General features: G+C 42.9%; 2 protein-coding genes across 3 annotated transcripts in view; both read right to left on the bottom strand.

The window, feature by feature from the left end:
- Nucleotides 1-208: 208 nt before the first annotated feature.
- On the bottom strand, nt 209-10,729 carry LOC127618599 (zinc finger protein 501-like). Of its 2 annotated transcripts, none has more exons than XM_052091164.1 (3): nt 10,552-10,729; nt 10,367-10,457; nt 209-2,588 (listed from the first exon to the last, which is right to left on the bottom strand). In XM_052091164.1, exons 2-3 carry the CDS (start codon nt 10,431-10,433, stop codon nt 1,417-1,419), a joined length of 1,239 nt encoding a protein of 412 aa, XP_051947124.1. In that variant the 5' UTR covers nt 10,434-10,457; nt 10,552-10,729; the 3' UTR covers nt 209-1,416. The 2 variants fall into 2 exon arrangements, with proteins under 2 accessions (XP_051947124.1, XP_051947123.1); XM_052091163.1 differs by having other exon boundaries at nt 10,545-10,729.
- A 25,560-nt stretch (nt 10,730-36,289) lies between these two features.
- LOC127618946 (uncharacterized) overlaps nt 36,290-72,089 on the bottom strand; it is a 647,429-nt gene continuing 611,629 nt past the window's right edge. The window contains 4 exon segments of the mRNA XM_052091648.1: nt 36,290-36,422; nt 36,791-38,918; nt 54,567-54,574; nt 61,489-61,816. Of these exon segments, the coding sequence (XP_051947608.1) occupies nt 38,128-38,918; nt 54,567-54,574; nt 61,489-61,816 (1,127 nt within the window). The 3' untranslated portion in view covers nt 36,290-36,422; nt 36,791-38,127.

The following is a 72,089-nucleotide window of genomic DNA, read 5'->3' on the forward strand; positions in this document are numbered from 1 at the left end:
CTCCCAGGCTCCTCCATCCTCCAGCGGATGGCTGCGGCTGCTCCGTTGGGGTGGATGGTAGTGGGGAGGATTCTACTACGGCGCATCCCTCCTCCTTCCCGGATTTCGGCACCAGTGTAAAGGGATTGATTGAAAGAAAGAGGCGAGAACTAGCTTGACAATATAAATAATAGTTTAATGAAGAATTAAACAAAAAGACAAACACACACACACAAAGTTGTTGGACAGCTGCCCGTAAATCTCGCTTTCTGTCCCACTCCAGACTCCAGTTGGCCTTTATCCCTCTCTGAGGCTTGATTAGTGGCCGGGTGTGTAGCATTATGACCCGGCCCCACCCTACGCCATATCACAAAGACCCATGAAGGTCTCATGCTTGTGTCTGTATTCGCTTTTTCAAATTTTCCAATCGGACGGTTCTTTCCCAAAGTCGCACAAAACCAGCAAAACTTAAACTCTTGTTTTTAGCTCAGCGATTGATTGACAGGTGAGGAATGGTGCAAACCAGTTGTGAAAAGATCACCAAAACACATCTTAATGAGGGATGTAACAATCCACTGATCTGGATCATTGTATTGATCAACTAACCCACAAAGTAATGTCATTGATGTTTACATGTTGCATGGATGTATATTTTTAAACTCTGAACGTTTTTCCTGTACTGATTAATCCTTCAGCAGGAGTTATTTAATGTGCACTGCAAGTAAAAATTGTTACCTTACACATCACAGCAGATATAATGGAAGACATATTATATATTATCAAACATATAATGCAGTTTTTAGATGTTCATAATGATCGATTTAGATAGATTAGATGCAATTGTGAACGTGATTCCCGTGTATGCATGCTGCCATGTTGTTTACATTGCAAGGCAGCATGTGATTTTGAGTTCATCCAGCACAGTTGGTTCTAAAACTTCTCATCCTTCCGCTGGAATTGGTGAGAGTAATGAAGGACAGAAAAGTCTCAAGTGGACTAAGTAGTTTATACATTCATGTTTGATGTCAGAAAACATCGCCGCATCACTGCATCAAAACAGCCAGCTCAGATGGTAGTCTTAAAACTTTTTGAGCAGCCGTTTCATTGCATTTGTGAGATAATATAAAATGGATTGTGTAAAATAGGCACATAATATCATTTCACATCAATCACAGACCCCTGAATCAAATCAGAATTGGATCGTGGCAGAAATGTATATTTGTTCGTGATTTACACCTCTTTTATTATTAATACCAGGTGGAAATGGGTAATTAATAAAATGTTAAGCACAGCCAAACTTCACTAATACAGGTTATTTTAACAAATTACTTTTCTTAGATGATGCTGCACTTTTGGAAGAAATTCCATCTTGGTATTATTTTACTTTTCAACTACTTACTTCAAGTATTGTACCTTAAGATGGACTTGTCTCTGTGATTACTTTGGGCAACAACTTTTTATATGATTAACTACATGACTTGCTGCACTGAAATTCCTCCCACACGAAGAGCAGTGGTAAGGTTTCTCTCCAGTATGGATTCTCTCATGTATTTTCAGGTTTTGTGACCGAGCGAAACTCTTTTCACAGTGTGAGCACTTGTACGGTTTTTCTCCAGTATGGATTCTTTCATGGGTTTTCAGGTCATGTGACTGAGTGAAACTCTTTCCACAGTGTGAGCACTTGTAAGGTTTCTCTCCAGTATGGATTCTCTCGTGTGTTTTAAGGTTTTCTGACTGAGTAAATCTCTTTCCACAGTGTGAGCACTTGAAAGGTTTCTCTCCAGTATGGATTCTCTCATGTATTTTCAGGTTTTGTGACCGAGTGAAACTCTTTCCACAGTGTGAGCACTTGTAAGGCTTCTCTCCAGTGTGAATCATGTGGTGCTGTTTCAATTCACTAGCTGTAATAAAGGTCTTTCCACATTCAAAGCACATATGATCCCCCACACCGGTATGTATTTTCTGGTGCTCTTTAAAATAGGACAGGTTTACAAAACTCTTTCCACAAAAAGAACACTTGTAAGGCTTTTCATTTGTGTGCACTTTTAGGTGTTTTTTTAGGTACGCTGCTACACTAAATGTTTTACCACATTTATCACATTCAAATGGTCTTTCTCCAGAGTGACAGAGGAGATGATTCTTTAGATTGTCTGCATATGCAAAACTCTTTCCACACTGATGGCACATGTAAGGTCTCTCTCCTGTGTGGATTCTCATGTGTAAATGAAGATGATGTTTTTGTGTGAAACTCCTTCCACACTGAAGGCATGAGAAAGGCTTTTCTCCTGTATGGACTCTTGTGTGTAGATTAAGATGTTGTTTATATGTGAAACTTTTACCACACTCATTGCACGTGTAAGGTCTCTCTCCTGTGTGAATTCTCATGTGTCTATTAAGCTGACTTTTACTTGTGAATCTCGTACCACACAGAGAGCAGGTGAAAGTATTTTTGACTGCTCTTCTTGGAGACTTTTTTGGTGAAAAATACTTCTTAGTCTTTGAGCAACTCCAAGATTCTTCTCCAGTTGTGAAATCATGATGTTTCTGATACTGAAGTTTCTCCTCCTCTTCATTCAGCTCTTGACTTTCCTCTTTCACTTCCATCAGATCTACAATGAACACAGTAAATTGACAAAAATCTATTTAAGAGGGACAAATGTGAATTTTTTTTAATCCTAATTTAATGTCAGAACACAACATAAATCCAGTACTTTTTTGTGTGATTTTGATATGCAAAGGTATATATTTATTCTACGCATGTGACGCAGTTACTACGCAGTTTAACATTTCTCATCAGGATAATTGAAATGCATTTATTATTTTTCCAAGATAAAACTAAATGCTGTTTTGGTTCAAAGAAAGTAGAAGCAGCATTTTCCTGGCATCTTTCTCCTCTCTGCTGGTTGTGTAAAGTTTGTGGAGGTGTGTCAAGACAGCATGGAGGACTGTCCTGTCAGCACCTGATTTCATTCATTCTGCCAGTGCAACATTGTGTGATAAAACTATGGCAAAATGCGATAAACTGTAAAACTGTATGCGCTCAAAACCAACAAGATTATGACAATTGTAATTAATGATAATAAAATGTTGGCATGTATTGCCAGTCTGTAATATAAAGCAGCATAATGTACTATTTTTGTATAGCTAAAATAGATGGAAGTACCTTATACCTTAATTGGTCCACATTGAAGGTTGATAATGGCAACACCTTAGTTCAGCAGAAAAAATAAGTTGGATACGGTATTATCCTAGTATTGAATTACATTACAAAAACAGGTTGAAAGATAAACAAACTATATTGTTGTTTCCCCGTCTGTCGCTCTCTCGACAATGTGTCGGAGAAGAGACACTAGGGGTCTCTCGAGCGCCGAATATGCCTCGGATCTATGAAAAAAAGCCAATGAGAAGTTGGCAGACAGTATTTGCATACCCCGCCCCCGGACATACGGGTATAAAGGCGAGGAAATACGTTGAGTACATTCAGAAATTTTCTTCGGAGCCGATGGTTGTGCATGCTGCTTACTACGAGTCACACCTGTTCCTGTATTCCTCTGACGCTCTGCATGCTGTTGGATTGACTGCGCATTACAGCGGCTTTTTCCTTCCTTGCACGGCAGTGCAGTTTGCCCCTGGGCCCTTCGACATTGCAGAAACCAAACTCAAAAAGTTATTTAAAAGAGTGATTTTCTCCAAAAGAGTATATTTTCACTAAAAGAGCAATACACAATGGCGTTGAAAGTCCTTTTCAGGACGCGCATTTTAAAGATGCCTTTCCGCCCCAGTGTAGTTCCTGGATGCGGTAGAGTGCTCTCCGCTTCAGACGGCCACAGGCGTTGTCTGCGAGGGCATGACCATTGGCAACGTTGCGGTTGCGTCTCGCTTTCAACAGAAAATCCCACGGGATTGAGGACGGTGCAGCTGGCGATGGAAGTGATCTAGGGATGGCAGCGGGTGCAGCTCCGCCGGGTACGCCCCCTCGGACAACCCGCCCCCCAGCATGCTCTTTGACTCCCGTCCGTGCTCAAGGTAACAGCGGCTCACCTCACAGCCAGTCTGCCTATCCTCTGGAGCTCGAAGTGGATGAGCTCGCCGCTGCATCGGAGAGCGCGGCATCTGACGCTGATGAACCCCCCTGGGCTGCCGCCTTCGGGCCAGCACGCCCAGACTGAGGCTGATGCGCAGATGACCGACATGCTTTCCCAGGCCGCCGCCAGCGTGGGGCTGGATTGGAACCTTCCATCCTCCCCACAGCCATCGCGGTTGGATGACTGGTTCTTGGGGTCTGGGCGCCGCTCACAGCCTCGCCCCCCCAGTCCCGTTTTTCCCGGAGGTGCATGATGAGCTGATGTCATCGTGGAGAGCACCCCTCTCCACCAGTCACAAAGCCACTCGCTCATCCGCTCTCGCTACCCTCGATGGCGGAGCGGCCCACGGGTACACAGCGATTCCCCAGGTGGATAAGGCTGTTGCGCTCGGAACCCCTAACACCTAGCGGGGTCACCCTGTGCTCCCCTCCAAGACCTGTAGGACAACATCCTCGCGGACCGCGAAGGCCTACAGCTCAAAGTGCTCAAAGATCTGCACGGGGTAGCCCTGATCCCAATGTGCTGCAGGAACTGCGCTCAGCGACCGACCTCGCCCTCAAAGCCATGAAGGTCACAGCGCAGGCACTCGGGCAGGTGAGGGCCACGCTCATTGTCCAGGAACATCTTCTATGGCTGAACTTGGTCGAGATGCGTGAGACCGACGAGACTTGCTTTCTCAACGCCCCTGTCTCCCAGTTCGGCCTCTTCGGCGACACCATCGAGGACTTCGCCCAACAGTTCTCCACGGTGAAGAAGCAGACGGAGGCCATATCTCACATCTTGCCCCACCGTGAGTTTGCCGCCAAGGGCCACACCCGTCTGCTTGCCAAGGGCGTCCTCCTGTGGTTAAGGAACACCCTGCTCCGCCTTAACCCAGGCCCAGCTCTCAGCCCCAATGTTGAACACCCCGCAGGAAGTAGACGCCACCCCGTCTCACGGACCCCCTCAAGGACCTGGAACACTCCCCGGCGCTCCTGAGACACTCGACCCAGAGCCCGAGATGTTAGCTCCGGAGCTGATAAAACCACTCCGACCCCGAAGGAGGGCCAGGAGGAGAATCTTTTGTTGAATTAATTTCATTTGCCGTCCCCCCTATACGGGGCTGCGGTACCCAAATTCTCAATAATAGAGCTATTTCCTTTGTCTCTGGGTCACCTGGCCCGCAAATGCCATTCTCACGGCACTCTGGCGCCACAGTTCAACAGTCCCAGCACGCTGGAGGCGGACCCCCCCGCCCTCAGCCCCACGACTGTTCCCCCGGCCGGCCGGTTCTGACGAGTCCAGCGGACACCGCTACAGGACCTCCTCCTCAGTCACCAACCCGCCCCCTGCCGGGTGTGCGGAGCAAGGTAAGTGCTTTGAGTCTTTTCTCAGCACCAGAGCCTCGGGACGCACCCTTGCCTCCCGATGCCGTTTTACCTGCTCCGCCCCGCTGCGAAGCCCCACCGGGTATGTCAAAAATACTCGTCCCTTTAGTGCCCCTAGCACGGAGTCTGGATGCGTGGCTTTCACTTCCCAACCCATCTCACTGGCTGGCCCGGACCATCCGACTCGGTTATGCAATTCAGTTTGCCAGGCCCCCGCCCCCCTTCACGGGCGTCCGCTCTACCGCAGTACACGGCGAACATGCCAAATCCCTGCGCACGGAAATTGCTACTCTTTTACTCAAAGACGCGATAGAGCCTGTCCCTCCAACCGAAATGAAGAGGGGTTTCTACAGCCTTTACTTCATTGTACCCAAGAAAGGTGGCGGCTTATAACCGATCTTGGACTTGCGAGTTTTCAACTGAGCTCTGCTCAAATTCCCATTCAAAATTCTACGGTTAGCGTTCGACGGCCAGGCGTAACAGTACAAAGTCCTCCCCTTCTGCATGTCTTTGTCCCCTTGCGTCTTCACGAAAGTCGCAGAGGCAGCTCTTGCCCCGCTCCGAGAAGCCAGCATCCGTCATACTCAATTACCTTGACGGCTGGCTCATACTGGCCCACTCCCGAGAGTTACTATGCGCTCACAGAGACCAGGTGCTCAGGCACCTCAGCCGTCTGGGGCTTCAGGTCAACCGAGAAAAGAGCAAGCTCGCCCCGGTTCAGAGCATCTCTTTCCTTGGTATGGAGTTAGACTCAGTCTCAATGTCAGCACGCCTCAGCAACGAGCATGCGCAGTCGGTGCTGAAATGCCTCGCCAAGCTCAGGCCAGGCACAACGGTCCCTTTAAAACACTTCCAGAGGCTCCTGGGGCATATAGCATCCTCCGCGGTGGATGCGCCGCTGGGTTTGATGCATAGGAGACCGCTTCAGCACTGGCTTCGGACTCGAGTCCCGAGACGAGCATGGCGCCATGGCACGCACCGTGTGATGATCACCCCCGCCTGCCGCCAGACATTCAAACCCTGGACAGACCTCTGCTTTCTACAGGCAGGAGTACCCTTGCAGCAGGTGTCCCGATGCGTCCTGGTCATGACCGACACCTCCAGACTGGGTTGGGGCCGTTGGAGAGGGGCCCCACTGTGCTGACATATCAATTGCCTAGAGTTGCTGACTATTTTCTTTGCCCTGCTGAAGTTCCTCCCGTTAGTTTGGGACAAACATGTCCTAGTCAGGTTAGACAGCACCACTGTGGTAGCGTACATAAATCGCCAAGGCGGCGTATGCTCCCGTCACATGTTGCGACTCGCCTAACTCAGGTCGCTGCGTGCCACTCACATCCCCGGCAAATTCAATGTGATAGCGGATGCGCTGTCACGACAACACTTCCCCAGCGGAGAGTGGAGGCTTCACCCACAGTCAGTCCAGCTGATTTGGGAACGATTCGGCAAGGCCCAGGTAGATCGGTTTGCCTCCCGAGAGACCTCCCACTGCTCGCTCTGGTATGCCCGAACAGAGGCTCCCCTCGGGGCAGACACACTGGCACACAGCTGGCCCGCGGGGCTGTGCAAGTAGCATTTCCCCCAGTGAGACTTCTTGCACAGGTGCTGTGCAAAGTCAGGGAGGACGTGGAACAAGTCACACTAGTGGCTCCCTATTGGCCCATCCGGGTCTGGTTCTTGGACCTCGTACTCCTCGTGACAGCCCCTCCCTGGCAAATTCCCCTGAGGAAGGACCTACTTTCTCAGGGGCAGGGCACGCTCTGGCATCCGCACCAGACCTTTGGAACCTCCATGTCTGGCCCCTGGACGGGACGCGGAAGATCTAGCTAGTCTACCACCTACCGTCATAGACACAATCAACCAAGCCAGAGCCCCTTCTACCAGGCATCTCTACGCCCTGAAGTGGGGCTTGTTCGCAAATTGGTGTTCTTCCCGGGCCGAAGACCCGCAGAGGTGCGCAGTTAGGTCAGTGCTCTTATTCCTGCAAGAGAGGCTGGAGGGGAGGCTGTCCCCTTCCACCCTAAAGGTGTATGTAGCTGCCCACCACGATGCAGTAGACGGCAAGACCTTGGGTAAGCAATTAAGATAACTTAATTATCAGGTTCCTAAGAGGCGTCCGGAGGTTAAATCCCTCCCGGCCTCCTGGGACCTCTCGGTAGTCCTCGCGGGCATCCAGAGACCTCCCTTCGAGCCCCTAGAATCAGTTGGACTCAGGGCCCTCTCTCTTAAGACTGCCCTGCTGATCGCGCTCACCTCCTTCAAGAGGGTCGGGGACCTGCAAGCGTTCTCTGTCAGAGACACTTGCCTGGAGTTCGGTCCGGCAGACACATATGTGATCCTAATACCGCGACCGGGCTACGTGCCCAAGGTTCCGATCACGCCCTTTAGAGACCAGGTAGTGAACCTGCAAGCTCTGCCCTGGGAGGAAGCAGACCCAGCCCTTCGTTGCTGTGTCCGGTACATGCTTTGCGTACCAATTTGGACCGCACACAAAGCTTTAGATGTTCTGAGCAGCTCTTTGTCTGCTTTGGTGGACAGCGGAAAGGGAACGCTGTCTCCAAACAGAGGCTTTCCCACTGGGTAGTGGACGCCATTTCATTGGCCTATCACACCCAGGCCGTGCCCCCCCTTGCGGGTCCGAGCTCACTCAACAAGGAGTGTTGCGTCCTCGTGGACACTGGCCAAGGGGACCTCCCTCACAGACATATGGAGAGCAGGGGGTTGGGCAACACCCAATACCTTTGCGAGATTTTACAGTCTCAGGGTTGAGTCAGTATCATCCCGTGTTTTCTCAGGTCCGAGCCACTAGAACTCGGTAACACGCTGATGGGCTGGCCGGGTGAATCACTTGCATATAGCGCCCTTTCCCTCGGTTGAGGTAAAATTGTGCGCTTTTTCCCCCAGGAGATCCCACTCCTCGGATCTCAGGACGATTCCTCCCTAGCCCTTGTGGGTCCGCAGTTCAGCGGAGGAACTAGCCGACCCAATCCACTGCGGGTACTCCATCTACCCTGTATTGGAATAGGTGCTCCACAGGGTAGGACTTCTACATGGACTACCCCTGCGAGTATTTTCCGCGGTACGGTTCCCTTGCGAGTGGAGCCGTGTCTCCCTTAGCCAGTTCCAGCTGCCCTCTGGTCGCCATGTTGTAGCAACTCCCCCCTCCTAGTGAGGCTGGATCTACCATTGCGCCACTTCCACATGCTGCCTAAAAAAGCCATGTGATGTATTCACTATCTTACCTCCCCTTCAGGGCAGGTGTGGTCTCCGCAGGGTCTTTTCCACATGAAAGAATAGGAAACTGGTTAAGACCCCCTTCCCTCGATACATGTAAGGGCCCCGGCCGTTATTGCTCTATGAGAGAAACATAGAGAGAAAAAGAGGCCCAGCCAGGCTCGGCCAGTTCCCAGGTTGGCAAGCGTCGCCTTGTTCCCCTGTTCAGGGTAACCAGAAGGACTCCGACGACTACTTTGGGGCATTGGGGAAGGGTACGTGCGGTCTGACACAGCTGGCCCCCAATGCACGTCAAAAAGACCTGCCGCTCCTGTGTCAGCAGTACACGGCTCAGAGTATGGAGTGATTTAAATTGGACCCTTGGTGTCGCTTCTCCGACACAATGTTGAGAGAATGACAGACGGGAATGTCTAGGTTACGGATGTAACCTCCATTCCCTGATGGAGGGAACGAGACGTTGTGTCCTTCCGGCCACATCGCTGAGCCGAGCCACTGTAGTGGCCGGACCATTTCCAACTCCTCAGAAAAATCCTGAATGAACTTGACACATTTCCTCGCCTTTATAACCGTATGTCCGGGGACGGGGTCTGCAACTGTTTTTATTGTAACAGTATCGGCTCCGATACTGAAGCTTTAAGACGGATCGGGTAACGGTCCGACAGTGAATGGTGCTGCTCTGTTGACACAAACTCCACACAGGCTGGTGACTCGCGGCTATTTTTAGCCTTCACAGCGGTGCGCAATATTTGAGCACTACTCAAGAACAGTATCTCAGATGTAGATGCTCAATAGTTCGGTTCACTTATAATATGCAATTAGAACGGCACCGGAGGTGCATTTGACTAGAACTTGAATAAGCGAATTAAACTACTGTGAACTTGCCTTCAAACAGACACATACAGGACGTCCTGGGGAGTTTAGAATGTCAAAATAAAAGCGTGAGGGTTTTAAAAAGTGTGCGATTTAAATATATTCCTGTTGTATTTAAAATTAATTAAATTCAATAATAATAATATTAATAACAATTTATAATTCTTATTTTCATCTTTAGTATTGGTTTACAATTTATAACAATATTTAAATTGAATGGGTTCCACAAAATAACTGTGTGAATGAAAAGTGGACTGATGTCTTACAACTAAATTGAACAAAAAAAGAGATCTGAATCATTTAAAGTCCAGATACAAGTTGAAACATTTTTGGAGAAAAAAGGCAAAAATAAAACACTGGTTTCTTTTCTACTGATGACTTATACTGGAATTACAGTTAATTTTGCTGCTACAATATCCAGTACTAGTTAACAATAAAGTGTTTCTTAATAAGCAATACATTTATATTGAACTTATGTGTAGTTAGAGGTTTGTGTTTCTTTACATATTAATGAGCACACCCAATTAGTTCCACACAATAATGTAAAGATAGTCTAAACTGATTATGCACAACAAAAAAAAATAAATAAATAAACACAACAACACAGGTATCGGATCAGCTGATACTGAGATTTTCAATATCGGAATCGGAAGAGAAGAATCGGCGTATCCCTTGTGCATGATGACAATTGTCATTATTGACAATAATTTGAAAAATAACAAATAAAGAATTTAAGCAGAACCCCTTAATCCTGAGTCACTGTAGAACTGCAACTGTTTTTATTGTAACAGATTCTGACATGATTTTAAAAAGATATTACAGGAAGAAACACACCTGGAGGAATAAAATCTTCATTTCTCTGTTTTTCCTCTGCTGTGATTTCTTCTTTTATCTCCTCCATCTTCACTTCAATCTTCACTGGTGTCTGCAGCATCATATCACATCATTCGAAAGCTTATAACCTCAACTTCCACTCGCTCAAAACAGGTAAAAGATGAAATGAATGTTTAACCTGTAACCTGTCGTCTCTCTCCATCAGCTTTGTCTTCAGTGACGTCACCTCTTTCTTCAGCTGAGAGATTACTTTGATGAAATCATCAATATTATCTGCATGTGGAATGACCAGCCAAACCCAAGGAGCTCTAAAAGATACGTAGAGAGCTATCTGTTAGCATTTCTATTCATCTCTATTGTAGTGCTCAGTTGGCGCAGGGTCTTCTTCTGATGTTTTATGGCTATTCAACGAAAGGAGTATTATCGCCACCAGCTGGTAAGAAGTGTGCCAGGAGGATCAAATAATTCAATTCTTTGAGTATTTACCAAGAACTATATTCTCTTATTTAGCTCGTTTTCAAATATTGTATTTAAAATGAAAAACGTGAGTTTTTTTCAGAATGCCTGTCAAATTAAAAGTCATCTTATTGTATTTAATACTTGTGCATCAATATAAAAAAGATACTCAGAGGTCATTAGAGGACAAAAATGTCTGTGCCAAAAAACTGCCATAATAATGGTATATATATTCATATTATTTTCCACTTTCAATGAGTTATTTTTTTAACAATCATTTGTCCTGATCATAACTACCAAATATTAATAAGTTCTCAGGATTTTAACCCTTTAAATGTCAAATTGTTTATATAATGTCACTTGTTTTGTTTTTTTATGAAAAAACAAACACAGAAAACTGAATTATATTCCATATATTAAATTCTAAGGGGAGTTTTGTTTTTCTTTAACTTTTTTTTATTATCACAGTCTGGGATATGACAATGATTAACAACAACATTGATTTTGATGCATTATTATTTGTTGTGCAGTGTTAGATTTAACAAATAACTCATACAGGACCTTTGAGGGAAAATAAATCTGCATAAAAATAATATATATTAATATTATTTTCCACTTTCACTGACTACAACCAACATCAGTCCTCCTGATCATAAATACCAAATATTTATTTATTTTCAGGATTTTATCCCTTTAAATGCCAGATTGTTTTCATAATACCCCTGTTGTTTTTTACTCACTCACTCACTCACTCACTCACTCACTCACTCACACACACACACACACACACACACACACACACACACACACACAAAACACACTCTGACATCCACACCAACACATCAACACAATTTCAGCTGCATCATTTATTCAGATGGCCTGCAGTGCTCTATAATACAGAAAACAGGAAAAAAGCATGAATTTGCTCCATAGGCTAAACATGAGAAAAATGGCAGCATCTGGTGGAAAAATATTCATATATATAAAGTATTTTTGAAGCCAGGGCTCCAGAATAAAAGCATAATTTCATAGAATTCATAATTTTATGATTTAATGGCACTGGGAACAAATATTGCAGTTTTAATGGGTTTTAAATATGTACACAGAGTATTATAGATGTATTATAGGAACTGAGGTTGAAATATCAAACACTGCGGGACAGCTGTCAGCTGCTCGTACAGACCCAACACTTAAAGAGCAGTATTAATATATTACAATATATATTAATATATAAGTATGATATACTGTAAGTATTACATTAATATATACATATTATTTACTTTTAATATTTATAGTATTTTAAAGATTCAAGTATTGCAAAATTAGCTGCAAAATAATCTTTTGGAGCACTTGCTTCTGTTTCACACATGACATAAAAGACTGAGCACAAGCTAGTCCTGAATAAATGATTTAATCAATTACAATAATGACAATTGTGCATGTGTACAATATATTTTTTTATTCTGTGCTTGTGCATTGTGGGTTTTAAATGGATCCAAGTGGCTTGAGTGTTTTGACTACGTTCACCAAAATTCGTTCATATGCATTTAATGATTCAGTGATCATTTCTGGTGATGCCAGAAGGGTGACAAATGAGAGTCTTGTGTGAAATGAGTTAGTCACTGAATCAACGACCACAATATAATTTTAATCCTTTAAAATGTGTATATCTACAGACCTAAAAAGAGAATTTAGTTGAGGATTTAAGCAATATAAGAACAAAGCAAATCTATAATTTCCCCAGTTTGTGAGCAGCTGTTCACTACCTTTATTGAAATACATTAATAATAGTATTTCCGAGATGGGAGGAGTCCTAATCCTTCAACATGACAGAGGAGAGCACAGTTCCCCATTCTGTCACTCACTCAACGTTGTGTCGATTGTACAGTGGTAGGTCTAGTGTCATTGCAAGGGGGACAAAACGTCTCGTTCCCTCCATCAGGGAACGGAGGTTACAACAGTGACAATGACATTGCCCTTCTGTCAATTGATATCAATTGATACGTTGTGTCGATTGTAGTGACACAAGGGGTCCCATTTAAAAATGCCACAGTTTCCCATTTAAAAACTGTGTTACGTGAACTGCTGACACAGGTGCAAGTGTAACACGCGCACACTGCGGTCTTAGCATAAAATGAACTTTCTATATCTCGGACCAGATTCAGAAGACTACGTTCTATAGCCAGTATTGCAGCAAGACAAGGGAAAGGAACACATGAGACAGATGTAGATGAAAAAGGTAAGTATTTCTTTTCTTTTTTTACTTTGAAATAATTTGTTTAGATTTAGGGAAATAAGACAAAACAACAAGGAAAACAACAAAATAAAATAACACAGTTTCAATATATTTTACAAATCCCTTCTTGAATTAATTCCTTGAAATCGGTTTCACTCAAAACCCAAATAAATCTTTGACTCAATGGCTCTGTTCAACCTTCTCAGAAGAATTTCAAAAACAAATGGAAAAAAAATAAACAACAATCAAGACAAATAAATGTCAAACACAATACTCAATGGCACACTAATTCAAAAATTAGTATCCGAATTAACTCCAATGAATTAAACTCATTTCAATGTTCAGTTTACTAGTTCAGTGTCCTTTATGAACTGCAATGCAGATCCAAAGTGAACGAATAAGATGGAAAAATCCCGTCTCATTCACTGATGCAAAGATGTCCTTGAGTGAAAACAAAACACAAAATCGTATACACGTATGGTCCTACCACCTTGATGAACGTGTAATAAGTGTCCAAGTTCAGAAAACCAGGGTTGGCTCGCCAGTTTCCACCAATGTCGAGCTGACCTCGTTGACGGCAGAAACAATTTCAGTTCAAACTCCTCGTTTGATTCCAAAAGACATCACAGACAGGAGCTCAACATAAAGAGAGGGGAAAAAGAAAGAAAACAAAAAAAAACAAAAAAACCCAACCTTGAGGGCGGAGCTAATCCAAATTAATCGAACTATTTTCTTTTCTAGTTTGTCACATTTACAGGTTATGTTATTCATATTTAATTTCTTTATCATTAAAATAAAAGTAATAAATTACTTCTATAAATCTAACTTCTGTCTTTTTTTCTTCCTTCTCTCATAGGTTTGGTGTGCACTCTTGTAACCTGGGTTACACAAGCAAGCTACTGCATGCTAGAAGCAAACTGTATCGGCCACACGTAACCCTCCCCAACGCCACAAAAAAAGTGTCATATACAGTTCTTAGGTTCCCAGCACCCCTGAGGGGGGAACAAGCAACATGACTATCGTGGGAGCAAGCCACGCCAGCCGCAGCCTTCTCTCTCTATGTTTCTCGTCATAGAGCATAAAGCGGCTGGGGCTATCTAACGCTATAAGAGACCACATCCTGCCCAGGCTGGGGTGAGGTAACATGTGGCCAATACATCACATGGGTTGTCAAGCCACACGTGGAAGTGGCGTGGTAGTAGATCCTGCCTAGTGAGGGAGGAGCTCTACAAACACAGCGACCGGGGGCAGAGGAACTCGTAGTGGGTCTGATCGCAAATTCCTCAGCTGAATTTGCAGGTCAGAGGGTCTTCTGCGGGTCTCCAGACCAGGAAGAACACCAATTTGCGAACAAGAGCTACTTTACGGCATAAGCCTGGTAGAGGGAGCTTGGCTTGGTTGATCGTGTCTTCAACCGCAGGTGGTAGGTCACTCAGATCTTCCGCGTCCCATCCAAGGTCTAGACATGGAGGTTCCAGAGGTCTGGGCGCGGATGCCAGAGGGTGCTCCGTCCCTGAGAAAGCAGGTCCTTCCTCAGGGGAATTTACCAGGAAGGTGCTGTTGCGAGGAGCGTGAGATCCGAGATCCAAGTCAGAGTGGGCCAGTAAGGAGCCACTATGGTGACACCCATCCTCCCTGACCTTGCACAGCACCAGTGCAAGAAGGTTCACGGTGGGAAATGCGTACTTACACAGCCCCCGGGGCCAGCTGTGTGCCAGTGCATCTGTCCTGAGGGGGGCCCCCGTTAGGGAGTACCAGAGCGGGCAGTGGGAGTTGTCTTGGGAGGCAAAGAGATCTATCTGTGCCATGCCGATCCAGTCCGAAATCAGCTGGACCACCTGGGGGTGGAGCCTCCACTCTCCGCTGAGCGAGACCTGTCTCGACAGCATGTCCGCTGTCGTGTTGAGGTTGCCCATGATATGAGTGAAGTGCAGCAACCTGTGTCGCTGCTGCCTCCTTACAGTGAAATGACTCTCATCATTGTGACATATGATGAGAGCGCATGCTGCCTTCATACCGTCACGGTATGTCTGAACGGATCAAGACGCGCTTGCCCTGAATCAGCAGGAGAAACCTCCACAGGGAAAGGAATACAGCCAGCAACTCTAGGCAGTTGATGTGCAAAAGCAGCGGGTGCCCTCTCCAGGAGCCAGCGTCTGCGTGCCTATTGCACACTGCGCCCCAACCCTGTTGAGAGGCATCTGTGGTGACCATGACACATCTGGACACCTGCTGTAGGGGGACTCCTGTCAGCAGAAAACAGAGGTCTGTCCAAGGATTGAAAGTCTGATGGCAGGAAGGGGTGATTAACACACGGTACGTGACGTGGCACCATGGCCATCTCGGGACTTGAGTCTGAAGCCAGTACTGAAGATGTTTCATATGCATCAACCCAAGTGGCGCGACCGTAGCCGAGGATAACAAATGCCCCAGGAGCCTCTGGAATTGTTTTAGAGGAACCGCTGTGCCGGGCTCTAAGAGAGCGAGGCACCTTAGCACTGACTGCATGCGCTCGTTCGTGAGGCGCGCTGTCATTGAGACTGAGTCTAACTCTATGCCAAGAAAAGAGATGTTCTGAACCCAGGAGAGCTTGATCTTTTCACAGTTGACCTGAAGCCCTAGACGGCTGAGGTGCCTGAGCACCTGGTCCCTATGAGTGCATAGTAACTCTAGAGGATGATCTAGAATGAGCCAGGGGGGTGTTTGGTCAGGTAATAACGCATCCTGGGGCTTGGGTGCTGAGAAAAGACTCAAAGCACTTACCTTACTCCACGCACCCGGCAGGGGGTGGATTAGAGACTGAGGAGGAGGTCCTGTGAAGACGTCCTTGGAACTCATCAGTGTCAGCTTGCCGGGGATGGGCAGTCACGGGTCTGGAGGCGAAGTAACTGCGATTAGGTACCGGGACTGTGTTTTTTTGGTGACGTGGCGCCATGGCCATCTCGGGACTTGAGTCTGAAGCCAGTACTGAAGATGTTTCATATGCATCAACCCAAGTGGCGCGACCGTGGCCGAGGATAGCAAATGCCCCAGGAGCCTCTGGAATTGTTTTAGAGGAACCGCTGTGCCGGGCTCTAAGAGAGCGAGGCACCTTAGCACTGACTGCATGCGCTCGTTCGTGAGGCGCGCTGTCATTGAGACTGAGTCTAACTCTATGCCGAGAAAAGAGATGTTCTGAACCAGGGAGAGCTTGATCTTTTCCCAGTTGACCTGAAGCCCTAGACGGCTGAGGTGCCTGAGCACCTGGTCCCTATGAGTGCATAGTAACTCTAGAGGATGATCTAGAATGAGCCAGGGGGGTGTTTGGTCAGGTAATAATGCATCCTGGGGCTTGGGTGCTGAGAAAAGACTCAAAGCACTTACCTTACTCCACGCACCCGGCAGGGGGTGGATTAGAGACTGAGGAGGAGGTCCTGTGAAGACGTCCTTGGAACTCATCAGTGTCAGCTTGCCGGGGATGGGCAGTCACGGGTCTGGAGGCGAAGTAACTGCGATTAGGTACCGGGACTGTGTTTTTTTGGTGACGTGGCGCCATGGCCATCTCGGGACTTGAGTCTGAAGCCAGTACTGAAGATGTTTCATATGCATCAACCCAAGTGGCGCGACCGTGGCCGAGGATAGCAAATGCCCCAGGAGCCTCTGGAATTGTTTTAGAGGAACCGCTGTGCCAGGCTCTAAGAGAGCGAGGCACCTTAGCACTGACTGCATGCGCTCGTTCGTGAGGCGCGCTGTCATTGAGACTGAGTCTAACTCTATGCCGAGAAAAGAGATGTTCTGAACCAGGGAGAGCTTGATCTTTTCCCAGTTGACCTGAAGCCCTAGACGGCTGAGGTGCCTGAGCACCTGGTCCCTATGAGTGCATAGTAACTCTAGAGGATGATCTAGAATGAGCCAGGGGGGTGTTTGGTCAGGTAATAACGCATCCTGGGGCTTGGGTGCTGAGAAAAGACTCAAAGCACTTACCTTACTCCACGCACCCGGCAGGGGGTGGATTAGAGACTGAGGAGGAGGTCCTGTGAAGACGTCCTTGGAACTCATCAGTGTCGGCTTGCCGGGGATGGGCAGTCACGGGTCTGGAGGCGAAGTAACTGCGATTAGGTACCGGGACTGTATTTTTTTGGTGCCGGGGTGCCATGAGGAAGTGAGTAAATTGCTCTTTTATTAAATATGTGAGTACCGCAGCCTGAAGGGCGTGCGGCAACGGAAAATAAGGAAAACAAGGATTTTCCTCCCGGCCCTCCACCGGGGGACGGAGTGGTCTTGGTACCAGCTCTGGAGCGAACGTCTGACTCCCTGAGTCTTCCGTCTCAAGCGTGCTTAGGAGCCTTTCGGGTGCTAGAAGAAGTCCTGGAGATGGGCTGCGTGTGCCGCCTGCAAGGCGCTCGACGCTGGGGCTGAGAGTGTGGTGTATTTTTATCAAGTTAAGTATACATTAATAAAGTATAATCATTGTCATTTTATTTTACAATTATTTCTGATGGTCAAGCAGATCTTTTACTCTGTGTGTGTGTTTTTAGAGGCCTGTGCAGGAACAGGAATAGCCTCACATATGTGCTCTCATGACTATAGTATATATGAGAATATATGGTGAGGCTCTTCCACAGGTGTCTCCTGCCCACTTCTTGAAATAATTAGACCAAAGTTAAAGAATAGGATGATAGATAATGGTGACACTTTTGGAATGTATAAGCCCCACCTTGTTAGAGGACATGTATTTATGTGAAAAAAAAACAGAGATGCTTCAGTTGCTCTGCAGATTGACTCGGCTTGTTATTTCTAATAATAAAGTTTAATTTTCTGGCATCAAAACCTAAGAATTTGAGAGTGATTCTTCACAGATTTTGGCAGTAACTATAACAAGAGCTGGGCCCGGGTTGAGGCGGAGCTGTGGGCGGCGCCTGGGGTGGCACCGCGGCATGATGTGCAAGATCGTTTCCGTCAGACTATTTACAGCCGAAAACTGCTGGGCGACGTCGTCGACAGTGTCGCTGAAGAGACCAAGCTGGGAGATGGGGCATTGAGAAAGCAAGCCTGGTCAACGGAATGCATCTCCACCATGTCACAGCGAGTGCCCACGCTGTGACCTTCATGGCTCTGAGAGCAAGTTCGGTGGCAGAGCGCAGATCCTGCAGCATGTCGGGGACAGGACTACCCAAGTGCAGATCTTTAAGTGCCTTGGCTTGGTGGAATTGCAGGAGTGCCATGGCATGCAGGGCGGAGGCGGCCTGTCCAGTGGCGCTCTAGGCTTTCGACGTCAGTGACGACGTCATCCTACAGGCCTTGGAGGAGAGTACTGGATGATCCCGCCAGGTGGCGGCATTCTCGGGGCACAGGTGGATCGCAACCGCCCTATCCACCTGGGGGACCTCCGTGTACCCATGGGCCACCCCACCGTCAAGGGTAGTGAGAGTGGACGAAAGAGGAGGTCGGATGCGGGTCGTAAAATTTGCCCTCCATGACCTCGTCAGCTCGTCATGCACTTCTGGGAAGAAAGGAATGTGGTTATGAGCAGTGTCCTGACCTCGAGGAACCAATCGTCTAGCTGTGAAGGGTGGGTGGGGGCCCAGGAAAGCATAGCAGACATCTGCGCGTCAGCCTCAGACTGGGCGAGCAGACACGAAGGTGGCAGCCCAGATGAGTCATCAGCACCAGACTCTGCTGTGACACTCTCCAATACAGCGGCGAAATCATCATCCAGCTGGCGGGGTTCTAAAAATACACCATAAATTAATGCCGCCTCCGTGTGTTCGCAGCCCAGACACGCGAGGCAGCGCTTATGACTGCCAGAAGCGGAGAGAAAACAGCCACATTCAGGAACTACACAGAGGTGGAAAGGCATCTTTAAAAAGACGCATCCTGAAATGGACGTTCAACGCCTGTAGTGCATTGCTCTTTTACTTATGAAAATACTCTCTCTTTTTGAGGGGAAAACACTTCTCTTTTTGAAGGTATAAGCTCTTTCACAGAAGCGCTGTAAAAGCGCCCAGGGGCATGGAATGCACAGCGGACAACCACACTTTCTGACCTGGCCGGTAATTGGGTGCAGGAGTCTGATGGTGGTTAGCAAGGCAATGGTTGTTATCAGTCGAACAGAGGAGGGCAGAGTGAACATCTCTCCAAACCTTACGGCAGTGATGGAGTTGAGCTTGGACAGATGGGATTGCAATATTGTTCTCTTGGACCTGGCTGATATCCCAAGGAACACTTGAATGGGGACATGCCCATTGCTGAGCTGAAAAGGGAGTTGTGAGCAAACTCAATCCAAGCAAAGTGGGTACTCCAGGACAAGGGATTACAGGCTGTAACACATCGTAATGCGGCTTATAACTCCTGGCTGATTCTTCCACTTGCCCATTGGATGGAAGCCAGAGGATACTTCACTGGCACTCAATGAGCCTGGCAGAAGGCTCTCCAAATCTGGGAGGTGAACTGCGGTCCACAAACGGAGACATTTTCAAAGGGGATGCCATGGAGATGGAAGACAAGTAATACCAGCAGATCATCGGTCTCGAGAGCTGTCAGCAGTTTGAGGAGAACTACAAAATTTGCTGCCTTGGAGTCAACAATTATAAGGATTGTGCTATTACCTTGTGAGAGGGGCAATTCAGTAACGAAGTCTAGGGCGATTTGTGACCAGGGACGACTGGGAATAGGCAACAGCCAAAGGAGACCAGCCGGAGGAAGATGCAAAGCCTTCCCACTAGCACATACAGAACAGGCACCGATGAAGGCTTGAGTATCTGTTTCAATAGTAGGCCACCAGAAGTGTCTTTTTAAGTACTAAAATGGCTATTAGTGTCACATTTGTTTTTTTCGCAGGCTTGATTGATTTAGAAAGTAATGTCAAAGTAAAGTAATTAGTAACCTGATTACTTTCACAATGAGGTAATCAGCAAATAAATGACAATTTTAGAGAAGTAATCAGGAGTGGATTACTTTTTCAAAAAGTAACTTACCCAACACTGCTTGCTGAGAAGTTACATCTCACGATTTGACTGCAAATGCTACATCCAAAAACACTGATAATAATAGTTAGATAATAATAGGGCCATGTCGTCACGGACATCATTTTCTAGAAAACGCACAATGCAGGGCAGTTCTGTATGCTGCTAGTGTACCTAAATCCCTAATTATATAATATGGGGTGGCTGTGGCTCAGGTGGTAGAGTGGGTTGGCCACTAATTGCAGGGTTGGTGGTTTGAATCTCGGCCCACACGACTCCACATGCCGAAGTGTCCTTGGGCAAGACACTGAACACCAAGTTGCTCCCAATGGCAGGCTAGTGCCTTGCATAGCAGCTCTGCCATCATTGGTGTGTGTGTGTGTGTGTGTGTGTGTGTGTGTGTGTGTGTGTGTGAGAATGGGTGAATGAGTCACAGTGTAAAGTGCTTTGAATACCGTTAAGGTTAAAAAGGCACCAAATAAGTCCAGAACATTTACCTAATTTGTCTGTGTGCATCTCGCAGCTGTTGCCACAGAAGATAAAAAATTATAATAATTGATATTTGCTTGAGCAGCCTCATAAGTCTGCAATCATCCTGAAATCTTTAAATACTAACCAAAGAAATTTTCACTGAGCTCTTCTTTAATCGCACAAACATCGAGAATATTAATTTTGAGTCATAAATTTATCGGAATTGTCCTTCAAATGTGTCAGAGATATAGGCTAAAAAAGATGTGCATAAATTACATGGTGGTTTACAATAAAATAAACATTTAAAATAAAAACATCATAACCAACTAAATTCAACTTGTATCAACAAGTTTAGCTTTATACACAAACTCAATGTCATCGAATAATATATTTATTTTATAGTCTATAATTAAATTATATACAAAACATTTCACTGCCCAAAATATCCTAATATTTTATTGTGCATGTTTTAATGTTGTGAATGGAGGACAAATGCTGTAAAAGAATGTATTTTAAGCAGCTCGTCAAAGCTTATAATAATAAATAGGTGCTGTTTAGAGTTGCTGTCTTCTTTAGTAAATAACGCTTTTTTCCCCAGACTATATAAAAAGTTACAGTTAATCATCATGATATTATGGACCAATTCAAGCTGACAACACTGCATGGACAACAATGTTTAGATACATTAAAAAGACTTAACATCCAATATTAATACTATTTTTATTTCGATATGCTGCATTTAGTAAACTGTGGGAGACAAGATGTGGGTGACATAACTCGATGATGTTCTTGATTTTAAGATTCTAACCACAATGAAACAGAAATGCAAGCACCGTCTTGGCTGCACAAATGCCACACGCAATTTTACCAGTTGAGAGGCTTTGCTGATGTAAAACTACCTTGTTTGGTTTCCATTACATTGGATACAAACCCGTCTTTGTTTTTGTCATGCCAGCCCCTCGGTAGTCGATGTAATTCAGTAGTTTCTGTAGTAACATTCAAGCATTTTGGTTGACTGATGAGTGTGCCTGTGTTTGCTTAAACACAGTGAAACAACTCTGGCTACATCTACGAATTTAGGAGCTAATACAACTACATGCAGACAGAGATGTGATCATTAGGGCCCAAGCACAAAGTGCGTAGGACCCTATTGTTTTCGTTAGGATTATTATTATTATTATTAGGGCCCAAGCACAAAGTGCGTAGGACCCTATTGTTTTCGTTAGGATTATTATTATTATTATTAGGGCCCAAGCCTTGAAAAGGCAAGGCCCTATTGTTTTCGTTAGGATTATTATTATTATTATTATTATTATTATTTTTTTTTTTACGACTATTGGGGCACTTTTGGGGCTCTTAACGTGCTCAAAAACTCTTGAAACTTTGCACACTGGTCAGAACCCGCGGCCATTAGGGCCGGGCTGAAGCTGGTACCGAGCGTGGCAGGGGGCTCGGCGGCGCCCTGGAACGGGGTCCGAAAACTTGGTCCATAAATCAAACACGCTTGCATGTAATAATATGAAACTTGGTACACATATAGATCTCATCATTTCATATATCCTTCATACTTTTACTTTTTACCTCAGGCCAACTGGAAATCGTCTATTTAGGGTTCTTTGGAAAACACATGCAATGGAATGTGAAATACTCCTCCTAGAGAATTCCACCAATCGCCACTGAAACTCAGTCAGCATGAAGTCAAGACATTGAGGATGAAAAATTGGTCAGCGGATTTTTGATATCTCGAACGGTTTGGCCATGGCGAGGAAACGAAATGATGGCACGAAAAGAGAAACAGGAAGTGTGTTATAACTTCTGCATACATTAATTGATCTCGATGAAACTTCAGCAGTGTGTTTGCTGTACGAGGCCGATCGCATGGATGTGAGTATTGTGAGTCAAAGTTATAGCGCCACCAACTGGCAGAAGGAAATGTGTCACTTTCAAAATGCTTTGAAATCACCCTCTTATTTTTACCCGATTTACTTAAAACTTTAGGTGTATAATGTAAACACACGGCAGATGTAGACATGTGAAAGGATTATTGATATCTTCGATACTGTCGCTAGCGCAACGCTTCAAACTAGAATATTCTTTTTGATGCTTTTGAGACTCTTAGCATACTTGAAATTGCATGAAACTCGACAGACACATCACATTTATTAGCCAGTAGACATGTGCAAAGTTTCAGAAACGGGCGTGGTGCAGGGGCTCAGTAGCGCCACCTTTTGACAAAAGTGGGGGGGTTGCTTTACACTTTGACCCACAGTCACAAAACTCAGTAATTATATTGTTCTCATCGAGCCGGACAACTTTCTAATTTACAGTCATTTGCTCAGATCAACAGAAAGTCAGATATTTTGGTTTGAATGTGGATGTTTTGGAGAATTTTCTCTGCCTCTCTCACTGACCCTACGTCTCTCTGTGTCTGGGGGGAGGGTGCTGATTTGGCTGTTGAATGAGAATGCTTTTATTTTTGTTTTTCAAGGTTTTGGGGCCCTTAACGTGCTCGAAAACTCTTGAAACTTTGCACACGGGTCGGAACCCGCGGCCATCAGGGCCGGGCCGAAGATGGTACCCGGGCGTGGCAGGGGGGCTCGACAGCGCCCCCTGGAATGGGATTCGAACACTTGTCCGTATATCAAACATGCTTGCATGTAATAATATGAAACTCGGTACACTTGTAGATCTCATCGGGCCGAACAACTTTCGTGCTCTAAGTTTTACGCCAGCCCAACAGGATGTCGGCTATTATGGGTTGTTTGGAAACACGTGCTCTGGAATTATATATATTCCTCCTAGAGAATGAATCCAATCGCCACCAAACTCGGTCGGCATGAAGTCAAGACATTGAGGATGCTACATTCCGGACGGATTTTTGATATCTCGAACGGTTTGGCCGTGGCGTGGAAATTGATTTAGGACTAAAAATGGACACATGAAGTGTGTTATAACTTAGTTAGTTCTATCTACAGTTACAAAATTCGGCGTGTATATTGTTCTCGTCAAGCCGAACAACTTTCTAATTTACAGTCATTAGCTCCGACCAACAGAAAGTCAGATATTGTGGTTTGAATGTGGATTTCTTAAAAATTTTCTCTTTCTGAGTGACCCCTCCTCCTCCCTTTCTGTGTTTTTTCTCTCAGTGTCTCTCTGTCTGACAGACAGAATGGGCCTGCCAAATTTTTTTTGTGTGTGTGTGTGTGTGTGTGTGTGTGTGGGGAGGGGAGGGGGGGGGGGGTTCTCTGTTGGGTTTAGATTTTAAATTCTGGGACTTTTGGGGCCTTTAACATGCTCGAAAACTCTTGAAACTTTGCACACAGGTCAGAACCCGCGGCCATCAGGGCCGGGCTGAATCTGGTACCGAGCGTGGCAGGGGCTCGACAGCGACACCTGGAATGGGATTCAAACACTTGTCCATATATCAAACATGCTTGCAAGTAATAATATGAAACTTCGGAACACTTCTAGATCTCGTCGGGCCGAACAACTTTCTAATTTACAGTCATTAGCTCAGACCAACAGAAAGTCAGATATTTTGGTTTGAATGTGGAACACATTTCAAATTAACTTTGAAGCTCCAAAAGCACATCAAAAGTAACATAAAAGAAGGGAGTGTGTTATAACTTCTGCATACATTAACTGATCTCGATGAAACTTCAGCAGTGTGTTTTGCGGGAAGAGGCCGGTCGCATGGATGTGACTACTGTGAGTCAAAGTTATAGCGCCACCAACTGGCAGAAGGAAGTGTGTCACTTTCAAAATGCTTTGAAATCACCCTCTTATGTCTCAAGTGAACAAACAGACCAACAGAAAATCAGATATTTTGGTTTGACTGTGGAACACATTTCAAATTAACTTTGAAGCTCCAAAAAGCACATCAAAAGTAACATAAAAGAAGGGAGTGTGTTATAACTTCTGCATACATTAACTGATCTCGATGAAACTTCAGCAGTGTGTTTGCGGGAGGAGGCCGGTCGCATGGATGTGACTACTGTGAGTCAAAGTTATAGCTCCACCAACTGGCAGAAGGGAGTGTGTCACTTTCAAAATGCTTTTAAATCACCCTCTTATGTCTCAAGTGAACAAACAGACCAACAGAAAGTCAGATATTTTGGTTTGAATGTGGAACACATTGCAAATGAACTTTGAAGCTCCAAAAAGCACATAAAGGCAGCATAAAAGCAAGGAAGTGTGTTATAACTTCTGCATACATTAACTGATCTCGATGAAACTTCAGCAGTGTGTCACATGGATATGACTATTGTGAGACAAAGTTATAGCGCCACCAACTGGCAGAAGGGAGTGTGTCACTTTCAAAATGCTTTTAAATCACCCTCTTATGTCTCAAGTGAACAAACAGACCAACAGAAAGTCAGATATTTTGGTTTGAATGTGGAACACATTGCAAATGAACTTTGAAGCTCCAAAAAGCACATAAAGGCAGCATAAAAGCAAGGAAGTGTGTTATAACTTCTGCATACATTAACTGATCTCGATGAAACTTCAGCAGTGCGTATATTATAATTACATTAATAAACCTGAACAGACACCTCCGGATAAATACTGGCCTTCTGGATTAACACGTTTAAGTGCTGCAAAAGATATTGACCTATGACATCAAAAATTATTCTACATTTGAATTACCTCATAGATGTGACTATTGTGGTTCACGGTCCTAGGCACTGTCCCTGTCTCAAATGGCACACTTCATATGAATTTTCAGTCTTGTGTACTTATTTCGTGTGTCCATTAACTCCATGAGACCGTAGGGTGTCTCATTTTTCATTTTAGGTATCGGAAGGGTGCTCACACATACTTTGTGGTTGATATGTGCCCTCCATGCGAACTTTGCAGAGCCCACGCTGATGCGAGCTCTACAGCACACGTCTTCTCGACGGTCAAAGCGAGGTTACGTTATTGCCCATCGTGCACAGCGACCCTAAAGGCACGGGGTGGCGGTGCCACCGGCTTAGGCTCGCCATCGCTGCTCGCAGCTATATTTATTATTATTATTTTTTTACAACTTACGGGCACTTTTGGGGCTCTTAACATGCTCAAAAACTCTTGAAACTTTGCACACGGGTCAGAACCTGTGGTCATTAGGGCCGGGCTGAAGCTGGTACCCGGGCGTGGCAGGGGGCTCGACAGCGCCCCTGGAACAGGGTCCGAAAACTTGGTCTATAACTCAAACACGCTTGCATGTAATAATATGAAACTGGGTACACATATAGATCTCATCGTTTCATATATCCTTCATACTTTTACTTTTTACCCCAGACCAACAGGAAACCGTCTATTTAGGGTTGTTTGAAAACGCACGCAATGGAATTTGGAATACTCCTCCCAGAGAATTCCACCAATCGCCACCAAACTCGGTCAGCATGATGTCAAGACATTGAGCATGAAAAATTGCCGGCAGATTTTTGATATCTCTAACGGTTTGGCCGTGGCGAGAAACAAATTGATGGCGAGAAACGAGAAACAGTCAGAGTGTTATAACTTCTGCATACATTAATTGATCTCGATGAAACTTCAGCGGTGTGTTCGCTGTAAGAGGCCGATCGCATGGATGTGACTATTGTGAGTCAAAGTTATAGCGCCACCAACTGGCAGAAGGAAGTGTGTCACTTTCAAAATGCTTTAAAATCACCCACTTATTGTTACACGATTTACTTCAAACTTTATGTGTATAATGTAAACACCGGCAGATGTAGACGTGTGAAAGGATTATTGATATCTTAAATACTGTTGTTGTGGCAGCTCTTCAAACTTGAATTTTCTTTTTGATGCCTGGTGCAGGGGCTCAGTAGCGCCACCTTCAGACAAAAGTGGGGTATTGGTTTCATACTTTGACCTACAGTCAGATATTTTGGTTTGAATGTGGAACACATTGCAAATGAACTTTGAAGCTCCAAAAAGCACACAAAGGAAGCATAAAAGCAAGGAAGTGTGTTATAACTTTTGCATATATTAACTGATCTCGATGAAACTTCAGCAGTGTGTCACATGGATGTGACTACTGTGAGTCAAAGTTATAGCGCCACCAACTGGCAGAAGGAAGTGTGTCACTTTCAAAATGCTTTGAAATCACCCCTTATGTCTCAATTGAACAAACAGTTGATAAAGAAATCGGGTATCAATATATTGAATTATGAATTATTGCAGTGATCAACTTTAATGTCCGGTTAAGATGAAAATAAACTATTGCTCTGTCTAAGCCATTATCTTTCTGAAACACGTCACAAAAACTTACAGAAACTGATAACACAAACATGATGTTGGAAATATACACTTATCAGAATAGTTATATTAAACTTTAGTCTATTTCAGTTAAAGCCATTTCAGTTATAAAGCTGTCTCATGTAATTTCTCCTTTAATTCTATAATATAACCACTAGGTGGAGTTCTAAGCCTATTTTCTGTATTCTCGTTGTTTTAACGTATGAAGAAGACTTGTACATGTTGTTGAGAACGCAGTAAAGTGTGACGCATATTTCGTTCTGTGAGTTTTATGAGTACTCCGAGTCTTTATTAAAACCAACACATGAAACATATGTCTAAAGAAAGTAGGGATGGGCTGATCGATCCGAACGTATCAAAACGTCCGAGAATGATGATCAAATTTCAAAATGCTTTGAAATCACACTCTTATTTTTATTGTAAACCTGTGATAAAACATATATGCTTGTGTTTTACATTTTTAAGAAAACAAAAAAAAAAATGGCAGCAAACAACCAATTTTATAATTATTGTTTTGCGATCTTTGCGATTGATTTTCTTTCTGATTAATTTTCTGATAAATCTACCAGTTGTTGTTGAAATGACGTAGTTCCAACGGGAGCGCGAAGTGGAGGGCGGGTCCACCTTCTTCATGTAGCCAATCATATGAGCTAATCGCTAACTCTCGATTTACTCTTATCTGATTGGTTTAAAAACACGCCAGTCACCAGAACACATCTTTAACATAATTTGGCTCAGACCCGTTCTCGTTGCTGCAATGGTACTTTTAATAATGCACACATGCATGTTAAATAATAAATAAATAAAAGAACAAATGAATAAATAAATGAATAAATAAACCATGATTACTTAAGGTTACAAATACACACACACACCATCATTGCAATCTTGACATCGCAGCCTGTTCATTATATCCGCAATAAAATATAATAATAAAATAGTAAACCTAACATATACAAATTACTCTGTTTAAATTAGGGCTGGGCGATAAAACGATCTCGATATGGCATCGCGATAATATTTATTTAGACTACGATGATAAACTTTTGACATGTTTACTCGATATGGATAGACCTAACAGCCTATTACAAAGCAGAAATAAACGGACAACAGCCAGTCAGAACGCAGATTTTGGCTTGTGCGTCTAAGTACACGCCCATTTGCTAGCAGAGCACTGTTTGAGCTACCGGCAGTGAAGAAAGTGAGTGTAAAGAAAAAACTAGATAGGTACATTTCCTGAAGAAAATGTGAGTGGTGCTTGCCGTGGCAAAACTCGTCAAACAGCATGTTGTAACTGGAAAAGAACAAAAATTATGGTCATAAATAAATCAACCCAGAAGTCTGTACGATTTTCTGGTGCAGAAATATGTGATTTGTTACTCGGTTGCTAGGGAAAGCCCGTGTGGTTGCTATGCAGTTACCAAGGTAATACAATACATGGCTCCTTTCCATCCTGAGTGAAATAAGTCAACCCGAAGTCTGTAGTGTTTTCTGGTGCAGAGATATGTGATTTGTTACTCGGTTGCTAGGGTAACCCCATCTGGTTGCTAGGCAGTTAGCATAGTGATACTAATCAAGTGTCCTTGCCATCCTGATTGAAATAAGTCAACCCGAAGTCTCTATGTTTTTCTGATGCAGAGATATGTGATTTGTTACTTGGTTGCTAGGGTAACCCCATGTGGTTGCTAGGCAGTTACCATAGTGATACTAATCAAGTCTCCTTGCCATCCTGATTGAAATAAGTCAACCCGGAAGTCTCTATGTTTTTCTGATGCAGAGATATGTGATTTGTTACTCGGTTGCTAGGGTAACCCCATCTGGTTGCTAGGCAGTTATCATAGTGATACTAATCAAGTCTCCTTGCCATCCTGATTGAAATAAGTCAACCCGAAGTCTCTACGCTTTTCTGATGCAGAGATATGTGATTTGTTACTCGGTTGCTAGGGTAACCCCATCTGGTTGCTAGGCAGTTACCATAGTGATACTAATCAAGTGTCCTTGCCATCCTGATTGGAATAAGTCAACCCGGAAGTCTCTATGTTTTTCTGATGCAGAGATATGTGATTTGTTACTCGGTTGCTAGGGTAACCCCATCTGGTTGCTAGGCAGTTACCATAGTGATACTAATCAAGTCTCCTTGCCATCCTGATTGAATTAAGTCAACCCGAAGTCTCTACGTTTTTTGATGCAGAGATATGTGATTTGTTACTCGGTTGCTAGGGTAACCCCATCTGGTTGCTAGGCAGTTACCATAGTGATACTAATCAAGTGTCCTTGCCATCCTGATTGAAATAAATCAACCCGAAGTCTGTACTCTTTTCTGGTTCCGAGATATGTGATTTGTTTCTCGGTTGCTAGGGTAACCCCATCTGGTTGCTAGGCAGTTACCATAGTGATACTAATCAAGTCTCCTTGCCATCCTGATTGAAATAAGTCAACCCGAAGTCTCTACGCTTTTGTGATGCAGAGATATGTGATTTGTTACTCGGTTGCTAGGGTAACCCCATCTGGTTGCTAGGCAGTTACCATAGTGATACTAATCAAGTCTCCTTGCCATCCTGATTGAAATAAATCAACCCGAAGTCTGTACTCTTTTCTGGTTCCGAGATATGTGATTTTTTTCTCGGTTGCTAGGGTAACCCCATCTGGTTGCTAGGCAGTTACCATAGTGATACTAATCAAGTGTCCTTGCCATCCTGATTGAAATAAATCAACCCAGAAGTCTCTCTGATTTTCTGGTGCAGAGATATAGTTACTGCTAAACGGTTGCTAGGGTACTATGTTTAGTTGCTAGGGAGTGGCTTGGCAGCTGCCAATCATGAATCTCCAAAGGCTGCTTGTCAGTATGAATGATATAAACCAACTCCCATGCCTCTGTGACATTCAGAATGGAAGATATCCCTCTATGGATTTTGGTTGTTAAGGTGCTCGACAATGGTTGCTAGGGAGGGGCTAGGAAGTGTTGATTTGATGCATGATTGGCTGTTTGCTGTCCCGGGTCAAACGAGACCACCCTTGTGTTTCTATGACACTTCTATCCGGAGATATCCCTTTGATCTGTTTCAATAGAAGTCTATGGGACTTGTTGCTAAGGTGCTCTTAATGGTTGCTAGGGCGTGGCTTGATAGCTTCACAATGATCCTGAGAGACTGATTGGTCGTCTGAGTAAAATGAGCCCACCCCTCGTCTCTATGACACTGTGATCCAGAGCTATGTTCAATACAAATCCCTATGCCTTTTCATTTCATGGGCCGCCCTACACCATTATAAGTCAATTGGGGCATTTTTGGGCAGCTCCTGCCCCCAGGGGTGCAACTTTTACCCCATATTGAGGTATGCTCTTACAGAGCCTGCCAGCCTCTTCAAATGTGGCAAATGACACGTTTCTACTGAAATCCTCAGCTTGGAGCTGTGACGCGTCAAAGTTTGTCTCAATGTTAAGTCTATGGGATTTTTCGGCCGCTTTTTGCCCCTGGGGCAAATACCGTACCCGATACGCTTATAAAAGTCATAGCACACGTGTCCTCAATAGGTCGTTCGATTTGACACCTCATTCGTGGGTCTACGCCAAACGGTGCGGGACGAGTTAGGTGCCGAAGTTTTGTTAAGAGATATAAAAATAAAAATAAAAATAAAAATAAAAAGTATAACTAGATAGGTACATTTCCTGAAGAAAATGTGAGTGGTGCTTGCCGTGGCAAAACTCGTGAAACAGCATGTTGTAACTTGAAAAGAAAAAAAATGATGGTCATAAATAAATCAGCCCAGAAGTCTGTACGATTTTCTGGTGCAGAAATATGTGATTTTTTACTCGGTTGCTAGGGTAAGCCCATGTGGTTGCTATGCAGTTACCAAGGTAATACAATACATGGCTCCTTTCCATCCTGAGTGAAATAAGTCAACCCGGAAGTCTGTAGTGTTTTCTGGTGCAGAGATATGTGATTTGTTACTCAGTTGCTAGGGTAACCCCATCTGGTTGCTAGGCAGTTACCATATTGATACTAATGAAGTGTCCTTGCCATCCTGGTTGAAATAAATCAACCCGAAGTCTGTACTCTTTTCTGGTGCCGAGATATGTGATTTGTTTCTCGGTTGCTAGGGTAACCCCATCTGGTTGCTAGGCAGTTACCATAGTGATAGTAATCAAGTGTCCTTGCGATCCTGAGTGAAATAAATCAACCCGAAGTCTGTACTCTTTTCTGGTGCCGAGATATGTGATTTGTTTCTCGGTTGCTAGGGTAACCCCATCTGGTTGCTAGGCAGTTACCATAGTGATAGTAATCAAGTGTCCTTGCGATCCTGAGTGAAATAAATCAACCCGAAGTCAGTACTATTTTCTGGTGCAGAGATATGTGATTTGTTACTCGGTTGCTAGGGTAACCCCATGTGGTTGCTAGGCAGTTACCATAGTGATAGTAATCAAGTGTCCTTGCCATCCTGATTGAAATAAGTCAACCCAGAAGTATCTACGCTTTTCTGATGCAGAGATATGTGATTTGTTACTCGGTTGCTAGGGTAACCCCATGTGGTTGCTAGGCAGTTACCATATTGATACTAATGAAGTGTCCTTGCCATCCTGGTTGAAATAAATCAACCTGGAAGTCTGTACTCTTTTCTGGTGCCGAGATATGTGATTTGTTTCTCGGTTGCTAGGGTAACCCCATCTGGTTGCTAGGCAGTTACCATAGTGATAGTAATGAAGTGTCCTTGCCATCCTGAGTGAAATAAATCAACCCGAAGTCAGTACTGTTTTCTGGTGCAGAGATATGTGATTTGTTACTCGGTTGCTAGGGTAACCCCATCTGGTTGCTAGGCAGTAATCATAGTGATACTAATCAAGTGTCCTTGCCATCCTGATTGAAATAAGTCAACCCGAAGTCTCTACGTTTTCTGATGCAGAGATATGTGATTTGTTACTCGGTTGCTAGGGTAAGCTCATGTGGTTGCTAGGCAGTTACCATAGTGATACTAATGAAGTGTCCTTGCCATCCTGATTGAAATAAGTCAACCCGAAGTCTCTACGCTTTTCTGATGCAGAGATATGTGATTTGTTACTCGGTTGCTAGGGTAACCCCATCTGGTTGCTAGGCAGTTAACATAGTGATACTTATCAAGTCTCCTTGCCATCCTGATTGAAATAAGTCAACCCGGAAGTCTCTATGTTTTTGTGATGCAGAGATATGTGATTTGTTACTCGGTTGCTAGGGTAAGCCCATCTGGTTGCTAGGCAGTTACCATAGTGATACTAATGAAGTGTCCTTGCCATCCTGATTGAAATAAGTCAACCCGAAGTCTCTACGCTTTTCTGATGCAGAGATATGTGATTTGTTACTCGGTTGCTAGGGTAACCCCATCTGGTTGCTAGGCAGTTAACATAGTGATACTTATCAAGTCTCCTTGCCATCCTGATTGAAATAAATCAACCCAGAAGTCTCTCTGATTTTCTGGTGCAGAGATATAGTTACTGCTAAACGGTTGCTAGGGTACTCTGTGTAGTTGCTAGGGAGTGGCTTGGCAGCTGCCAATCATGAATCTCCAAAGGCTGCTTGTCAGTTTGAATGATATAAACCAACTCCCATGCCTCTGTGACATTCAGAATGGAAGATATCCCTCTATGGATTTTGGTTGTTAAGGTGCTCGACAATGGTTGCTAGGGAGGGGCTAGGAAGTGTTGAAGTGATGCATGATTGGCTGTTTGCTGTCCCGAGTCAAACGAGACCACCCTTGTGTTTCTATGACACTTCTATCCGGAGATATCCCTTTGATCTTTTTCAATAGAAGTCTATGGGACTTGTTGCTAAGGTGCTCTTAATGGTTGCTAGGGCGTGGCTTGATAGCTTCACAATGATCCAGAGAGACTGATTGGTCGTCTGAGTAAAATGAGCCCACCCCCTCGTCTCTATGACACTGTGATCCAGAGCTATGTTCAATACAAATCCCTATGCCTTTTCATTTCATGGGCCGTCCTACACCATTATAAGTCAATTGGGGCATTTTTGGGCAGCTCCTGCCCCCAGGGGTGCAACTTTTACCCCATATTGAGGTATGCTCTTACAGAGCCTGGCAGCCTCTTCAAATGTGGCAAATCACACGTTTCTACGAAATCCTCGCTTGGAGCTGTGACGCGTCAAAGTTTGTCTCAATGTTAAGTCTATGGGATTTTTCGGCCGCTTTTTGCCCCTGGGGCAAATACCGTACCCCGATCGCTTATAAAAGTCATAGCACATGTGTCCTCAATAGGCCGTTCGATTTGACACCTCATTCGTGGGTCTACGCCAAACGGTGCGGGACGAGTTAGGTGCCGAAGTTTTGTTAAGAGATATAAAATAAAATAAAAATAAAAATAAAAAGTATAATAATAAGTATGTGAGATTACAATAGTGATGCTTTGCAAGCACCACTAATAATAAGTATGTGAGATTACAATAGTGATGCTTTGCAAGCACCACTAATGAGTGGAAACGACGAACTCGAACTATCTTCCAAAGCTGAGGAAATTCTTGACAAAAAAGGTAACAAGACGTCAATTATATGGAAGTGGTTTGGATATCTGAAAAGCGACGACGCGCAAATAAAGACGGTCTGCGAAATATGCCGTCGGTCGGTGATAACCAAGACGGGAAAAACAAATAAAACCTTTTCGGTCACCTGAAAAGGTACCATCCCAGCGACCACACCGAGAGTATGAAAATGCGGGCCCATGTTAATGTTACTCCGTCCAAAAGTTTTGCAGACTAGTCTTTCTGGCAAAAAAACTAAAATAGGGTAATTAGGGTTACATGAGCACTACCTAAAAGGTGTAGCATAGTGACTGGTTTACAATGTTTACATTTTGCACTTTTTACTCAGATTGCTACCTCTAAAACATTTGAGATATTTAAAACCAGTACACAATTAATATTTTATTTATCTGACAGTTAAGTACTTAAATCTGCCAGGGACTTTGTGGTTCACTTGTTTACATTTGTTGTCTTGGTTGTACCTCTGCAAACATTTTGAAATGTTTGCTGCCCTGCCAAAGAAATTTGATGTGATAGTACTGTAGTCACAGCTTTTAGTTTGATATTTTATAATCAGTTACAAGGCAAGCTAACTTGCATTGTTTTGTCAAGGCAGATAAAGCATGTTTGCTAAAAGTAAAATGTTAACATTTAGATTTAAAGTTTATCAATATTCTTTTATAACAAAATATATTCTCAACCAATCCATGTTTGCACAGTTAAATGTTTGCATTGTTATTTATTTATGTTAATAAACTATATAGTTCAACTATTGAACCTTCTGGTTTCTTCAGGCATCATTATCAGTATACTTTTCAAACGGGCAGCATTATTAAATTATATATCGTAACAAATATCGATATCGATCAATATGGAAAAAATATCGTGATAATATATTTTGCCATATCGCCCAGCCCTAGTTTAAATAGTCAGTAGTACAATTCGTATCATTCACAGTAAGCACCGCTCCACTGTGATGTTTCCAATCATATTTTTGCGCATGTAAAGCGGATGATTTTCTACGTCGGTATTGGAGCGTGAGTAAAGTACAAAGCCTATAATAAAGAATAGTTTAGCATCCAAATACATCGCAAATGTAAAAACATTTTGATTGTAAAGAGAGCGTTTTTTTATTCGTCTTCTGTTCTGAATATCATTCAATTTCAAGGATTTGTTGTGGAATGTTTTGAGAGTATCATCAAATAAGAATAATTCTCTCGTTTTAGTGATTCCCTAGTTATTTTTTTATAATTCTAATCAGGTAAGGCAAGTAATATTCTCTGTGTCTTTATATAAATAAACCAAAACAAAAAAGTTTGAGCACCGCTGCTTTATGGCACGTTTTGGATTGTGGTCAGCACAGAAAACAGCGCACGATTCTTAAATGGTTTGAAAGTTATATTGAAATGCTTACAAAGGAATGGATAAGAGGAATCGACATTTTTATTTAAAAACAAGTCATCTGAAACCTGACATCAAGTAAGGTGAGGAACAACGAATTTCACACACTTGGAAAATGCTTTTTATTTGAATGAGTGAATGTGGCTCTTAAAAGAGCCATTGTTGCTGCCCTTAAAAGGACATTTGTTGCTTCATCTTCTGAGTTCCACCTGCAGAGCTTCTCGGAGGTTGCTCGGCAGAAGCTGGTTTCCCTCTGGTCTCAGGTGGACTCCGTCTCTGCACAGATGGAACAAGCCGATGTTTCTGTGGTGAATGCAGCGCATCTGCCTCTCTGCCAAGAAGCCAGACATGGCGCCGTTGATCCACCGCCGGCTTCGTTCAATGCCATAGCCAGTCCTGCCAGTCTGTCCTCTCCAATTTAGACGGGTAAAATGCCAGAAAACACCAGCCTGGTTCTGGGAAACATTTGTAAGACTTCGGTCAGGTCACTCTTTATTTCCGAAGAAAATCGAGGCGGTTGCGCCCACCCGACACAAACTGTTCCCTCCCAGGTGAATAATGAGAATATCTGGAGCTGTAGCTTTGGCCCTGAGAGAGCGCAGAGCTGGAAACAGCTGCTCCCAGAGTCTGCCTCCTCTGCCGTCCCAGGTGATCTCACACTGAAGACCGAGGTTTCCGTCCAGGCGCTGCTCACAGAAGCGAGTATGCAGTGTGCGGATGATGGAACTGCCGACGATCCAAACACGTGAAGCCATCTCAAAGACGAGTGAGGGAATGTGATTTACAACCGGTATTTATGAGTGTTGCACGTTTGGTTCCTAAAGGTGTTACAGGCCCCACCCATTTCCAGATTCAATAATCGGCTCGTTCTTACATAGTAGAGCACGTTCAGCACATCGCGCAGTCTTCAAAAACGGTTGCTTTATTTATTTATGTACCGTACAAAAGCGGTACATAAATAACATTTGTATGTGTTCTAAACAAAAGACACAGGTTGTACTGAATGTCAGCTTGTTTATTTGGCTCAAGATAAGGATTTATTAAGTCCACATGTCATGCAAACAAGAAATGCTTCTAACTAGGTCGAGAGCTGTCGTTGCGAATGTTCGTTGGAGCTCTACAGCACACATCTTCTTCTCGACAGTCAAAGCGAGGTTACGTTATTGCCCATCGTGCACAGCAACCCTAAAGGCACGGGGGTGGCGGTGCCACCGGCTTGGGCCCGTCATCGCTGCTCGCAGCTTTAATTTGTTTTGTTATTTATTTATTATTATTTTTCATTGAATCACAAAAATATATTTGGAATCCCAAAGGATCAACTCCGACTCAAGTCAGAGTAAAACTGCATCAGAGTCCGTGACAAGTCCAAGTCTATTATAATTGGAATCGTGACTCAGACTAGAGTCTAACTCGAGTACCCCAACTCTTCAACATCATACCACCAATATCCGAAGTCTAATGATTGAAGGTGCTGCCATCTTGTGGTGGAGAATTAATCACAATAATTAGGCAAGACTATCCTGTATGAATTCTCTCATGTGATTTCAGGTAATATGACTGAGTGAAACTTTTTCCACAATGTGAGCACTTGTACGGTTTTTCTCCAGTATGAATTCTCATGTGTATATTAAGATCTTTATTACATGTTAAACTCTTTCCACACTGAGAGCAGGTTAAAGATTTATTGGCTGCTTTTATTTTAGGCTTTTTTGAGTCACTCAAAGATTTTTCTCCAGTTTTGAAATCACGAGGTTTCTCCTCCACTTCAATCGGTTCTTGACTTTCCTCTTTCACTTCCATCAGCTCTACAATGAACAAAAGTAAATTGTCAAAAATCAGTTGAAGAGGGACAAATGTAAAAAAGAAATCACATTGAACCCTAATGCAATTTATGGCAGAACAAAACAAAGGTCAAGTATTAACTGATGTTTTTTTTGCTGTGCAAAAGTATATATTTACTAGGGCTGTCAAATATCTATTAAAATACAAAATGTAATTGGATAAATTACATGCTATGACAATTAATTCATCAAATTAATAAGATATATATGTATATATAAAAATCCCATGTACATAAGTATTCACAGCCTTTGCTCAATACTTTGTTGAAGCACCTTTGGCACCAATTACAACCTCAAGTATTTTTGTGTATGATGCTACAAGCTTGGCACACCTATTTTTGGCCAGTTTCTCCCATTCTTCTTAGCAGGACCTCTCAAGCTCCATCAGGTTGGATGGGGAGCGTCGGTGCACAGCCATTTTCAGATCTCTCCAGAGATGTTCAATCAGGTTCAAGTCCCTCATTAGTCCCTTATCAGGCTAATCAAGCCTCCAAGAGGGATAAAGGTCGACTACCCTGCCACAGACTGTAAAACAATGATTTAAAGGAGACCAATTATGCCCCTTTTTACAGGGTGTCATACAAGTCTCAGGTGTCCCCAGAATGTGTCTGAAGTTTCAGCTCAAAATACCCCACGGATCATTTATTATACCATGTTGTAAATGCCTCTTTTTGGATGGAATCAAAAACGCGCTGTTTTCATGTGTGTCTCTTTAAATGCAAATGAGCTGCTACTCTCCGCCCCCGTCATAGCTCTGGTGAATACAATCAGAGACAATGCTAACTTTTGCTGCATTAGCTGTGGAATCATCTTACAAGCACATTCAGAAAGGCAATTTGAAAACATTCACAAAATATAACGTGTGATACATCTTCAGGATATAAAGCTGGAACACGAACAGTTGTTTCTGATCATGCTTGAGAATCACATTTTTGAAAATCCTGCTTTATATTGACACTCATTCACAAAGCAGTCGGGTGTAAAATGATTTGCACATACATACACACATTTTTGTATGTTTTGTGGCACATTTCCTTCAAAAACAAAACTTGTCCACCGCTTCTTCAGTGGCTCTGATGCCGGGAGTACATGAAGACTCTTATGTTCACCTTTACAGCAACAACAGAACACTTATGATGCTTACGAAGCCGAGACATTATTTTTCTCACTGTATCTGCTCCAGCGTGGAAAAAAAAAATGGCAGACTGTGTGTAGATCACTCACGGGTGGATCTATGACAATAGGGTGGAGTCCGTCACCAGTCGTGGGTGGGGCCTGCCCTAAAGTGATGTCACTTTAGAGCAGAAATGAAAAGCGGTCATTTTGACACACATTTTGATTTATAGAAATATAAGAACGAGGAGTGGGTGGACTTTTAACATTGTAGGGTGGTTGTGTGTTGTTTTTTTATGTAATCAACTTTATGCCACAAATGGAAACAAACAACAACTTCAGCACATTGCTTTTGCAAAGATTCACATTTAGTTGGGTTCTGCTCACATCAGCACCTGATCATCTGGAACACAAGAACAACAATACAGTACATACATAAAATGTTCTCAAGATGCAAGTTGTACAACATCACACCACCAATACGGGCATGTAGTCTAATGATTGCAGGTGCTGCCATCTTCTGGTGGAGAGTCATCATCACAATAATTAGACAAGACTATCCTGCATGAATTCTCTTATGACTTTTTAGGTCTTTTAACTGAGCGAAACTCTTTTCACAGTGTGAACACTTGTAAGGTTTTTCTCCAGTATGGATTCTCTCGTGTTTTTTCAGGGAATGTGACTGAGTGAAACTCTTTTCACAGTGTGAGCACTTGTAAGGTTTTTCTCCAGTATGGATTCTCTCATGTGATTTCAGGGAATGTGACTGAGTGAAACTCTTTTCACAGTGTGAGCACTTGTAAGGTTTCTCTCCAGTATGAGTTCTCTCGTGTGTTTTCAGGGAATGTGACAGACTGAAACTCTTTCCACAGTGTGAACACTTGTAAGGTTTTTCTCCAGTATGAGTTCTCTTGTGTATATTCATGGAATTTAACTGAGTGAAACTCTTTTCACAGTGTGAGCACTTGTAAGGTTTCTCTCCAGTATGGATTCTCTTGTGTTTTTTCAGGTGCTGTGACTGAGTGAAACTCTTTCCACAGTGTGAGCACTTGTAAGGTTTTTCTCCAGTATGATTTCTCTCATGTGTTTTCAAGGAATTTAACTGAGTGAAACTCTTTCCACAGTGTGAGCACTTGAAAGGTTTCTCTCCAGTATGGATTCTCTTGTGTTTTTTCAGGTGTTGTGACTGAGTGAAACTCTTTCCACAGTGTGAACACTTGTAAGGTTTTTCTCCAGTATGAATTCTCTCATGTGTATTCAGGGAACTCAAATAAGTGAAACTCTTTCTACAGTGTGAGCACTTGTACGGTTTTTCTCCAGTATGAATTCTCATGTGTATATTAAGATCTTTATTACATGTTAAACTCTTTCCACACTGAGAGCAGGTCAAAGATTTATTGGCTGCTTTTATTTTAGGATTTTTTGAGTCACTCGAAGATTTTTCTCCAGTTTTGAAATCATGAGGTTTCTTCTCCACTTCAATCGGTTCTTGACTTTCCTCTTTCACTTCCATCAGCTCTACAATGAACAAAAGTAAATTGACAAATCAGTTGAAGAGGGACAAATGTAAAAAAGAAAATCACATTGAACTCTAATGCAATTTATGGCAGAACAAAACAAAGGTCAAGTATTAACTGATGTTTTTTTTTGCTGTGCAAAAGTATGTATTTACTAGGGCTGTCAAATATCTATTAAAATACAAAATGTAATTGGATAAATGACATGCTATGCCAATTAATTCACCAAATTAATAAGATTTACATTTTACATTTATGCATTTGGCAGACGCTTTTATCCAAAGCGACTTACAGTGCACGTTATTACAGGGACAATCCCCCCGGAGCATCTTGGAGTTAAGTGCCTTGCTCAAGGGCCCAACAGTGGCATCTTGGTGGTGCTGGGGCTTGAACCCCCGACCTTCTGGTCAGTAACCCTGAGCCTCAACCACTGAGCCACCACTGCCCTAGCGCTTAAATAATAATAATAATGACAACGTGAAAGAAGTTAATTTGAAATCTTTGCAAATTTATATATATATATAAAAAAAACAAATATCCCATGTATGTAAGTATTCACAGCCTTTGCTCAATACTTTGTTGAAGCAGCTTTGGCAGCAATTACAGCCTCAAGTCTTTTTGTGTATGATGCTACAAGCTTGGCACACCTATTTTTGGGCAGTTTCTCCCATTCTTCTTAGCAGTACCTCTCAAGCTCCATCAGGTTGGATGGGGAGCGTCGGTGCACAGCCATTTTCAGATCTCTCCAGAGATGTTCAATCAGGTTCAAGTCTGGGCTCTGGCTGGGCCACTCAAGGACATTCACAGAGTTGTCCCGTAGCCACTCCTTTGTTATCTTGGCTGTGTACTTAGATGATATTTTCTTCACTGCAGGGATGATATTGGCCAGGTGATGAGCGGTGCCTGGTTTCCTCCAGACATGACGCTTGCCATTCAGGCCAAAGAGTTCAATCTTTGTTTCATCAGACCAGAGAATTTTGCTCTCTCCACATAGAAACGCTGGAGCTCTGTTAGAGTGACCGTTGGGTTCTTGGTCCCCTCCCTGACTAAGGCTCTTCTACCCCGATCGCTCAGTTTGTCCGGGAGACCAGCTCTAGAAAGAGTCCTGGTGATTCCAAACTTCTTCCATTCATGGATGATGGAGGCCACTGTGCTCATTGGGACCTTTAATTTTGCAGACATTTTTCTGTACCCTTCCCCAGATCTGTGCCTCGATATAATCCTGTCTCAGATGTCTACAGACAATTCCCTGGACTTCATGGCTTGGTTTGTGCTCTGACATGCACTGTTAACTGTGGGAGCTTATATAGACAGGTGTGTGCCTTTCCAACTCATGTCCAATCAACTGAATTTACCACAGGTGGACTCCAATCAAGTTGTAGAACATCAAGGATGATCAGTGGGAACAGGATGCACCTGAGCTCAATTTTGAGTGTCATGGCAAAGGTTGTGAATACTTATGTGCATCGTTTTTTTATTTTTAATACATTTGCCAAGATTTCAAACAAACTTCTTTCACATTGTCATTATGGAGTATTGTTTGTAGAATTTTTAGGGAAATAATGAATTTAATCCATTTTGAAATAAGGCTGTAACATAGCAAAATGTGGAAAAAGTGAAGCACTGTGAATACTTTACGGATGCACTGTATATATATATACAGTGAGGAAAATAAGTATTTGAACACCCTGCTATTTTGCAAGTTCTCCCACTTGGAAATCATGGAGGAGTCTGAAATTGTCATCGTAGGTGCATGTCCACTGTGAGAGACATAATCTAAAAAAAAAAAAATCCAGAAATCACAATGTATGATTTTTTAACTATTTATTTGTATGATACAGCTGCAAATAAGTATTTGAACACCTGAGAAAATCAATGTTAATATTTGGTACAGTAGCCTTTGTTTGCAATTACAGAGGTCAAACGTTTCTTGTAGTTTTTCACCAGGTTTGCACACACTGCAGGAGGGATTTTGGCCCACTCCTCCACACAGATCTTCTCTAGATCAGTCAGGTTTCTGGGCTGTCGCTGAGAAACACGGAGTTTGAGCTCCCTCCAAAGATTCTCTATTGGGTTTAGGTCTGGAGACTGGCTAGACCAGTCAGAACCTTGAAATGATTCTTACAGAGCCACTCCTTGGTTATCCTGGCTGTGTGCTTCGGGTCATTGTCATGTTGGAAGACCCAGCCTCGACCCATCTTCAATGCTCTAACTGAGGGAAGGAGGTCGTTCCCCAAAATCTCGCAATACATGGCCCCGGTCATCCTCTCCTTAATACAGTGCAGTCGCCCTGTCCCATGTGCAAAAAAACACCCCCAAAGCATGATGCTACCACCCCCATGCTTCACAGTAGGGATGGTGTTCTTGGGATGGTACTCATCATTCTTCTTCCTCCAAACACGGTTAGTGGAATTATGACCAAAAAGTTCTATTTTGGTCTCATCTGACCACATGACTTTCTCCCATGACTCCTCTGGATCATCCAAATGGTCATTGGCAAACTTAAGACGGGCCTTGACATGTGCTGGTTTAAGCAGGGGAACCTTCCGTGCCATGCATGATTTCAAACCATGACGTCTTAGTGTATTACCAACAGTAACCTTGGAAACGGTGGTCCCAGCTCTTTTCAGGTCATTGACCAGCTCCTCCCGTGTAGTTCTGGGCTGATTTCTCACCTTTCTTAGGATCATTGAGACCCCACGAGGTGAGATCTTGCATGGAGCCCCAGTCCGAGGGAGATTGACAGTCATGTTTAGCTTCTTCCATTTTCTAACGATTGCTCCAACAGTGGACCTTTTTTCACCAAGCTGCTTGGCAATTTCCCTGTAGCCCTTTCCAGCCTTGTGGAGGTGTACAATTTTGTCTCTAGTGTCTTTGGACAGCTCTTTGGTCTTGGCCATGTTAGTAGTTGGATTCTTACTGATTGTATGGGGTGGACAGGTGTCTTTATGCAGCTAACGACCTCAAACAGGTGCATCTAATTTAGAATAATAAATGGAGTGGAGGTGGACATTTTAAAGGCAGACTAACAGGTCTTTGAGGGTCAGAATTCTAGCTGATAGACAGGTGTTCAAATACTTATTTGCAGCTGTATCATACAAATAAATAGTTACAAAAATCATACATTGTGATTTCTGGATTTTGTTTTTTAGATTATGTCTCTCACAGTGGACATGCACCTACGATGACAATTTCAGACCCCTGCATGATTTCCAAGTGGGAGAACTTGCAAAATAGCAGGGTGTTCAAATACTTATTTTCCTCACTCTGTATATATATATATATATATATACACATATATATTATATATATACATACTGCCCTGCAAAAGCAAAAGACCTTAACTCACTAGAGTGTGAAACTGAGAAAAATGACTTTAAAGTTTCTGTTTTGTCCAGACAAAAGTATTATAGGTAGGACTCCCAAAATTTCACAACTAGTTGCTATACTGAAGAAATGTTTGTATGCAAAAAATCATGAGCTCAAAATTGACCTTTGTTTGGCAATTATTGTACTCTGCCTTTGTATCATGTGCCAAAAATCAGGAGTCATGCAAAGGCAAATGGCAGTAACTGACATATAATCAATATTTACTTGCTGTTCACCATACTTACATCCATTATAAGAACACCTAACCCAGGTCTAGTCATCATGGTATTTGTTTTAAATTATATAGAAGACCTTTGGTTGTTCCTATTTAGTGCTATAATGATCAGGATAGTGCGGCAACACTAACACAGTTAATTTTCCTATTGTAATTATGTTTAATACTGGATAACTCTTATGAAACTTTTAACTGTAATAACGTAAATTGTAGATGAATGTTAAAGTATCTTTAGTCTCTGTGTAAACTCAAGAGCTTCAGAGTTTCATGCCACAAATTAGAAACAGCAGAATCAAAGGAAAATGCCGTAGCTGCATTTCCTTTTATCCAGTGCCCAGACAGATATAAAATCATTCCACTAACTATGATAGAGGCACTAGCAATATGCAAAGAATTACCCGACCCAGTTAAGTATCCCCTACATTACGTGAATGTTTTAAAGAAACTGACGACTTAGTCAGTTGACTGGATGTGATTATAGATTCATACTGTCCAAAACCTTACCTCCAGAAATAACTGAACTGATATGGATACAAAATTTGATCAGCCACAAATAGAGGAAGGAAGAACCAGGTTAGGTAAAGACTTTAAAGGAACCAACATAGACTGGGCATGGGGAGACAAGGACACTATTTTTTAAAGACCTCCTCACATTCATGCAGAGTATGGCAGCATCTAGACAAGATATTCATTTGACCAGAATCTCCATTCTGCTTATTAGGTTGTGATCTGATGCATAAAATTAGGGTATAAAAAAACTCCTGTATTCCCTGTACACACATGACTGTGTGGCAACACATAGCCTTTCACCCACTGTTTTTTTTTTTTCTTTTTTAAATCAAAATCACTTTGTCACACTACCATGTACACAAGTGCAACAGTAGGTGAATGTCTTGTGTGCAGTTTCAAGCAACATAGCAGTCATGACAGCAACAAGAACAATTTACAATAAAAAACAGATTTACACAACACAATTTACATACAAAGTGCAAGACATCTGTTTTAAATTATAATATAAGTTTAAGTCTTTTGAACTAATAATGCTTAATAAGACAATCAGATATAAATAAAAAACTCTGTCGTCTTTTGCACTTGCAACAGTATATAGATCACCTGGGCCTTATTCTGATTTCCTTGGTGAATTGGATCATTTTATATCAGATATTGTAGTTGCTGTAGATAGAGCCTTAATTGTTGGTGACTTCAACATTCACATAGATAATGAAAATGACTGATTGGGATTAGCATTTATCAATATTCTCAACTCTCTTGGAGTCACACAAATGGTAACAGGACCAACTCATCACAATAATCATACGCTAGATTTAATTCTGTCATATGGAGTTGATGTTGATACTATAGAAATTCTGCAGCAGAGCGATGACATCTCAGATCATTACCTTGTCTCTTGTATGCTGTGATCAGCTAATGTTACTCAATCTACACCACGCTATAGTTCAGGTAGAACTATTCTTTCGACCACTAAAGATAGCTTCACTAATAATCTTCCAGATCCATCTCAAACACTCAATAAACCCCAAAGCCCAGAAGAACTTGATGAAATAACAGAATATATAAATACAGTCTTCTCTAGCACTCTTGATAGTGTCGCCCTCCTTCGATTCAAGAAAATTAAAGAAATAAGCCCTGCACCATGGTACAATGATCACACTCCTGCTCTCAAGAGAGCAGCTCAGAAAATGGAGTGCACGTGGAAGAATACAAAATTAGAAGTATTTCGTGGTGCATAAAGGATAGTGTCTGTAGCTACAGACAGGCACTAAAAGCTGCCAGGTCAACATATTTTAGAAAACTCATAGAAAATAACCACAACAATCCAAGGTGTTTATTCAGTACTGTGGCTAAATTGGTAAGGAGTAAAGCCTCAACAGAACCAGATATTACATCACAGCACAAGAGTAATGACTTCATGAGTTTCTTTACTGATAAAATTGAAACAATCCGAAATAAAATTGGAATTATGCAATCATCTGTCATAGCACCTCAGAAAACAGTGCCTTGTAATTTCTCACGTGCAACTTCAATCTTTCGCTGTCATAGTTCAGGAAGAGCTAACAAAACTTATCGAAACATCAAAAGCCACAACTTGTTTGTTAGATCCAATACCAACTAAGCTCTTAAAGAGGTATTTCCCGTAATTTCAGAACCTCTCCTTAATATTATTATCCTTAGGACATTTCCTAAGAAGCTTTAAAATGGCAGTTATCAAACCGCTTATTAAGAAGCCACAACACGATCCTGGAGAACTGGCTAATTATAGACCGATTTCAAATGTCCCGTTTATGTAAAAAAATTCTAGATAAGGTAGTACCATCCCAACTATGATAATTTCTACAGAGAAACAGTATATATGAACAATTTCAGTCAGGATTTAGGCCCCATAACTGTTAAGAAACTACAATTATCAAAATTACAAATGACTTGCTCCTATCATCTGATTGCAGCTAGGCTAAATTTCACTTCTAGTGCTTTTAGATCTTAGTGCTGTATTCGACACGATAGATCATGAAATTCTCTTGAATTATGTTGGCATTTGTGGACTTGCATTAGCATTGTTTAGGTCCTATTTAGCAGACTGCTACCACTTTGTCTACGTAAATGAGGAATTGTCAAACCAAACAAAAGTAAAGTATGGAGTGCCACAGGGATCAGTTTTAGGGCCTCTGCTTTTCTCCTTGTATTTGCTTCCCCTGGGAGATATTAACAGGAATAGTAGAATAAGTTTCCACTGTTATGCTGATGATACCCCATATTATATTTTTTCAAAACCTGACGAAATTTCACAATTCTCCAAATTAGCAGTGTATCATCGAACTAAAAGACAGGATGGCCAGACATTTCCGTCTACTCAATTTCCGACAAAAACCTCTAAAAACAAGCCGCTAAAATATAATTTGACTCAATGAATGTACTGTTACATCCTGTTCAACAGCGAAGAACTTCTGTGTTATATTTGATACCAATCTGTCCTTTGAAGATCAAATTACTAATGTTTGTAGAACAGCATTCTTCCACCTAAGAAATATTGCTAAATTAAGGCACATGATCTCTGTTGCTGATGCCGAAAAAAAGAATTCATGCGTTCATGACCTCAAGACTAGATTATTGTAATGCATTACTGGGAGGATGTCCAGAAAGTTCAATAAATAAACTTCAATTGGTTCAGAATGCAGCAGCCAGAGTGCTGAGGAGAACCAAGAAATAGGATCATATTAGCCCCATTTTATCATCGTTACATTGGCTACCTGTAAAATTTTGCATTCATTAAAAAATTCTGTTAACTACGTACAAAGCTTTGAATGGTCTAGCTCCACAGTATTAAGTGACCTACCATACTATATTCCATCATGTTCATTATGACCACAAAATTCTGGCCTGTTAATAGTTCCAAGAATATCAAAATCCACAAAAGGAGGAAGATCCTTTTCATATTTGGCTCCTAAACTATGGAATAGTCTCCCTAACACAGTTTGAGATGCAGACACACTCCTTCAGTTTAAGTCTAGACTAAAGACTCATCTATTTAGCCAGGCATACACCTAATTTATTCTTCAACACACAATTAGGCTGCTTTAGATAGGTCTGCAGAAACCAGAAACATTTATCATGACCCATAACTGTGCAATAAATTGATAGGCATCTATGCTAACATTATTTTATTTGTTTCCCTGTCTCAACCTTGGGACTCCTATCCTGATGTCACCAGAACCGGCTGGATCCAGCTCCATTCCTGCTTGGTGTTGGACTCCACTGCTACATATCTCAGTGATGACAACTAATAGCAGCCGGTGTCAGACCAACATAACTTCAGTCTATTACGATGGACTTTAATTGAACTGATGCCAACTCCAACCATAAGACATGGGATACTTCATATACCATTTCCTGAACCTTAGATTTCCAACAAAAATCTATGCATCACCGGTATAACTTTATTTTTCTATTTTTTGGTTGACATTTCTTTGAAATTGCAAAAAAAACAAAAAACATCTGAGAACATTTTAATGCGACTTTTGAGTGATGTAGCCGTCTTTCTTGAAACAGATTCTGACATGACGGTCAATTGTCATAAATATTTAAAACATACCTGAAGAAAAAAAAACATCTTCATCTCTCTGTTGTTCCTCTGCTGTGGTTTCTCTCATCTTCATCAGATTCCTGCAGTCCAGCAGCTTTACTGAACACGTCTTCACCTTCACTGGTATCTGCAGCATCTGCTGTTCTCCAACGTTACAGACAGAAGTCAGAGACGCTGTGGAGTCGTCGTCGTCATCATCATCATCATCATCATCATCTTCTTCTATCTGTTGTTCCTCTGCTGTGTTATCTTCTTTTATCTCCTCCAGCTTCACTTCATTCTTCACTGGTATCTGCAGCATCTGCTGTTCTTCAGTGTTACAGACAGAATTCAGACACTCTGTGGGGGTTTGATCATCATAATCATCTTCTTCTCTCTGTTGTTCCTCTGCTGTGTTTTCTTCTTTTATCTCCTCCAGCTTCACTTCATTCTTCACAGGTATCTGCAGCATCTGCTGTTCTCCAGCGTTACAGACAGACGTCTGAGACTCTGTGGAGGTTTGATCACCCTGATTACCGTCAGTAGAACAGAGTAAAGTGAGCTGTGAGTCCTGTGTGTCTCTGGATCTCTGTTCAGAGAGTTTGTCCAGCAGTCGCTGTGGTGTGGACTGATCTCTGCCACTCAACACTGAATCCTGACATTCTGTGGAGGTCCCATCAATCACACACACTGAAGATTGACAGGAAACCTTTTCCAGCTCCTGACAAACACAACACAATCACATCTGTACCGTTCATCATATCACATCATTTGAAAGCTTACAATCTCAACTTTAAGGATGAAATGAATGTTTAACCTGTAACCTGTCGTCTCTCTCCATCAGTTTTGTCTTCAGTGACGTCACCTCTTTCTTCAGCTGAGAGATTTCTGTGATGAAATCATCAATATCCAGCATGGACAGATTAGTTCCTACTGATTTACAGCAGATTACATCCACCTGCTCTCTCATGATGAACATCTGAACACAAAAACATCATCATTACAATAAACTGACATTCATCAAACATAAAGATTATTATAGGATTATACTCAAGAACAAAATTGTTGAAATAATGGTTTCTGAGATGGTATAAATATAATTGTGTGCTTTTTGTTTAGGTTAGTTTTCATGAGAGCAGAATTATCGTTGGATATTACCCAAAAGCAACCTTTTTTCAACATATAATCACCTTCATTTAACTCATTGACAAACATCCAATGGATTCAACAAACTCATATATCAGAAATTAAACATTATATTCAGATTTTCTGCTTATTTCTCCTTCAAGTCTATGTGCCATTCAGAAGCTAAAGATCAGCGGGTGAGCGGCGCCTCATTGCGCCATCTGACACGGGCACAAAATCACTTTCCCGGATCTTCACTTCAACTGTTCCTTGATGGTGGAACGACCCGCCATACCCCACCTGAGCAGCGGATTCTTTAGCCACCTTCAAGAAACATCTAAAGATGCATCTCTTTCACGAGCACTTGACCCAATCCTACTTATGCAAAAACTTTCTTCTTTTGATTATTATTTATATATACACAGGACTGTTTGTGAGAATATGAGGACCCGAGCCAAATACTACTTTTTTTTTTTACCAAAGAAAACCCTGAAATTAGCTTTAAAACATATTCTCACCTTAACATGACAGCCGCTGAATTTAAAGGAATAGTTCACCCAAAAATGAAAATTTGGTGATAATTTACTCATCCTCCGGCCATCAAAGCAGTATCCGAGTTTCTTTCTTCATCAAAACAGAATTTAAGATTTTAGGATTTCATTTCAGGCCTTCTTCTTTAAACAATGCAAGTGAAAGTACTCCATTTGACAGTCCAAAATGTATATTTAAGGTGCATCAAAATAATCCACACGACTCCAGTCGACAAATAAAGTTCTTCTGAACCCAAACAATAGATCATTTTTAGAAACAAAACAATACTTATATACTTTTTAACAACAAATGTTCACGGTTATTATGTTTTTTAAAAATGTGTCCTCTCTGACAAAACCATTGGGAAAAAAATACATTAATTCTTCTCAGATTTTCCTCTTTAGGCAGGTGAAAGTGAACATTTACAATGACAGTAAAACATGTTTTTAAATTGTCATGGCTCATGTAAAAAAAACAAAAATCGGCTTCTTACAGCTTCTTGAACACACATTATAGTTTTGATATTTCTAACTTTACGCAGATGATAACAAAAAAGCAGCAGTGATCACAAAGTGCATGACATCATCTTTATAACCTGATATGTGATTGTATTTCAGCAAAACTACAATGACAACATTGTCAAATTATCTTTCTTCATAAGGATGCCATACACTATACCCAGAAGAATGTTTGATTATATTTTTTTATTCAAGTAAAATTATGACATTGTACTCACTGTTTTGGGAGAAACTGATGAAAGAGTCGAAACAGTTGGTGGCCTTATGAATCCATGCACCAAAGGTGTGGATGTTGCAGTGTTTTCGTAACTTTGAAAACAAAATAACAGTTTCATTTTAAGCCGCAGCTGCTGTTAGCTACATGAGCTAAATACTAAATTACATTAACACCAACATATACATATAAACAAATCAAACTATGTATTTACCTGTCCAAAAGAAAAACAGCAAGCATGGCGTCATTTTTCAGACACTTTGAGTCCCGCAGTTTCCTCCAGCGTGGAAAAGCAACGTCAATGTTAATTCTGCTTTTAGCGCGCTTTTGATCCAGACGTTTTTTCGTTGTAGAAGTTTCTAACACAGTCTTTCTTTTGTTTCGTTTTACTGGTGGTTCAGGAGGAACATTAGCTAGCTGCGGTTCGCCTTCCATTTTCGCGCTTTCTGATGACGTGTGAATATCTGCGCGAACAAGTTGCGCGGCGGTATGCAAATATAGATTGACAGACAGGAAGGACATCCTATCGTTACATTCGGAGCGAATGCAATGATTGGTCGTTCATTTTTTAGTAATATATATATATATATATATATATATATATATATATATATATATATATATATATATATATATATATATAATTACATTTAGACCACTTATTGATTGTTATCAGGATGTGAAGAGACTTTAAACCAGTATAACAAAAATGTTTCTGGAAAAGACTGCACACCCTAGCTTTAAAGGTGGAAGCCTAAAATGAAATCCTAAAAATCTTAAATTCTGTTTTGAAAGAAACTCTTTTCTTCTTCTCTAAAATTATTTTCTGTAATTGTTTTACGTTCCGCCCGCAATGAATTGACCATGATTTTACTACAGTAACCATATTTTAACCATGATATTTAAAATGACACCATAGGGTCTGCAATAATACAGGAAAATGAAAACAGTGGTAATAAAAATCATAATTTTGTGGTTATTAAGGTTTTACTGCAAATACCATAACTATAGTTACTGTGGTAGTTTAACTATGGTATTTATAGTAAAACAATAGTAACCACATGATTTACCATGGTTAATCTATAGTAAAAAAACACTGTAGACAAATCATACTGTAGTAAAAACATGTTTTTTTTTTGGTCTGAAACATGGCTTTATTAAAGTAATTTTGTAGGATGTAGGAATCATAGTTTTGGTGAAAACAATGGTTTTACTATAGTAAATATGACTAAGGTTTGTTTTATTTTTTTGGTGAAAACGTCTAGGTTACGAATGTAACCTCCGTTCCCCGATGGAGGGAACGAGACGTTGTGTCGGAGAAGCAACACTAGAGGTCTCTCTTGAGCCACCGAATATACCTCTGATCTATGAAAAAAAGCCAATGAGAAGTGGCAGTCAGTATTTGCATACCCCGCCTCCGGACATACGGGTACAAATGCGAGGCAAATACTAGAGTTCATTCAGGATTTTTCTGAGGATTCGGAAATGGTCCAGCCACTACAGCGGCTCGGCTCGGCGACGTGGACGGGAAGGACACATCGTCTCGTTCCCTCCATCGGGGAACGGAGGTTACATTCGTAACCTAGACGTTCCCCTTCTGTCGCTCTCTCCACGTTGTGTCGGAGAAGCGACACTAGGGGTCCAATTTAAATTACGCCATGCGCTGAGCCATGTACGTGGTCTGACACAGGAGCGGGCAGGTGTTTTTTACGTGCCAGATGACCAGCTGTATCAGACTACACGTACCCTTCCCCAATGCCCCACAAAAGTATTTGGAATCGTTTTGGTTACCCTGACAGGGGAACAAGGCGACGCTTGCCAACCGGGAATGGGCCAAGCCTGGCTGGGACTCTTTTCTCTCTATGTTTCTCGCATAGAGCAATAGACAGCTGGGGCCCTTACATGCACTGAGGGAAGGGGGTCTTACCCAATTTTCTATTCTTTCAGGGGGAAAAGACCCTGCGGAGACCACCCCTACCCAGCTGGGGAGGTAAGGTGGTGAATACATCACATGTGTTTTTAGGCAACACATGGAAGTGGCGCAGTGGTAGATCCAGCCACAGCGAGGGGGAGTTGCTACACACGGCGACCGATGGGCAGCCGAAACGTACCCAAGGAAAACGCGGGTCCGCTCGTAAGGGGACCGCATCGTGGAAAATACACAGAGGGGGAGTCCGCATAGGAGTCCTCACCCTGTGGAGCACCTATTCCAGTACAGGGTAGATTTGAGTACCCGCAGTGGATTGGGTTGGCAAGTTCCTCCGCCGAACTGCGGACCCAAGAGGGCTAGGGAGGAATCGACCAGGGATTCGGGTTGAGTGGAATCTCCTGGGAAAAAAGACGCACAGTTTTACCTCAAGCGAGGGAAAGGGCGCTATATGCAAGCGATTCACCCGGCCAGCCCATCAGCGTGTTACTGAGTTCTACTGGCTCGGACCTGAGAAAACACGGGATGAAACTGACTCAACCCTGAGATTATAGTATCTCGTAAAGTTGTTGGGTGTCGCCCAACCCGCTGCTCTACAAATGTCTGCCAGGGAGGTACCCCTGGCCAGTGCCCACGAGGACGCAACACTCCTTGTCGAGTGAGCTCGGACCCGCAGGGGGGGGCACGGCCTGAGTGTGATAAGCCAATTAAATGGCATCTACTACCCAGTGGGAAAGCCTCTGTTTGAAGACAGCGTTTCCTTTACGCTGTCTCCTAAAGCATACAAAGAGCTGCTCAGTGTCTAAAGCTCTGCGTGCGGTCCAGATAGGTACGCAAAGCACGTACCGGACACAGCAACGACGGGAATGGGTCTACCTCCTCCCGGGGCAGCGCTTGCAGGTTCACTACCTGGTCTCTGAAGGGCGTGGTAGGAACCTTGGGCACGTAGCCCGGTCGCGGTCTTAGGATCACATGAGTGTCTGCCGGACCGAACTCCAGGCAAGTGTCGCTGACAGAGAACGCTTGCAGGTCCCCGACCCTCTTGATGGAGGCGAGCACGATCAGCAGGGCAGTCTTAAAAGAGAGGGCCCTGAGTCCAACTGATTCTAGCGGCTCAAAGGGAGGTCTCTGGAGGCCCGAGAGGACTACCGAGAGGTCCCAGGAGGGGAACAGGCTTGGCCGGGAGGGATTTAACCTCCGGGTGCCTCTTAGGAACCTGATGATTAAGTCGTGCTTACCAAGGGACTTGGCTTCTACTGCGTCATGGTGGGCCGCGATGGCTGCAACATACACCTTCAAGGTGGACGGGGACAGCCTCCCCTCTAACCTCTCCTGCAGGAATAGGAGCACTGACCTAACTGAGCACCTCTGTGTGTCTTCAGCCTGGGAAGAACACCAATTTGCAAACAAGCGCCACTTCAGGGCGTAGAGCTGCCTGGTGGAGGGGGATCTGGCTTGATTGATCGTGTCTACGACAGTAGGTGGTAGGCCAGCTAGATCTTCCGTGTCCCGTCCAGGGACCAGACGTGGAGTCTCCAGAGGTCTGGATGCGGATGCCAGAGCGTGCCCTGCCCCTGAGAAAGAAGGTCCTTCCTCAGGGGAATTCGCCAGGGAGGGGCTGTTGCGAGGAGTACGAGGTCCGAGAACCAGGCCCGGGTGGGCCAGTATGGAACCACTAGTGTGACTTGCTCCTCGTCCTCCCTGACCTTGCACAGCACCTGTGCAAGAAGGCTCACTGGGGGAAATGCGTACTTGTGCAGCCCCGTGGGCAAGCTGTGTGCCAGCGCGTCTGCCCAGAGGGGAGCCTCTGTTCGGCCATACCAGAGCGGGCAGTGGGAGGTCTCTTGGGAGGCAAGCAGGTCTACCTGGGCCTTGCCAAATCATTCCTAAATCAGCTGGACCGACTGGGGGTGAAGCCTCCACTCTCCACTGGGCAAGCGTTGTCGTGACAGCGCGTCCGCTACCACATAGAGTTTGCCGGGGATGTGAGTGGCACGCAGTGACCTGAGTCGCTACTCTCTCCAAAGGAGACGACGGGCAATTCGTGACGTGTGGCGGGAGCATACGCCGCCTTGGCGATTTATGTACTCTACCGCAGTGGTGCTGTCTGACCTGATTAGGACATGTTTGTCTCTAATTAACAGGAGGAACTGTCGCAGGGCAAAGAAAACAGTCAGTAACGCTAGGCAGTTGATATGCCAGCGCAGCAGGGCCCCTCTCCAAAGGCCTGCAGCTGCGTGCCCGTTGCAAACGGTGTCCCAACCCGATTGGAGGCATCGGTAGTGACCAGGACGTGTCGGGACACCTGCTGCAGGGGCACTCCTGCCCGTAGAAAGCAGAGGTCTGTCCAGGGTTTGAGTATTTGGCGGCATGCGGTGGTGATTATCACACGGTGCGTGCCGTGGCGCCATGCTCGTCTCGGGACTCGAGTCTGAAGCCAGTGCTGAAGCGGTCTCATATGCATCAACCCCAACGGCGTGACTGCGGCGGAGGATGCTATATGCCCCAGGAGCCTCTGGAAGAGTTTTAGAGGGACCGTTGTGCCTGGCTTGAACTTTGCGAGGCATTTCAGCACTGACTGTGGACACTCGTTGGTGAGACGTGCAGACATTGAGACTGAGTCTAACTCTATGCCGAGAAAGGAGATGCTCTGAACCGGAGTGAGCTTGCTCTTCTCAAGGTTGACCTGAAGCCCCAAGCGGCTGAGGTGTCTGAGCACCTGGTCTCTGTGAGCGCATAGTAACTCTCGGGAGTGGGCCAGTATGAGCCAGTCGTCGAGGTAGTTGAGTATGCGGATGCCGGCTTCTCGGAGCGGGGCAGGGGCTGCCTCTATGACTTTCGTGAAGACGCGAGGGGACAGAGACATGCCGAAGGGGAGGACTTTGTACTGAAACACCTGGCCGTCGAACGCAAACCGTAGGAAGGGTCGGTGTCGCGGCAGAATTGAGACGTGGAAGTACACGTCCTTCAGGTCTACGCTACGAACCAATCTAGGTGCCGGACACATGTTAACATACACTTTTGCGTGAGCATTTTAAATGGGAGTTTGAGCAGTGCTCGGTTGAGAACTTGCAGGTCCAAGATTGGTCGTAAGCCGCCGCCTTTCTTGGGTACAACGAAGTAAGGGCTGTAGAAACCCTTCTTCATTTTGGTTGGAGGGACTCTTTGAGTAGAAGAGTAGCAATCTCCGCGCGCAGAGATCTGGCATGTTCGCCGTGCACTGCGGTAAAGCGGACACCCGCGAAGGGGGGCGGGGGCCTGGCAAACTGAATTGCGTAACAGAGTCGGATAGTCTGGGCCAGCCAGCGTGACGGGTTGGGAAGTGAAAGCCACGCATCCAATCTCCGTGCTAGGGGCACCAAGGGGACGAGTATTTTAGACGTACCCGGCGGGGCTTCGCAGCAGGGTGGAGCAGGTAATGTGCCGTCGGGAGGTAAGGGTGCGTCCCGAGGCTTTGGTGTTGAGAAAAGACTCAAAGCACTTACCTTGCTCCACGCACCCGGCAGGGGGCGGGTTAGTGACTGATGAGGAGGTCTTATGGTGGCGTCCTCTGGACTCGTCAGAATCGGCCAGCCGGGGGTCAGTCGTGGAGCTGAAGGCGGACCTTTGGCCGCGTCCAGCATGCCGGGACTGTTGAGATCTGGGGGCAGAGTGCCGTGAGAACGGCATTTGCGGGCCAGATGACCCAGAGGCAAAGGAAATAGCTCTTTTATTGAGATTTTGGGTACCGCTGCCCCGGTTAAGGGGAGCAGCAAATGAAATATATTCAAAACAAAATTCTCCTCCCGGCCCTCCACCGGGCGACGGAGCGGTCTTACCATCTCCGCAGCTAATGTCTTGGGCTCTGGGTCATCCGTCTCAGGAGCGCCTGGGAGCCTTCCGGGTCCTCGAGGGGGTCCGTGAGACGGGAGGCGTCGGCTTCCTGCGGGGCGCTCGACGTGTGGGCTAAGAGCTGGGCCCAGGTTGAGGCAGAGCAGCCTGTTGTTTCTTCGCAGGGGGACGCCCTCGGCGAGCAGACGGGGGCAGGATCTGGGAGATCGCCTCTGTCTGTTTCTTCATCGCGGACAACTGCTGGGTAACGTCCTCGACGGTGTTGCCGAAGAGGCCGAACTGGGAGACTGGAGTGTCGAGAAAGTCTTGTCGGTCTCACGCATCTCGACCAAGTTAGGCCACAGGTGTCGTTCCTGGACCACGAGGGTGGCCATTGCCTGCCCGAGTGACTGCGCTGTGACCTTCGTGGCTCTGAGGGCGAGGTCGGTCACTGAGCGCAGTTCCTGCAGCACATCGGGATCAGGGCTACCCACGTGCAATTCTTTGAGCGCCTTGGCCTGGTGGACTTGCAGGAGGGCCATGGCGTGCAGTGCGGAAGCGGCCTGTCCGGCGGCGCTGTAGGCCTTCGCTGTCAGCGAGGATGTTGTCCTACAGGCCTTGGAGGGGAGTACAGGGCGACCCCGCCAGGTGGTAGGGTTTCCGGGGCATAGGTGAAGCGCAACAGCCCAATATGACAAAAGAAATCATAACTGTTTTGAAAACTTTTGATCTGACTCAGCATGTACATGGACCCACACACAATCATGGACACACTCTAGATTTACTTATCAGTAAGGGTCTAAACATTTCATCGATTGTTATTAAGGATGTAGCACTGTCTGATCATTTCTGTGTTTTCTTTGATATATTGATCTCTCCTGCCATTGAAGCTAGATCTGTGTCTGTCAAGAAGAGATGCTTAAATGAGAACACTAGTGTACTATTTATGATGGCTATATCTTTAACACCAAGTATATCTGCTGACTCAGTTGATTTTCTCCTTGATTCTTTTAACTCAAAAGTTAAAAGTGTAATTGATGATATTGCTCCTGTGAAAGTCAGGAAGAAGAGTGGAAGACAAAAAGCACCTTGGAGAAACTCAACAGCAGTGCAAAATATGAAAAGACAATGCAGAAAAGCAGAGCGCATGTGGCGGAAGACAAAACTTGTAGTCCATTATAACATCTACAAAGACAGCATCCATGCTTTTAATATGGAACTAGGCAAAGCTAGACAGACTTTCTTCTCGAATATTATAAACAGCAACTTAAACAACACACGCACTCTTTTTGCGACTGTAGAGAGACTGACAAACCCCCCAAGCCAGATTCCCAGTGAAATGCTCTCAGACAGCAAGTGCAGTGAGTTTGCTTCTTTCTTCTCTGAAAAAATCAATAATATCAGAAAGGTGATCAGCACATCCTTGAGTTGTGCTGCGGTCATTCAAATCAAACCACAACCTGAAAAAGTAGTTACTATGTCTGATCTCAAAGAAATTGATGGCAAAATTTTGGTAGAAACCGTACAGCACCTTAAAACATCAACCTGCGCCCTTGATGCACTTCCCACATCTTTTCAAAGTGTGTTCAACTGTTAGAAGCAGATCTCCTAGAAGTGATAAACTCCTCACTTCTCTCTGGGAGTTTTCCAAACTCCCTGAAAACTGCAGTTGTCAAGCCCCTCTTGAAAAAGAGCAATCTGGATAAGACCATATTAAGCAACTATAGACCGATCTCAAATCTTACTTTCATAGGCAAGATCATTGAAAAAGTTGTCTTCAATCAGCTGAACAAATTCTTGAACTCAAATGGATACTTTGACAATTTTCAATCTGGTTTCCGATCGCATCACAGCACAGAGACAGCGCTCATAAAGATAATAAACGATATTCACTTAAATACTGATACAGGCAAATTATCAGTACTGGTACTACTCGACCTCAGTGCTGCATTTGACACTGTCGATCACAACATACTTCTTGACAGGCTGGAAAACTGGGTGGGGCTTTCTGGGATGGTCCTAAAATGGTTCAGGTCATACTTAGAAGGGAGAGGTTATTATGTGAGTATAGGAGACCATAAGTCTGAGTGGACGTCCATGACATGCAGAGTCCCTCAAGGCTCAATTCTTGCGCCACTCCTGTTCAACCTGTATATGCTCCCAATGAGCCAAATAATGAAAAAGAACCAAATTGCTTACCACAGCTATGCAGACGACACACAGATCTACTTAGCCCTATCACCTAACGATTACAGCCCCATTGACTCCCTGTGCCAATGCATTGATGAAGTTAACAGTTGGATGTGCCAAAACTTTCTTCAGTTAAACAAAGACAAAACTGAAGTCATTGTGTTTGGAAACAAAGATGACGTTCTCAAGGTGAATGCATACCTTGACGCTAGGGGTCAAACAACTAAAAATCAAGTCAGGAATCTTGGTGTGTCTCTAGAGTCAGATCTTAGTTTCAGTAGTCATGTCAAAGCAATAACTAAATCAGCATACTATCATCTGAAAAATATTGCAAGAATTAGATGCTTTGTTTCCAGTCAAGACCTAGAGAAACTTGTGCATGCTTTCATCACCAGCAGGGTGGATTATTGTAATGGACTCCTCACTGGCCTTCCCAAAAAGACCATAAGACAGTTGCAGCTCATACAGAACGCCGCTGCCAGGATTCTGAGCAGAACCAGAAAATATGAACATATCACACCAGTCTTCAGGTCTTTACACTGGCTCCCAGTTACATTTAGGATTGATTTTAAAGTATTATTACTGGTATATAAATCACTCAATGGGCTAGGACCTCAATATATTGCAGATATGCTCACTGAATATAAACCCAACAGATCACTCAGATCATTAGGATCACATCAGCTAGAAATACCAAGGGTTCACTCTAAGCAAGGAGAGTCTGCTTTTAGCTATTATGCCAGTCGCAGTTGGAACCGGCTTCCAGAAGAGATCAGATGTGCTCCTACATTAGTCACATTCAAATCCAGACTCAAAACACATCTGTTTAGCTGTGCATTTACTGAATGAGCACTGTGCCACTGTGTGTCCGACTGTTTGTACTGTATTTTATTGTATTTTATTCTAAACTGTTTCAATTATTTTTATTTTTTTATTCTTATTTTAATCTCTTCTATGTAAAGTACATTGAATTACCATTGTGTGTGAAATGTGCTATATAAATAAACTTGCCTTGCCTTGCCTTGCCTTGCCTATCCACCAGGGGAATCGCCGTGTATCTGTGTCAACCAGTCATCCAACCGCGATGGCTGTGGGGAGGACGGAGGGTTTCAGTCCAAGCCCACGCTGGCGGCGGCCCGGGAAAGCATGTCAGACATCTGAGCGTCAGCCTCAGCCTGGGGGTGCTGGCCCGAAGGCGGCAGCCCAGGGGAGTCATCTGCGTCAGACGCCGCGCTCTCCAATGCAGCGGCGAGCTCATCCGCTTCGAGTTCTAGAGGATAGGCAGGCTGGCTGTGAGGCGAGCCGCTGTTGCCTCGAGTACGGACAGGAGTCAACGAGCGTGCTGGGGAACGGGTGGTCCGTGGGTCTCTGGTACCCGATGGAGCCGCACCCGCTGCCGCCCCCAAATCGCCTCCAGCGCCACTCGCACCGTCCTCAATCCCGTGGGAAAAGGAGCAATGCGAGGGGCGGCTGGAGTGGCTTGTTCTCGGTTGAAAACAAGTCGCGACCGCAATGTTGTCATGGTCATGTTCTCGCAGTGAGAACATGAACCATCCACAAACGCAGCCTCAGTGTGATCGCTACCCAGACACACGAAACAACGCCTGTGGCCGTCTGAAACGTAGAGCACTCTACCGCATCCAGGAACTACACAGTGGCGGAACAGCATCTTTATAAAGACGCATCCTGAAAAGGACGTTCAACGCTCGCTGTGTTTGCTCTTTTAGAGGAAATTACTCTTTTAAATAAAATCACTATTTTAAGAAAAAGAGTTTTATCTGCACTGTCGAAGCGCCCAGGGGCAACAATGCACAGCCGTGCACAGGATAGGAGAAAGCCGCTGTTAATCGCCGTCAAATCCAACAGCATGCAGATCATAAGAGGAATACACGGAAAACTTGGTGTGTGTAACTCACAGCAGACTGCATACACGACCATTGGCTTCGAAGAAAATTTCTGAATGAACTAGTATTTGCCTCTCCTTTGTACCCGTATGTCCGGGGGCGGGATATGCAAATACTGACTGCCAACTTCTCATTGGCTTTTTTTCATAGATCAGAGGTATATTCGGTGGCTCAAGAGACCTCTAGTGTCGCTTCTCCGACACAACGTGGAGAGAGCTACAGAAGGGGAACTATGGTTTGGATACAGTATAATGTATATGTTACCATGATTCTACTATAGATTAATTAAATACCATGGATAGTCTTGTGGTTACTAAAGTTTTACTAGAAATACGATGGTTAATCTACAACAGTAGTCACAGTTAAACTGTGGTAATTGCAGTAAAACTATAATAATGACAAAATTATATTTTATATTATATAGCAACATTCTTCACCTAAACATTCATGCCAATTAAGCTATTTGAAATAAAGTTTGGGACAAGTTCAGCACCTGCATGGAACACCCCCCAAAATAAAATTAGTTTTTGAGTTCAGATTCCCAACCCTACCAGACAGAGGGCAATAAGAATAGTTAGATGAGGGACTATGGTCTCTCTTTATACTTTACTAGCAAATGTAGAAATACTAAGTTAAATGGATCACCTTCTCATAGCCTGTCTCACCCTACCATCGCTAACCGGCAGAGGAGCACTGCCTCCAGCCCTGACTGCTGCTGTACTCTCTCTCGGTGCGTTTGGAGCCGAGGACAGCTCCCGGGCCAATAACTGCACAAAAGCCCGAGCTGCTACCTCGGCTTGGGGCGACAGACCCTGTCAAACAGTCACTTAATTCACAAGAATTTCACCTTTATGGAAAGATACTAACATTAGCCTGACCCTATTAGCATGCAGACGCGCTAGCGTAGTTCGCTAGCTCAGCTCGCTAGCTTATGTTGATAGTTGCACAAATAAACCGGTTAACATTAACAATTAAACAACATCTCATAACAGGGCTATAACTAGCTAAACACGTTAAGTTATACTTACCGCTCCCCTGTCATTGCCAGAAACCATGTTGAGGTCTCAACTGAGTGACAATGACCGTGAACGCGCCCGCACCACATGCACGCACTGTGTGAACGCGTTCATGTGATTGGCTCAATCCCCCACGTGGGGTGCGTTCTCGTGATTGGCTAAAACAAGGGAGATATCTGATTGGTTCCAGATCATTCCTTGTTTAAAAAAAGGCATTTGTGTGTCGAGCCAAGTCAGGGGAGTCTCAAAATTCACACACAAATGCAGTGAAGTTCACAGACCGCAAAAAGTTTGTAAATCAAGATATGTTTGTGCGTGCATCAGAAATACATTTCTGAATCTTGTGTGCATTTGTAAATTTTGTTTGCATTTCTGAATTGTGTGTGTATTTATGAATTTTGTGTGCATTTATGATTTTTTTATGCATTTGTGAATCTTCTGTGCTTTTTAAATTTTGTGCGTGCATTTGTGAATTTTGTGCGCATTTGTGTATCCTGTGTGTGCATGTATGAATCCTGTGTGTGCATGTATGAATCATGTGTGTGCATATGTGAATGTAGTGTGTGCATTTATCTTTATTGAGACTCTTTTAGCTCCACATGGAATCAGCTGACAAGCACATTCACAAAATATAACGTGCGATACATCTTCAGGATATAAAGCTGGAACACAAACAGTTGTTTCTGATCATGCTTGAGAATCACATTTTTGAAAATCCTGCTTTATATTGACACTCATTCACAAAGCAGTCGGGTGTAAAATGATTTGCACAAACATACACACATTTTTGTATGTTTTGTGGCACATTTCCTTCAAAAACAAAACTTGTCCACCGCTTTTTCAGTGGCTCTGATGCCGGGAGTACATGAAGACTCTTATGTTCATCTTTACAGCAACAACAGAACACTTATGATGCTTACGAAGCAGAGACATTATTCTTCTCACTGTATCTGCTCCAGCGTGGAAAAAAATGGCAGACTGTGTGTAGATCACTCACGGGTGGATCTATGACAATAGGGTGGAGTCCGTCACCAGTCGTGGGCAGGGCCTGCCCTAAAGTGATGTCCCTTTAGAGCAGAAATGAAAAGAGTACATTTTGACACACATTTTGATTTATAGAAATATAAGAACGAGGAGTGGGTGAACTTTTAACATTGTAGGGGGGTTGTGTGTTGTTTTTTGATGTAATCAACTTTATGTCACAAATGGAAACAAACAACAACTTCAGCACATTGCTTTTGCAAAGATTCACATTTAGTGGGGTTCTGCTCACATCAGCACCTGATCATCTGGAACACAAGAACAACAATACAGTTCATACATAAAATGTTCTCAAGATGCAAGTTGTACAACATCACACCACCAATACGGGCATGTAGTCTAATGATTGCAGGTGCTGCCATCTTCTGGTGGAGAAGTCATCACAATAATTTGACAAGACTATCCTGCATGAATTCTCTTATGACTTTTTAGGTATTTTAACTGAGTGAAACTCTTTTCACAGTGTGAGCACTTGTAAGGTTTTTCTCCAGTATGAATTCTCTCATGTGATTTCAGGTGATTTAACACAGTGAAACTCTTTTTACAGTGTGAGCACTTGTAAGGTTTTTCTCCAGTATGAATTATCTCATGTGATTTCAGGTTAACTGACTGACTGAAACTCTTTCCACAGTGTGAGCACTTGTAAGGTTTTTCTCCAGTGTGAATTCTCTCATGTGATTTCAGGTTGACTGACTGATTGAAACTCTTTCCACAGTGTGAGCACTTGTAAGGTTTTTCTCCAGTATGAATTCTCATGTGTATATTAAGATCTTTATTACATGTTAAACTCTTTCCACACTGAGAGCAGGTTAAATATTCATTGGCTGCTTTTATTTTAGGCTTTGAGTCACTCAAAGATTTTTCTCCAATTTTGAAATCACGAGGTTTCTCCTCCACTTCAATCGGTTCTTGACTTTCCTCTTTCACTTCCATCAGCTCTACAATGAACAAAAGTAAATTGACAAATCAGTTGAAGAGGGACAAATGTAAAAAAGAAATCACAATGAACTCTAATGCAATTTATGGCAGAATACAACAAAGGTCAAGATGTTTTTTGCTGTGTAATTTATATATAAGTATATATTTACTAGGGCTGTCAAATATCTATAAAATTACACAATTTAATTGGATAAATTACATGGTATATCAATTAACATGTGAGATATTAGATTATATGAGACATTGTACTTTTGCATAAGACTAACTGCTGAACAAGATGTTTCTTTCTTTTCTCTTTCTTTCTTGTTTCTCTTTCGTGGAAGAAACTATTCTGCTATTGTGTAGCCCACTATGTTAAACTAGGTCAACCCATATACGGTGAAGAAACTATTCTGCTAAATTCTATTGGTTTATACTGCTTTACTGAATGAAATACAAAGATGTGAGACAAACTATTGATAGAGGGACCAAAAAAAAACAATCCTTACCAAGTAAACTACATGGTTTTCTTACACTTTTGGGGGCTCGTCCGGGATTTCTCCAGCCAGGTAAGGTCAATCTATTTATTTGACAATATTCCTGTCTGCAGAGACATCGAATAAAACATAGATTCCATTTTTGCGCTGTGTTAGGGTACCTCTTTTTCAAGAGACGTTTTGCCCTATTAAGAATACAGGAAGGTAATACCTTATTTTACTAACACGGTAATACTGTGGTGTTGCAGTTCACTATACATGATTCAAAATTTTAGAAAAAGTGTTTCTCTGCATCAATGTGCCCCTGGAAAGGGAGCTCTAGCTCTGGGAGATACAGAAAGGAGGTAGAATACCTCAGATTTACTGTTGCAGTTTAACATATCCTCACTAAGGTGGGAATAGGCCGGGATAAAGTCCTAGGGAAATAAGATTATAGTCTGCATCCGCATTTGCAAATCTGATTAAGTTATGACATTTTGAGATTACAATATATATTTAAGCTCTAATACATACATGGGATATGTGCATGGTTACAGTCACACCTCGATAGTTCAAATTGATAAAATGCAAGTGCAACTTGGCACTCAAGTAATAACATTTCCATTAGATAAATAGAATCAAAAACTACTATCGGCATGGTTGTAGATCAGAGGGCTCCTGGTTTTCAACACAATGCCAATACGCAATGAAGAACATGATAAAAGGATAGACGGTCTGAAAGGAATAAACACCTGCTGATCCATTACAATTTCAGAGGGGAAAAAATACCATTGATTGTGACTCAGCCATCAAATTACACAAGTTTAAATACTTTTGAATTAACACTATTATAAAATAGGCATAATAGTACTGTACATGACCACAAATTGTGATTACGATCATAAAATTCATAATTGTAATTACGTTTAATACTGCATACCACTGATGAAAATGTTAACTGTAATAACGTAAATTGTAGATGAATGTTAAAGTATCTTCAGTCTCTGTGTAAACTCAAGTGCTTCAGAGTTTCATGCCAACAGAACATAGGCGAGCAGTGCGAGACCAACTAGGCTGGGAAAGCAGAAATACCTGGCCCAATTGATCCCAATCAAGTAAACTGGGATATTTGAACAATTAAAACTGTGACATTTTGAAAATATAAAGATATGGGATCTGACATAAGCTGTCCACCTCCTGATGAAACTCCAAAAAAAAGGATGTCTCGTAATAACCAAGGATAAAATACTGAACCGTATATTAGTAATTTGGCCGGCTGATCAGATGGAAAAAATGCAGTTAGATCCATATCCAAGCGATGGTTCATTTAGTGATAGGGACATGAACGAAGCTAAAGCTATGGTAAAAGGCAGATGGGGGGGTGCACAATGGGATAACAAATATATGAAAGAGTCACATGATGTAAAAAAATAAATAAAATTAAACCAGTCTGGGACCTGTTACGACAGAAGAAGGGAAGACAAGAAGGCTGGATCCAGATGCGGTTAAAGGTTTTAATGAAATTATATATAAATACAAAAACAGGTAAACACGGGAACAAATCAAACATCCACGATGGGAAACTGAAATAAACAGGAGCAAACATTAACACGGGTGAGGCACAGGATCAAAACACATACCACGACAGACGTGCCAACTACATTTAACGATCGACAAAGATTGTGGAACAAACAGGGTTTAAATGCTCAGGGAGAGTGATGATCAAACGGGACACAGGTGAGAACAATGAGTGACTGCTGGCAGTGATGAGTGCAGGGAACTCTGGGAAGTGTAGTTTTATGACAAAGACTAGTGAAACAAGGGGCAGACAACAAGGAAACGTGACAAGAAATGTGCTAGGTGACATGTGAAAACAAGAAACACGGGGCAGACAACAAGGGATCGTGACAGGACCAAGGGCAAGACCACAAACAGGCAGCCGTTGTGTACAGCTCTAATAGCAAAGGTACACTGCCGCCACAGTCATACGAATTCACCGCGAGCGCTCTTAGTGCAACAACACCATACACCCCCCTGTAATATCGCAAGCACAAACGATAAAATAGAAACAGCCGTGACAAAGGAAAACGCCGTAGCTGCATTTCCTTTTATCCAGTGCCCAGACAGATATAAAATAATTCCACTATGATAGAGGCACTAGCAATATGCAAAGAATTACCCGACCCAGTTAAGCATCCTCTACAATGCGTGAATGTTTAAAAGTAACTGACGACTTAGTCATTTGACTGGACGTTATTATAGATTCATACTGTCCAAAACCTTACCTCCAGAAATAACTGAACTGATATGAATTTATAAAGTGCCTTTGTTGGATACAAAATTTGATCAGTAACAAATAGAGGAAGGAAGAACCAGGTCAGGTAGAGACCTGCTTTCTTTTTTTTTTTGCCGATATTTTTTAAAGACTTCCTCACATTCCTGCAGAGTATGGCAGCATCTAGACAAGATATTCATTTGACCAGAATCTCCATTCTGCTAATTAGGTCGTGATCTGATGCATAAAATTGGGGTTAAAAAAAAACTCCTGTATTCCCTGTACACACATGACTGTGTGGCAACACTTAGCCTTTCACCCATAGCCTTTTCATAGACTTTTGTGGCAATACAAGACTTTCACCCACTGTTTTTTTTATTTTTTATAAATCAAATCACTTTATTGTCACACTACCATGTAAGTGAAAGTCTTGTGTGCAGTTTCAAGCAACATAGCAGTCATGACAGCAACAAGACATATAACAATTTACAATAAACAACAAATTTACACAACACAATTTACATACAGAGTGCAAGACATCTCTGTTTTAAATTATAATATGATATAAGTTTAAGTCTTTTGAACTAATAATGCTTAATGTGACAATCAGATATAAATAAAAAAAAACTCTGTCGTCTTTTGCACTTGCTACAGTATATAGATCACCTGGGCCTTATTCTGATTTCCTTGGTGAATTGGATCATTTTATATCAGATATTGTAGTTGCTGTAGATAGAGCTTTAATTGTTGGGAACTTCAACATTCACATAGATAATGAAAATGACTGATTGGGATTAGCATTTATCAATATTCTCAACTCTCTTTGAGTCACACAAATTGTAACAGGACCATCTCATCGCCAAAGCCCCAAAGCCCAGAAGAACTTGATGAAATAACAGAATATATAAATGCAGTCATCTCTAGCACTCTTGATAGTGTCACCCTCCTTCGATTCAAGAAAATTAAAGAAATAAGCCCCGCACCATGGTACAATGATCACACTCCTGCTCAAGAGAACAGCTCAGAAAATGGAGTGCACATGGAAGAATACAAAATTAGAAGTATTTCGTGGTGCATGGAAGGTTAGTGTCTGTAGCTACAGACAGGCACTAAAAGCTGCCAGGTCAACATATTTTAGAAAACTCATAGAAAATAACCACAACAATCCAAGGTGTTTATTCAGTACTGTGGCTAATTTGGTTAGGAGTAAAGCCTCAACAGAACCAGCTATTACGTCACAGCACAAGAGTAATGACTTCATGAATTTCTTTACTGATAAAATTGAAACAATCCGAAATAAAATTGGAATTATGCAATCATCTGTCATAGCACCTCAGAAAACAGTGTTGAATAATTTCCCTCATGTGCAACTTCAATCCTTCGCTATCATAGGTCATGAAGAGCTAACAAAACTTATCGAAACATCAAAAGCCACAACTTGTTTGTTAGATCCTATACCAACTAAGCTCTTAAAAGAGGTATCTCCTGTAATATCAGAACCTCTTCTTAATATCATTAACTCCTCGCTATGCTTAGGACATGTCCCAAGAAACTTTAAAATGGCAATTATCAAACCGCTAATTAAGAAGCCACAACTTGATCCTGGAGAACTTGCTAATTATAGACCAATTTCAAATCTCCTGCTTATGTCAAAAATACTAGAAAAGGTAGTATCCTCCCAAATATGTTCATTTCTACAGAGAAATAGTATATATGAAGAATTTCAATAATGATTTAGGCCTCATCACAGTACAGAGACTGCACTTACCAGAGTTACAAATGACTTGCTCTTATCATCTGATCGCGGCTGCATTTCTCTTCTAGTGCTTTTAGATCTTAGTGCTGCATTCGACACGATAGATCACGACATTCTCTTGAATAGGCTGGAGAATTATGTTGGAATTTGTGGAGTGGCATTAGCATGGTTTAGATCATATTTAGCAGACCGCTACCACTTTGTCTATGTAAATGAGGAATTGTCAAACCAAACAAAAGCCAAAAAAAAAAAGCCACTAAAATATAATTTGACTCTAGATGGATGTTCTGTTACATCATCTTCAACAGCGAAGAACTTAGGTGTTATATTTGATACCAATCTGTCCTTTGAAAATCAAATTACAAATGTTTGTAGAACAGCATTCTTCCACCTAAGAAATATTGCTAAATTAAGGCATATGCTCTCGGTTGCTGATGCCGAAAAACTAATACATGCGTTCATGACCTCAAGACTAGATTATTGTAATGCATTACTGGGAGGACGTCCAGCAAGATCAATAAATAAACTTCAATTGGTTCAAAATGCAGCAGCCAGAGTGCTGACGAGAACCAAGAAATATGATCATATTAGCCCCATTTTATCATCGTTACATTGGCTACCTGTTAAATTCCGTATTGATGTTAAAATTCTGTTAACTACGTACAAAGCTTTGAATGGTCTAGCTCCGCAGTACTTAAGTGATCTTCTAACACGCTATATTCCATCATGTTCATTAAGATCACAAAATTCTGGCCTGTTAATAGTTCCTAGAATATCAAAATCCACTAAAGGAGGAAGATCCTTTTCATATTTGGCTCCTAAACTATGGAATAGTCTCCCAAACACTGTTCGAGATGCAGACACACTCTCTCAGTTTAAGTCTAGACTAAAGACTCATCTATTTAGCCAGGCATACACCTAATTTATCCTCCAACCCACAATTAGGCTGCTTTAGTTGGGTCTGCCGGAACCAGAAACCAGAAACATTGAGCATGATCTCTAACTCTGCAATAAATTAAATGGCATCTACGCTTACATCTTTTTATTTGTTTCCCTGTCTCAACCTCGGGACTCCTATCCTGAGGTCACCAGAACCGGCTGGATCCAGCACCATTCCTGCTTCATGTTGGACTCCACTGCTACATGTCGCAGAATGATGATGACTAAATGCAGCCGGTGCCAGCCAAACATCACTTCAATCTATTATGACGGACTTCAGAGGATGAAATGATGCCAACTCCAACCTGCATCACCTCGGTCTAATTATGGACTACGATCTTGAAATGAAATGCTTAGACTAACTATTGCCAACAAAAGCCTTCATCAGCCAATTAACAAGGACAGTTGCATCTATGTGAACTTCTGCAATTAATCCAGATGGACTTCAAAGACTTTGGTCATTAATCTTACAGTTCAAACACAATCAATGTTTAATAATTTTAAACCATGATTTTACCTATACATAATTAATATTTACATTACATTCATAATATTAGCCAGAGGGGAACTGGCCCCCACAGTGAGTCTGGTTTCTCCCAAGGTTATTTTTCTCCATTAATCTACATCTTATGGAGTTTTGTGTCCCTTGCCACAGTCGCCTACAGCTTGCTCACTGGGGTTATTAATACAATTATCATTTAATTATTTTTAAACACTATTAAAAATCATATTTTATCTAAATTACACAATGATGATTAATCGACTTTATAGACATTACAGATTTATCATCTGTTAATGCTGATATTCTGTAAAGCTGCTTTGAAACCATGTGTGTTATGAAAGGCGCTATACAAATAAAATTGACTTGACTTGATAGTTTGAAAAAACCTCACTTTGTAATAGCAATGAGGAAGGTGTTTGGCAGCGGATCTCAGTACAATCCAGGATAACCCGTGTGTCTCGGAAAAGATGAAATTCCTCTGGCAGATGGGCTCGTACTCTCCCTTTCGGCATCCAAATGCACACTGACCCCAGGACAAAGTACAGGAAGTTGGCCCAGGTTGTTATGATGCGGCTCACAGTGGCCTGATGTACATGGAAGCGATGACCAAGGTCCTTTTGCTTGAGGCCCAAAGCAAGATGCATCTTGAACAGGAAGAACTCGTCTATTGCAGGAAGTGCCCGAGTGTTTCCAGACTCCTTGGTGACTTTGGAGTTGGTGACACGAATCATTCTGTGCGTTGCCGGTTCAATCAGTTCCCAGAAGGCCATCAGGTGGTTATGGGTTGCAAATCTGTCAATAAATAAATGTACATTGGTTCTCACATGGCATAAAAGACTTACACTTAGCTTTATAGTATAGTAATTTCCAGTTTAGGAAATAAGAATGCTGAACTACAAGTAACTGATACAACAATCTTGTAATACATCACGAGTCATGAAAATTATGGAATTCGGTATGTATGATTAAACTAACTCTGATTGCTGTTGAAGACAACAGATGTTATTCATACTTATAATTATGTTAGCCTATGTTGTTGTTATTATTTTGGTCTGTGTAGCCTACTTTTACGTGTAGCTAGCTTATACAGCTCCAATAATATTTAATAACAACGTGGACTAGTGTTTTCAAGACAAAGGCAACGCTATTACAAATGCTTATCACAGGCAATATAATTTTACCTTGTATAAAAGCGTATGTCCTCATCGGACCCAGCAAATCTCTGGAGACAAAAGCGAAGTATGATCTTGGTCTGGTCCAACTGCTTCCGTAGATCTATCTCCCTCGTCAACTCCTCATTTTCATGTAATACCATGTCCACAGCTGCAGCTTCGGGAACTGAACAATAATCGTGTCCAGTCCTCTCCACGTCAAAGTCCATATCTTGCTCTATGTCCGAGTCAGGATCAGGGGGCAGCGGTCTCTCTCGCCGTTCCCAAACACTTGACCTCGGCGGCTGCACTTGGTAACGGTTCCACTCAAACAGTGTAGGGAAAGCACCTTTTTTCAGACGTCTCAGTCTAGTCCCTTCCATAAAGTCATCAGGTTTGAAATTAATGCTACACACCTTTGTGTTTTTGTTGACTTGGAAGTCATCCCTCCTGATCTTAACGATCCATTTTTTTCTGAGATCCTCTTCCACGGGAAATGAATGAAAACTCACAGTCGAGTTGTATCTTGCCGACACAACGCACGACGGCACACAACAATGTTCCGAACTAGGTCTCATTAGCTTTTGATATCGGAAAACCCTTTTCTCCATAGTTAAGCTGCCAAGATAAGAATAACTAGAATGTTTGTCGTCGTTAACTTTCGAGCGTCAGATTTAATACGGAACCGGAAACTGTTTGCCCAGTACAGAGTGTAGTCAGAAACACGTCACAATCTGCGTTGCATAGAGCCTATAGCAGCCGGTGTCAGACCAACATAACTTCAGTCTATTACGATGGACTTTAATTGAACTGATGCCAACTCCAACCATAAGACATGGGATACTTCATATGCCATTTACTGAACCTTAGATTTCCAACAAAAATCTATGCATCACCGGTATAACTTTATTTTTCGGTAGACACTTCTTTGAAATTGCAAAAAATAAAAAAAACTTTTGAGAACGTTTTAATGCGACTTTTGAGCGATGTAGCCGTCTTTCTTGAAACAGATTCTGACATGACGGTCAATTGTCATAAATATTTAAAACATACCTGAAGAAATAAAAACATCTTCATCTCTCTGTTGTTCCTCTGCTGTGTTTTCTCCTCTCATCTTCATCAGATTCCTGCAGTCCAGCAGCTTTACTGAACATGTCTTCACCTTCACTGGTATCTGCAGCATCTGCTGTTCTCCAGCATTACAGACAGAAGTCAGAGATTCTGTGGAGGTTTGATCATCATCTTCTTCTTCTCTCTGTTGTTCCTCTGCTGTGTTTTCTTCTTTTATCTCCTCCAGCTTCACTTCATTCTTTACTGGTGTCTGCAGCATCTGCTGTTCTCCAGCATTACAGACAGAATTCAGACACTCTGTGGAGGTTTGATCATCATCATCATCTTCTTCTTCATCATCATCTCTCTGTTGTTCCTCTGCTGAGTTTTCTTCTTTTATCTCCTCCAGCTTCACTTCATTCTTCACTGGTATCTGCTGTTCCTCAACTTTACAGACAGAAGCCAGAGACTCTGTGGGGGTTTGATCACCCTGATTACCATCAGTAGAACAGAGTAAAGTGAGCTGTGAGTCCTGTGTGTCTCTGGATCTCTGTTCAGAGAGTTTGTCCAGCAGTCGCTGTTGTGTGGACTGATCTCTGCCGCTCCACACTGAATCCTGACATTCTGTGGAGGTCCCATCAGTCACACACACTGAAGATTGACAGGAAACCTTTTCCAGCTCCTGACAAACACAACACAATCACATCTGTACCGTTCATCATATCACATCATTTGAAAGCTTACAATCTCAACTTTAAGGATGAAATGAATGTTTAACCTGTAACCTGTCATCTCTCTCCATCAGTTTTGTCTTCAGTGACGTCACCTCTTTCTTCAGCTGAGAGATTTCTGTGATGAAATCATCAATATCCAGCATGGACAGATCAGTTCCTACTGATTTACAGCAGATCACATCCACCTGCTTTCTCATGATGAACATCTGAACACAAAAACATAATCATTATAATAAACTGACATTCAGGGAGGGAAATTAGCACCCGCCAATGGCGGGTACTTTTTCAAAGTGGCGCGTGACTTTGCCTTGTATACCAGCCACAGTGGCGGGTAGATTGTAAAACATATTTTTATTGGTGCGAGCACTGCGATTTGCTTTAACAGGCAGAGTGCTTTTACACTGCATGCGGATGCAGTCCGTCGATCCGGTCCAGTTGCGGTGCGTATACAGCAGTGCAGCGATCGTTTACGGACCGAGTCTATTTTTGCTGTAATGCACCGCACTGAATTAAAGTGGCAGCGCATTGTTCACATTGAAATATACATAGATTGTCAAGAAGCTGTAATAATTTCATCATATACACATAATTATAGTTAATGTGTTCTACAGTTACTAAATTACAGGGTCAAGAAAAACAAAAAAGTATGATTATAGTCCCAAAAGACGCAAAATGCCATCATATATGATTTTTTTACCCTAAAAAAAAAGACAGAGTGAACCCAAATGCATCTCATTCTTCTCCTTATTAGCAACAGATATAGCGTGATAGCTTTTCTTCTGTCAACAACTCAAACTACATGTAAAACAAAGAATCACAATGATTAAAATTAATTGTCATACTGTTTCAATGCTTTAAACAATCTCAAAGTTAATGTTTGGATTTAAAATCAAAATTCCTTACACATTTTTTATTTTGTGGCACACAGAAACTGCGGATCAGTAGCGCACTGCAAACGCAGCATGTGTGAAAGCACTATAGCGCGTGCTGCTCCTGTACCATATACTCACCGCACACGCACTGCACACGGAGTATGTGTGAAACGGGCGTAAGAAAGGGAACGCCTCATGAGTCCCTTCCCTTCTTTGATAACCTCCATGAAGAGCTATCTGGCAATTATGTCAGATGGATCAACTGACAGTGCAGTGTTGGAGGAAGAGCTTCTGTACACCAGAGTGAGCCAAGCAGGGAAAGTCGAGGTGCAGTTTGTTGGAATCCAGGCTGTTGAAAAGCCAAATGCAG

The sequence above is a fragment of the Xyrauchen texanus genome, chromosome 25 (assembly GCF_025860055.1).
Source record: "Xyrauchen texanus isolate HMW12.3.18 chromosome 25, RBS_HiC_50CHRs, whole genome shotgun sequence".
Classification (NCBI taxonomy): domain Eukaryota; kingdom Metazoa; phylum Chordata; class Actinopteri; order Cypriniformes; family Catostomidae; genus Xyrauchen; species Xyrauchen texanus.

Coding starts and splice junctions, on each gene's coding strand:
- LOC127618599 (XM_052091163.1), bottom strand. CDS start 10,568: ATGGAGAGAGACGACAGGTTACAG. Junction 10,458..10,544: donor AGAGAGACGACAGGTTACAG/GTTAAACATTCA, acceptor ATGATGCTGCAG/ACACCAGTGAAGATTGAAGT. Junction 2,589..10,366: donor TGAAGATTTTATTCCTCCAG/GTGTGTTTCTTC, acceptor TGTTCATTGTAG/ATCTGATGGAAGTGAAAGAG.